This window comes from Hibiscus syriacus, unplaced genomic scaffold (genome assembly GCF_006381635.1).
Source record: "Hibiscus syriacus cultivar Baekdansim isolate YM2019G1 unplaced genomic scaffold, ASM638163v2 tig00110505_pilon, whole genome shotgun sequence".
NCBI lineage: Eukaryota > Viridiplantae > Streptophyta > Magnoliopsida > Malvales > Malvaceae > Hibiscus > Hibiscus syriacus.
The window spans coordinates 364,278-436,366 of NW_024062765.1; the positions used below are offsets into that span (position 1 = coordinate 364,278).

The window sequence follows — 72,089 nt, forward strand, 5'->3', positions numbered from 1 at the left end:
AATAGCAGAAGCCTCAGGGAGTTTTTCGGACATGAGACGCTATTTTGAAAGTGTTTTCAATCATCTATTTCCTTTTATTATTTGAATAAATGTTTTATAGAGTTAAAAAGGCTTAGAAGTACTGAGTTTAAAGATTGAGTTAAGGAATGTCTTGTTTCTGTGGATTTTAAGTAAATGACGAAAAAAATTCGTGGGATGATCTCTATTGTTTTGAAATGGAAAAGTTAGAGGAAATAATTTCACTGTTAAGAGGTCAAGTATGTATAAGGTGGATTAAGTGTGATACAAAGAGTAAACATGTTTCTATCTGGGATTTTTGGAAGTAGCTCTTATCAAGATATCGATATAGGGTTGATAAGACCAAAGATTTATAGGACTAAGTGTGTCATTTGGAAAGTAATAGGGTTATTGTGAAAAGAAAGATGAGTTATAAATTTTGGATGAATTATCTTCCATTAAGTAAAGTAACATATAAGAATAAGTATCCTCTTCTAGGGATTTATAATCTTTTGATTGGGTTAAAAGAGTTAGTGATGTGCTAAATTTTCCTTAGGTTGGAAAAAAGAATGTTCTCCCATTGGATAAAGAGTAAATTGAAATGAGTTTATAGTTCACTCAATTGGAAAAACATGAATAATAAAATAGAGTAATGATTAAATGTTATTAGCCACAAGGGCGACGATAAATACTATATAAGTCGTTATCAAGGTTTTATTAATTTTGATTGCAGATTAGATATTGTCGTTGTTAAGCTCGAATAGATTACTCGAGATAAAGTAAAGACATGAAGTAGAATTTTTATTAAGAGTTTAAACTTTCTGAAATAAATTAATGGTGAATGGTCGAAAGTATAATTGATGTACGAGATATGATTGAGTGAAAGTTGAAAAAGTTATTATTAATTCAAACTATATTGGGCTTAGATGATTATTAAAAAGATTCATTGAGAAACTTTCTAAAACCCCTCCTTACTAAGTAAGTTATTAGTGATGAAATAATAGTTATTTGGATTAGTAAGAAACAAGAAAATGCAAGGTATTTTTGTCAATTGGAAATTGTTAGTTAAGAAAAAATAAGTCGGACAAATAAGTGCAGTGTGACAAAGTATATTTTTGAAATGATTTTCAAGTAGTAAAGAAATAAACAAGTGGACTTCGTTTGAAGTAAGAGAAATTTATTTTGAAAAAAGAATATTGAGTTTAGAAAATTTTAGTTTATATGAAATCAATAAGTGGAATAGCAAGTTCGGTTTAAGTGTAAATGTGGTAACATGAAATTGAAAACTCGTTAGAAATTATACAAATTGAAGTGGAAGAAGTGTTTTAAATGGTTGAGTAAGTATGTGAATCTAGTTGTTGATGAATCAAGAGGAGATATTTCGTATAAGAATCGATAAAGAATAAGGCTCTATGCAAGTATTGTTGACTATTAAAGTTATGAAGGTGCAAATAAACTTTGGTAATTAGTTATGAGTACAAGTATTTTGATGATGCATCTCATATGATACGAAAAGAGCTGCGGAGCATGAAGAAAGAGAAATGACCTATGTTGCCAGGAGGTTTTGATTTATGAAGGAATTTAAGTGAATGAGTCTAAAGAATCAAGTATGATAAGCGTTATTGTAAGGTGTAGATTATAAGTTTGTTATGTAAGTATACAATTTTCAGTTCTCAGTAGTATTGAGAAAAGTTACGATGTATTTTGTAACTGGGTTATATTTGAATACCGAAGTATGCAGTATCAACGAAGATTGTGCATTTCATTCATGTTTCAAATGAATTTTCATTGGATATGTATGTGGAAATATACATTAAAGAGATATTTAGACTATATGGAGTGTTAATTTTAATTGTATCTGATGAAATCTAAAGTTTACTTCAAGGTTTGGAATTTTTGGAGTAAGGCCTTCGGAACTCGATTTATATTTAACACTATTTTCCATCTATAGTTAAAGGGTTGGTTCGATCAGGTTATTCATATTTTAAAAGTTATGTTAAGGCTTGTGTGATTGATTTTAAAGGATCAGGAGAAACTTTTGCTGCTTTCGTCAAACGAAACATGGTTGATTCTACTCCGAACGCGACGAATTAATGCTTTTAGGCTTTCTGTCGCCAAGAGGCTTTCTTCATGAACTTCTGGAGCTTTAGTTTTCCTTCACTTCGATAGCTCCTGTGCACTGCCCACAAACTGAATCCTTTAGCTTAATGACCACTCTTTCAGATCCTGTACATATACTCCTAGTCATGTACGTGTAACTCCAATCCTAACGGATCTCCTGGCGAACTAGCTATATTGCCTAACATAAGTGAGGATTTGCTAAAGTTGTATTCATTTTTTATGAAGACTCAGCTAATAGGATAAGAATATAATCAATAATTATATTTGCGACCAAGTTGTTGAGGATAGACATAATACTTCTTTGGATTGTTAAGTGTCAAGAAAATGTTAAGGTGTTGCAAAGAATATTGACATAAATTTCAAGGTTGTTATGATGAGAATCTGGAAAGGAATATATTTTCGTACAAGATGAAAATAAGATTCTAATTACTGCAAAGTAATGAGAGAATTAAGTAAGAACAACCGAATTTTGATCTTGAGTTAGCAATATTTGTAGATATAGATTGTGATAACACCCATAATTACGTCATGAATGACATTATATTATGTTGATTTTAAAGTCAAGAGTATTTGCGAAATTGAAGGAATGAAAAGAAGGGAAAATGGATTAAGTTTGTGAATAATTATGAATTGTTTATTATTAGAACATGAAAGGTGAATTTGATAACTGATGGGACAAAGTTATAAGTTAATATCTATTTTGTAAAGTGTTGATTACATGATCGTTTATAAAATAAAGAGGTATGTTAGTGCTGGGAAAATATGAAAAATATAGGAAAATTTAGATTTAGTGTAACCAGAATTAATCAAAGAAGTTGAAGAAAAGGTTCGAGTGATTACGCTCAAGCTTAAAGTGGCATTAGACAAACATAAGTCATATACGAATTTGAAAAGAAAAGAAATTGAGTTTTAAGTAGGTACAAAGTGTTTCTAAAAGTATCATCTTGAAAGAAAGTATTTCGTTTTGGGCGTAAAGGAAAACACATTATTAGGTTCATTGAACCTTATGAAGTTCTAAAAAGAGTCGGATCAGTGGCATATCAGTTAGCGTTGACACCCGAGATGGAAAAATTCATAATTTCTTCCATGTGTCTATGCTTCAACGATATCGATTAGATATGCACACATCATACTCTAATGTGATAAAATCTAATTTGACCTGACTTATGAGGAACAACCGATTCAAATATTAGCGTATAAAATCAAGTAGTTGAGGAACAAAACGTTTCTGCTAGTTAAGGTTCTTTGGAAAAACTATAAATTGGAAGAAACTACTTGAAACGTGAAGAAGATATGATGAGGCAATATCCCCACCTCTTTGTGTAATGAATATTCGAGGATGAATTTTCTTAAGGGGAGATTTGTAACATCCCAATCATCGGGTCAGTGATTAAAAAGTAAGAACTCAAAATTTAGTGGTTTAATTAGAATAATTTGAAAATTCAAGGATTTATTGTGGGAATTTTTTTCATGACTTGATATTAAATTTGGATTAGTGGAAGGGCATTATGGTCTTTTCATCTGAAATATTTTTTCCTCTCTTTTAATGGATAACACGTGGAATTGAAGGAGAAAAGTCTGGAAACCTTTCTCTCTTCTTTCTCCTTGCCCGTGGAAGCCATTACAAAGGTAAGTTCTATGATTTTTGTTGGTTCCTTCAATTTTTGGTTTGGTATTGAAAGTTTGGGTCTTATATAAGTTTAAGGAAAGCTTGGATATGATTAAAACAACAAGAGTGAATTATAAATGGATTTATAAAATGGGTTTTAAAATGAAATGTTGATATGGTCTAGTTTCTGGAGTTTTTGTGATGAATTTGACTTGTCAATAAGCAAACTAAAGAGTTAGAAGGATTAGAAGTGATCAATAACATGTTTGAAATCTTGGTATGATTTTGAGATTCAAGTGTTTAGACAAAATTTTTGGATAATTAAGAGTAGTAAATGAGGACAATATGGTTTGGATATATAAGAGTGGGTTTAAAGGCTTAATGAGGGATGATATATGAGTTAGGAAGGTTTTTGGGAGATTTTTGAAGTAAAATTGGCAATTTTGGGCTTTGAGTATCGGTACCGTTAGAACAATACCGATACTACAAGGGAAAAATCTAGGAAATTATTAAGGGTAGTATCGATAGCTGTTGAAGAGGTATCATACTGTAAGGGTAGTATCGATACCCCAAAAATGGTATCATACCACTTTTAAGATGCAAACATCGAATGTCATTTTGGTATCGGTACCTTGAGGAGGTATCAATACCCTTGTAGAGAAGTATTGGCACTGGGGGATAGTACCGATACTTCTAGGCATGAAATGGATAGTAAGAGTTTCTTGCATCCTATGTTAGCCTAATTAGATATAATTGAGTTGAAGAATGATATTGATTTTCGATTTGTTTTGTATAGTGGTTGAACTTAAGAAACTTCTAGTCAACTCGATATTATAAGTCCCGATCCAAAAGTGTTAAGGAATTCGCTTAGGACTTCAGTGAGGCAAATGTGAGTGCTATTTACATAATTTATTGATGTTTTACGGAAGGCTTGTGATTAGCCAACCTAAAATGTTTTGAACAAAATGAAATGATGTTATTATATGTGAAGATTTTCTATATGATTATGTTTTATACAAGTAAATGAATTCGTTGAATAATGATATGTGATATTAAATAATTATGTAAATCACTATGGAAATATGATATATATGTGATTAAATGAAAATAACAATCAATGCTTTGTGAAACAAAATATCTTGAATAAATGTTTGATTGTGAATAAATAATAACATTTGAGAACACTATGTGAATATGAAAGATTATATGAATATGTGTTAAGTGAATATGTTCCACGGAACATAAATGGAAAGTGAAAATGTGAACTTTGAACAAGTAAATGTGAAAAGACTCTATGTAAGAGTAAATATGTGAATAAGAAACACTTTGAATAATGATTGAACATAATTATGTGATTAATAGCCCAAAGTATATATATGAGGATTAGAGGTATAGTTGGCATGCCAAGAATCGAGGGTTTTATGTGGTCCTCCGAGATAATTATGTGGTCCTTCGGGACAAATATATGGCATTTCGGTGCAAACCTATATGGTCATTTGGGATAATTATGTGGCATTTCGGTGCAAATTACGAGTTGTGGTGACAATATTAGTACACAACCTCAATGTACTCAAATACCTAGAGTTCTCAGTATTATACGTTTGGGCAAATTAAACAAATAAAATGAAAAATGTATCAATTCGATGTAGTTTATATGAAACTAAAAGTGTATATGAGAAATGACTTGAAGATATAATCAAGACTAAAATAAGAATAAATTCTTCAGTAATTAATAAGAGAGGCTATAAGTTATAACACTAGTGACTTTTGATAATTTAACCTTTCTTTCATAAAAGTATACAAATGTTTTATAGATTCATAATACTTATAATGCCTCACTAAGTCATAGACTTAGCGTGTGAGTGTTTTCACATGTAAGTTCAAAGATATGCAAGGAGTAACACTGGTAAGCAAGGGGCATGACATCATACCGCTGAAGATTATCAGATCAGAGAAATTTAAATTGTATGTGATTGTGTTTGGAAATGTAGTTGACATGTACTATAAATGCAAATTTCTATACTCTGATATGTATTGTAACTATTTTTATTAAATGTTGTTTTCATTATCAAAATTTCAATCGGATCTTAAAGAATTAAAGTGTTCTAAAAGTCAATGTAACGCCTCAGATTTGTATTTGGGTCGGATACGGGTTAGGGGTGTTACATTACGATTTAGAGTTTATGATTTTTTTAATAATCGCTAAATTCATTCTAAATAATGAATCATATGGTTTTTAGGGATTACAACAATTGAGAGTCTATAATTTTTTGGTAATCCTTAAATTCATTCTAGAAAATTAATCTTATGATTTTTAGGGATTATGATTTAGAGTTTATGATTTTTTTTTGGATTTTTAGGAATTTAGGGATTTTTTTTTATAGATTTTCTAGAATTTATGATTTTTTTTTGAGAATTTTAATAATTTGGGTTTTTTAGAAAATAACTTTTGAAATGTTAACTCATATTATGTACTTTCGTGTTTATACAATTATATCAAAAAAAATTATGTTGACATAATGGTTAAGCTTTAACTTTTGTTTCCGAATGTCTTGTGTTCAAATCCCTTTAAATGCATTATTTACTAAATTTTCTCAAACAAAACTATGTCATTTTGGGTTTTTTAACACTAGACACAATTATGCCAAAATGACATCGTTTTGGTGAGGGAACTACGTCAGCAATGTCATGGTACAAAGATGTCATGAACGACGGACTGACATAATTGCAGTTAAACTTAAATGTTAGTATTAAAATTGACAAAATTAAAATGTTGGTGGCATAAATGAACCCACGCCTAAAAGTGAGTGGTATTTGAAGTAGTTTACCCTAAAAATAATTTATATGATGGCCAAAAAATCAATATAAAAAAATTAGGGTATAAATTTCAACAACTCTAACTAAACTTAGGGGTTGTTTGATAAACTAAAATGATTAAACGATGAATGGTTCAATGACCTGAATGATTCAAAGGCTCTTTATGAATTGGCTCTGAATGTGACATGATGTTTGATAATGGTTATGAATGTACAATCTGAATTATGAATATTTTCATTTTTACCTTCATAATAATTTATTATATTATAAGATATGATTGTTTAATATAAGACAACATGTGAAAAAATATGTATTATGGTAAAATATCGGGTGCTTAATGATTCAGAATGTACTTTAATGCTGAATCATTCAGCAGTGTTTTGTTGTTTCATTCAACATAGTCTTCATTCAGAGGTGAGAATCAAACACACTGAATGCTGAATGGTTTAGTATTCATCGCTGAATGATTCCATTTAACAGTAAATAAACAGCCCCTTAATTAAGAGATTTAAGCGACCAAATATAGATTTAATTAACATAATCAGAATCAAATTGAAAATTCTAAATAAAATTATTAGAGACTGCCATTATTGTTTAAAATTCACGGAAATAGAGAAATATACCGAAAAATATAAGTTGATTAAAAATATCAAAATAAACAAGAGAAAATAACCTCAGTGACAAAAATGCTTTATAATATACGATTTTAACCAACTTTTTTTTGGATTTGCCAAAATGACCAACTAAATCGCAATGCGATCGATAATTCGCAACGCGATCTCCGGTATCACAAATCAGTTTCCAGATTCGCAACGCGATTCTGACTATCGCATTGCGATTTTCCAAATTCGCGTTGCGATTTTCCTAAATCGCAATGCGAATACGTAAATCGCAATGCGAATACGTAAATCGCAACGCAAATCTGACTATCGCAACGAGATTCTGACTATCGCAACGAGATTCTGACTATCGCAACGAGATTCTGACTATCGCAATGCGATTCTGACTATCGCAATACTGAATTTCAAATTCGCAACTCGATTTCTGAATTCGCAACAGGTTTTAGTTTCGCAACACAAATGTTTTGGGTATATAACTACGCAGCAGCAGCAGCAGCAACTCATAACCTAAATCCCTAAATCGCAACTCATTCCATCTCCATCTATCACTCTCTCCGACGACATCCGTTCCTATATCCAACGATATCCTTCCCCATCCGGCAACAAGTTTTAGTTTCGCAGCTCGTTTGTTTAGTAAATTAATTTACAATAATGAAATCATCTAATGTTGATCATGTTTGGATAGATTTGTATTTTGGAGGGTCATGGGAGAATGTTCATGGTGTTTTACAATATATGCCTTTACCCATGAATCTTCAACTAAAACTGTCATTAAAAAAGTTAACTTATGAAACTCTAATGTTACGTGTTGCAAATAAATTGAATTTAGAGCCCCTAAGTGGATTTAGGCTATCTTATCAGAGAAATGGTAAAGTTTATTTGTTAACCGACAATGAAGATGTTGAACAATTCATTGCTTACATTAGTGTTTCAAGTGATGATGTTACATTGTATGTTGTTGAACCTAGAAGTAGTGAAGTTGGGTCAGTAGCGGGTAGTAATCAACTAAGTTTTTCAACCCCAGTTTATGGTGCTCAAAATTTAATGGTTCCACCACAATTTCATCACCAAGCAAATATTGTTTCACCACATTTCCAATACCAAACACAATCTCAAAACCCACAACCTTTCCCTAATCCAAATCCAATAACTTTCAGCACCAAATTCTGGTTTTCGTATTGACCAGTTAGACGATGATGAGCCAACAAAAAAAATTATGAGTATTAGTCAGTATTCGAAATTTGATCTTGGTCAATACCCAGACTTTGATCTTGGTCAATACTCGGATTTTGATGATTTTTCAGAAGAAGAAACAGACCCTGCGTGTAATGATTTAGATATTGGTCAATACCCGAATTTTGATGATGAAACAGCCGTTGCCGAGGAAGATGTTGTTGATGATAATGAGGATGAAGTTTCGACTGTAAATGAACATGTTGAACATCCATTCTGTAATTCATATAACCCTGAAGAAGAAAAAGAAGAAGAAGAAATCCCCAAAGAAAAGTCCCCGAAGAAAATGCCACTGGAGTATAACTGGAATATGTTAGAATTACTTCAGATACCGAAAGAAGAGTTGGTAAAGATAGCAGTTGATTGTTACACAAAAATTATTCGTATCAAGAAAGATGATTGTTTTGATACAAAGGAAGACTTGAAGATAGCTTTTTATACGAAATGTGTGGAAGATGACTATCAATTAAAAGTTAACACATCAAGCAAAGATCGTTTCGAAACAAGGTGTATGATTGACAAAAATTGTACGTGGCGTATGATTGCAAAGAGGATAAAAGATTGCGAAATGTTTCAAGTTAGGACTTTTATTGATAAACATACATGTTCAAGAACCCAAGTTTTTCCTCACTATAGACAGGCAAACAAAAAGGTGTTGGGTGGTTTTCTGGCTGAGTTAATGTTTTTGAATGGCAGGGTATATCGGGGACATGAAATTATGACTGACATGAATGCTCGGTTCAAGATTAGTATCTCATATTCTCAAGCTTGGAGAGCCAAATATTATGTCTTGGAATTGTTGAGGGGGTCGCCAGAAGCATCGTTTGGCCAACTGTCGGCTTATTGTCACAATTTAAAGCTGAAAAATCCTGGGTCAGTAACTCATATCAAAACATATAGAGATGGACGCTTTGAGTTGCTGTTTATCGCCATTGGTGCTGCGGTTAGTAAATCAATATAATTTTGTTGACTCATTTTTGTTAGTTACATGCATTTCACATTTAAATGATTATATTTCTTGTGTATATGATTTTGTAGATTCGTTCGTTTATTACTTGCATGCGCCCAGTTATTATAGTTGACGGAGCACATTTAAAAGGTCGATACCTTGGAGTAAATTTATTAGCAGTAGCCATGGATGCTAACAATGGGATACTGCCAATAGCTTACGGGGTTGGCAAATCTGAAACCTCTGATTCATGGACATGGTTTATGGGGCATCTTAGGGATTGCATAGGTCCTATTAGCAATCTGACAATCATATCTGATAGGGCAAACTCAATTGATAACGCTGTTAGAAGGTGTTTCCCAGATGCTTTTCATGGACTTTGTGGTGTTTATTTGTATAGAAATCTAAAATCAAGGTTTGCTGGTATAAAAAATCACAAATGGACATACTCGAAGGCTGTAAAAGCTTATCGGGAAGTGGATTTTAATAAGCATATAAACTGTTTAAGACGTGTTTTGCCTCAGTGTGCTCAAACACTAGAAGATGTCAGGTTTGAAAGATGGTCAAAAGTACATCAACTTGGAGCAAGATATGGTTTCATGACGTCTAATAGTGCAGAATCAATCAACGCTCTAAGTCGTCATTCCCGAAAATTATCCATTACTATGTTAATGGAGTTTTTTCGAGCCTCTATTCAATAGTGGTACTAGAAGAAAAGAAACCATGCATGTATTATTTCTTTAAATTCGTAACTTATCATATATTTTACTAAGTATTATTTATTTAAATTTACAGGAACATTGGAACATCGTGTTACACCATGGACTGAAAAAAAGATAACGAAACGTGTTGTGAAGTTAACGTCATGGAGAGTTGAACCATGTTCAAACACTTTGTTTGAAGTACTGGATAATAACTTAAATGGGCTTGTCGATCTAAATGCAAAGACGTGTAGTTGAATGAAATGGAAAAACATCTGGTTATCCGTGTGGCCATGTTATAAAAGTTGCTCTTCATCTAAACCAAGATGATTCAAGCGCATACGCTATGGATTGCTACACTACAGAAGTATATCGACAGACTTATGTCGAGATTGTCTACCCTATTCCACATCCTTCTGAGTGAGACATACCAGATGACTTACAAATAGTTTTGCCACCAGCCATAGACAGAAGGCTACCTGGCCGACCAAAAAGTCACGATCGTATACCGTCTAAGGGTGAAGAGAAGAAGAGATCGACATGTAGTCGGGTGCAAGGAAAGTGGTCATACAAGGTTGACATGTGGATCACCAGTGCCATCACAATCATTTTTTCGTCTACCAAAATATGGATCCTCATCAAAATCTCAATCACAACCGGCTTCACCTTTTAGGACTGTTAACTTAAGTGATTTTTAAATGCAAACGTTGTATTATGTGTATATTATGTGCGAACTTTTAACATTTTCAGTTAGGCATGTATTAGTAACTTGAGTTTGAACATTGCTATGATATGTTCAGTTGTTATCACTTATTAGACATTCATTTGACTATCGCAACGCGAATATGACTATCGCAACACGGAAATGACTATCGCAGCGCGGAATTGACTATCGCAACGCGGAAATGACTATCGCAACGAGAGAATCGCAATGAGAAATGAAAATCGCAACGACAGAATCGCAATGAGAAAATGAAAATCGCAACGCGAATTTAGTTTCGCGTTGCGATTTTCATTTTCGTATTGCGATTCTCTCGTTGCGATTTTCATTTCGCATTGAGATTCTCTCGTTGCGATAGTCATTTCCACGTTGCGATAGTCTGTTTTGCATTCAACATAATGCAGATTGAAATCAACAAATCAACTATTACATTTCAATCAATTAAACAAGCACAAATAATAATTATGTACACATCAATTAAACAAATCAACATTTACAAATCATCTTTTACAAATCAATTAAACAATAATAAAATAATAATAAGAATGGTTTCCTCATCAATTATTGAATCAACTTTTGCAGCCATACATCCATTTCACGCAGCTCACTTTAGGATTAACCTGCAGAAACCAAACATTGAATCAACAACACTTTCTACACATCTAAAACCTACAAACAACAAATTATTGAATTCTAGCTACTTAACCAAACATTTTCAAACCAAAAAGAGTATATATGTTTAACAACAATTGCATTTTACTTACAAATTATTTATGGACACTTTCATAACGCGGATGCAGGTAGGCAGCGTCTCACATATATTGTTCTAGCCATAAAATGTCAAAACCACAAACCTACTGTACATCTATCTCTATTGGTGGGAGGTAGAAACTGTGTACTTCCTGTCGTCAAACGCTCCAAGCACATGCATACGAGAGGACCACAATCCCTTATGGCTTTCTTCGTTTGTTGTGGCGGTCTCGTCTATGATAACTGTAACATTGAACTTCTTTGGCTTCTTGTTTCCAGAATTAGTCCAATAATTAATTGCATCCAAGAATTTAGCCAAATGAGAGCTTCATCCCTTAATAATATCTCTCAAATCAGACAATGATATGTAATTTATCATGTTGTCATATACTATTGTCTTTAGGGATGGGAGCTGAAGCTCGACGAGAAGCCAATGAGTACGTTCCAAAACAAGGATAAACACCTGCATCGAAATGTAATAATTCAAATTGCGCACTTATTTATGAATACCTTTAAAATATTTAAACAAATAAATACTAACCTTATCGGCCTCCCACCATGCAGGATAAAGTTTAGCTTGTCCATTAGCCAACACATATGATTCCTGTCATTGATTCTTCAAGTGAACTACGTGAAAAGACGTTGGCATAATTGTATATCGTATTTTTTTTTATATTTTTCTTCAATTTCCTTACAATTAGACGTGTCACTCATGCATCAATATGTTTTTACAAAAAGACATATATTAGTAAATTACATAAATTTTAAAAAAAATTAATATAACTGAAATATAAGAAGAAATATAAGACTTACCCCCCATCGAAATAACCGTTGTCTTCAACTTCTAATAATACACCCCACCAAGACCGTTCAATCAACAAATGCATATCATCGTTGAGTTTGTATATGTCAGCGTAACACCCTTGGCTCCGCTCATGTAGATAAAAATCAACTGCGGTCTTAGCCCAAAGGGTATTATCAAGAATTGTTTTCGGTAGTTGTTTCCTCTCCATTTCATCTGCCGGAATGGTACTGGCCGGTAAGTTATACGAAAGCCAACAGTCATCCATCATGTCCGGTACGTGAGGGGGACTTCTCAATAATTTGATATATTACGCCGTATGAATCGGGCTCTAGAATGTTGGGAGGGACCTCTTCAACGATGACAGTGGCCTCTTGAACGGTGGGAAGGGACTCTTGAGGGATGATAGGGGCCTCTTGAACGATAGGTGATGCCTTTGAACGATGACAGGTGAGTCGGACTTTTTCTTACGATTCTTCGCACTGTTGGGGTGAACGGAGACGTAATGGCATGCACACCGTCTGATGCGTGAACTCCGTCTTGCAAGAAAAACCCGACGTTAAGCATCCACCTTAGCGGGCCGCTAAAAATAAATTAATACATAAATCAGTAAATAAACAAACATGATATTAGACATGATATTAGACATGATATTAAACAGTGAAAACAAAGACAAATATATTTCAAACTTGCACGGTATTCACCCAAGTCATTATTATATCATTGTTCACAAAATGCATCAGATAACATTCCAGAAGTAAGCACTTATATAAACATTTAAAAAGACAACATATATGTTTAGTGCCGTTCAATGACAACATAAAGAGTAGTAGTTTATTCTTGAAACTTAAATTTTCAACACTGTGAAGTTAGTTTTTGTCTTTTGGTTGAAGTAATGCAATTCATTCAAGTTTCAATTTGCAGAAGAAGAATAAAATCTGAAACTTAAAATCGCAACGCGAAAATGACTATCGCAACGCGAAAATGACTATCGCAACGCGAAAATGACTATCGCAATGCGAATTTGATTATCGCAATGTGAATTTGACTATCGCAACGAGAGAATCGCAATGGGATTTTCATTTCACATTGCGATTCTTTCGTTGCGATAGTCAAATTCGTATTGCGATAGTCATTTTTGCGTTGCGATTTTGTTGTTGCGATTTTCATTTCGCATTGCGATTCTCTCGTTGCGATAGTCATTTTCGCATTGCGATAGTAAACTATTCTTCTTCTGCAAATTGAAACTTGAATGGATTGCATTACTTCAACCAAAAGACAACAAAAAATAAATACTAACTTCACAGAGTTAAAGAATAAACAGTTAAACAGTATTGGCAGCAACCGAATGAATTTACTAAGCAATCTAAGTGAAATTACGAGTAAATTTATCATCAAGTTAAATATGAAAAATATTAAACTTACCTCATTGCGTAGAGTATGAACCTCGTTCTGCAACGATGCTATAATCTCACGTAGAGCTGCTACCTCACCACGTAAAGTAGGCACCTCAACACGCTATGCACCATTGTCATCGCATAAAGTACCGACCTCCTCACGCAAGGCATTGACCTCATTACGTAACTCCCCTAACTCATCCCGTGGAGATGGAGGTGGAGGTGAAGAACAGGGAGATAAACGTCATGGCATCTTTGCCGGTCGCCTATCATGAGGTGATGGTGGAGAAGATGCTCGATGATGTGACAGAATAGGTGATGACTCTCGTTGTGGAGGTGTATATTCGGGTCGATCAGGTGATGGCTCTGGGTGAGGTGATGGCTCTCGAAGTGGTGGCTGCTCATCATCCGTGCCATCAAAAAAACGCTTACTAGCTTGCCACCAATCAGTGACAAGCTCAGCTTCCGTGGGTGTCAGCCTCTGTAATAGAATGTTGGCCTCCTAACAATATAAAAGCTCGAACAAAGTTAAACGTGTACTAGTAATAACTTGTTTATAAACATATGGTAGTATTTTTGTTAATTTACATTATTTATTGTAGTATACGGTAGTAAATCTTCCCATTGCTGCAAGGACCGTTTCTTCTTCTAGGAAATAGCCCTAGGAATATCATTAGAAGTTTTTAATGCATATTTCTGCATGGCGGGAAAGGCCTTAAATATCCAAATCTACAAACAATATAATAACAAACATTAGTAATTGTTAAAGAATTAATTATAATTTTGGAAACATTATATAAAAATTATTACCTTAAAGGCCCAAATAAAGCCTGACAAAGTGTATTTGGAACCATCGCCACGTAAACTTTTCCGATCATCAAAGGAAGACGACAACTTATTCCATTTAGCTTTCCATAGATACGAACCCCACGGAAACATGTTCCATGTATTTAGGTCCTCTATCAATTTAATTAGATTATTAGGAATATGTTGTCGGGCCTCTCTGCCTAAAAAGCCGACTTACAAAAGTTTTAGAAGGCATACTCGGACAATATCGACGTCATCCATCCGAGTAAAACCATCTTTCTTATTCAATAATCTCGTCAAGTCTTCCACGTGTAAATTCGACTTCTCCGTTGACAGTTCAGGAAAAATCCGAGAAAACCATGATAGGCGGGTAATATGTCTAGTGTACCGATCTACATCATCGTGTCCGAAGCGTAGACCGATGATTCAGAAAAACTCCTCCCGCCCAAAACACGTATACGCCGGTGGAAAATCAAATCATATCTCTTCATCACGACGTTGTATAGTCTATGGTAGATCGCTAGTCATGGTTTGAAGAAACAGATGGGTCAACATAACATCTCCACCCGGATGTTGTACTTTCAGCCATGGACCGAAGCAAGTATCCTCAAATATTTTTCTTTGTGCAGGTGAAAGATTCGACGCAATTGTTTTGGCCAGGCTTACTTTATTTCTTAAGGTCAATTGAGCCGAATAAAAGTTCTGCAAAAATAATAAAAATACCAAGTTAGATATACCAAAAACTACACTGTGAAGATATAACAAGAACAATAAACATAAAGAGTAGTAGTTTATTCTTCATACTTAAATTTGCAACACTGTGAATTTAGTATTTGTCTTTGTTTTTTGGTTGAAGTAATGCAATTCATTCAAGTTTCAATTTGCAGAAGAAGAATAGTTTCTGAAACTTAAAATCGCAACACGAAAAATGACTATCGCAACGCGAATTTGACTATCACAACGTGAAATGAAAATCGCAACGACAGAATCGCATTGCGATAGTCATTCTCGGTTTCAAATACTAAAATTGAAAGAAACTTGAATGGATTGCATTACTTCAACCAAAAGAAAAAACAAAGACAAATACTAACTTCACAGGATTAAAGACTAAACAGTTTAACAGTATTGGCAGCAATCGAATGAATATAATAAGCAATCTATGTGAAATGGTTAATCTATTATTGAAAACACCAGTAAACTTATCATCAATTTCAATATGAAAAACCTAATAATAATGCAAAAATTTCAAAATAAAAATAATTAAAAAAACTAACCCTCGGTGGTTGATTTGGTTGATTTTCCATTTCTGACCGTGAATGATTTCGCCGGAGATGAAGACTGATATCGTCGGAGATGGGGACTGATTTCGTCGGAGATGGGGACGGATGTCACCTTAGAGAGTGAGAGATGGAGATGAGACTGAGTTGTGATTTAGAGTTTTAGGTTATGAGTTGCGATTACGGGATATAATGTGGACGGTTCAGTGTTCTGATATATTAATATATTCGTGTTTGGAATTTGAAAAAAAAAACGCGTTGGATACGAATGACGCTATGTAAATCGCATTGCGATAGTCAGATTCGCGTTGCGATTTACGTATTCGCATTGCGATTTACGTATTCGCATTGCGATTTACGTATTTACATTACGATTTACGTATTCGCATTGCGATTTACGTATTCGCATTGCGATTTACGTATTCGCATTGCGATTTACGTATTCGCATTGCGATTTATGTATTCGCATTGCGAATTAAGAAAGTCGCAACGCGAATTTAGAAAATCGCAATGCGATAGTTAGAATCGCGTTGCGAATCTGGAAACTGATTTGCGATACCGGAGATCGTGTTGCGAATTATCGATCGCATTGCGATTTAGTTGATCATTTTGGCAAATCCAAAAAAAGTTGATTAAAATCGTATATTATAAGGTATTTTTGATCACTGAAGTTATTTTCTCAATAAACAAATGCTATTTGTAAAATTTATTTTCAACCATAAAATTATCAGAGAGGTAGACCGTACTATATGATTTCTCTTTGTTTTTCCTTAAATGCTTTTGCCTTCATATATTTATATAAGATCTGCAAGTATTTACATCCTTTAAATATATAAATGGAAAATATTTACATCCTTTAAAACATTATCCTAGTATCGATCACTCTCCATTCAAATACATAATTGATTACTCACATCACCACCTGATATTCACTCAAGTGATCACATGAGTTATAACCCATATCACCACTTGATTAGAGGATTTAATTTTTTTTTAATTGAATTAAAGAGATTTGATTAGAAGATTTAAATTTTTTTTAATTGAATTAAGAGAATATTTAAGTAATGTGGATCAAATGTTTAATCATACCAATCATATCAACTATCTCTTCCATCAAATGTTAAATGTTAATAACAAGTTATTTAATTAGCATCGCTTAAATAATTAAATGATCTTATTGATCATTTAGAATCCTCCCACGTTAAGTTATATGTGTAGTCTATCCGAACTTAAAATGTAACATTACTTTTTCCTATGCCAAAGATCTACCATATGCCAGTTCATTATTTATAGGGCATGCCATTTAGTTTGTGGCTTTAATGAAGCATCAAAATCAATATTACAGGCCAGTCATGGAAAGTTACAAGTAGTTGAGAGAATTAATGAAAAAGCCAAATCATCATGAAACATGAATTATTCCAATAAGTTTGAAAGTACATACAAGCATCACTGGTATATAGAGGTTTAGAATTATCTGTTTCCCAGGCAATCTATTAACATTAGAAATTTAGAATGTACTTACTCAAAATAAGAGGTCATCAGATAATAACCGTGTATGCACAAGGAATACGCTGCTGCATTTAGCCACCGCAGCAAGAACCACAGGCAGGAAGGGAACCTGAAATGTAGTACCAGAAAGAAAAATCTTTTAGCGAACGATTAAATTTATAGAGGAAAGCTGAGATGTCAAATAACATACAACCACTTACTATGGTCAATCCCCCGAACATTGTCTAGTCCACGTGGTGGTCGTCGTGGACCGCCGCCGCCGCCACCATATGGTCCACTTCCAGGTCCACCTGGACCACCATCCCATTTCTTGCTTGAACCAATACCTTTTCTATAGGCATCCGACTTTTCCATCTGATGCACACCCAACAGTCAAGTTCCCGGTTGATTGATATAGATTAACAGTATAATGGCAATGAAAAGAGAACTTAAACAATGGCCAATGACCAAAATAAAAATAAAAATCTTACCGAGAACATGGTTGAGAAGAACACTCCAATGAAATTGATGATCGCCCAGAAAAAATCGGGGATGGTTCTCAGTCGCCATATTGATCGCTGTGATTTCACAATGCCTAAACAAGCATGCATGACGAAATGATACCCAATTATTAAGAGAGAAGTCTCAATGACAAAAAACACTATACCAAAGTAATGAAAAGGCCGTGTTTTCATCACAAATGCAATATGGTGTATTAAAAATGCAATTAGGAATGCAACACAATTGTTGTCATCCATAAACTCTATGCAAAGTTAAGAACATCAGCAGCAATCCCACAATCAATCAAGCAAAGACAGGTAATCAACAAAACCGCATCCTCTTTTGGATTTATGATACAAAGACACGCATATACACTCACGGGCTACATAGGGAAGAACATACAGAGCTTTTCAATTTGAAATAGCATTAGAAATTAGGAAATAACAGGCTGCAGATATCAAACCTATAATTGGAGAAAGGGAAGTTTAACAGGCTCTACAAGATTAAAGAGTTGAACCTTTAAAATTTAACAGGTAATCATTAGAGGAATTTTGCAAATCCATACAAAGTTTTTTGGGAATGAACTATGCTGATCCCAATGAAAAGCACTTCTGAACACTATAGTAAGTGCGTTGCCTGATTTGGTAAAAACCCGTGGTTTCAGGTTCATCTGGACTGCAACCAGAATGTTACATAGGTTCATATTTCTAATCAAAATTAATTTTAAATGTCAGCTTAAAAAGGGGCTTTTTTTAACCGGAGTTCCCCACGAACCCTACGACAATGCCAAACTAGGCTATAGCTGTTTCATGGCCGCATAAAGAGAAGAATACCTCGTTTGAATTCATATGTTAAAAGGGTTATAAATTCAACATTGTTCCAAACTAAACGAATCCCCATAAAAAAAAAAGCATCGCCGATCCACAGACTAAAACCCCAATTTGCATAAACTCGCAATAGATAACGACCGACAATCACCCGGTAACATAAATATGTCAAATTCATTCCTTTTAATTCCCCATAGCTAATTAGGATTCCTACAATGTTAAATTTCAATAACCAAAAAGAAATCTTATAACATCAGAAAAAATATTAAATATCGGCAATAAATTTCGAATTGAAACTACAAGATCTTATCACAGAAACCATATTGAAACTTAAAAAATAAAATTCGAGAAAGAACAGAGAAAGGAACCAAACCTCCTTCGACGTAAGCCATGAGGAAAATTCCAGGGTCGTCTTCTCCAGAAACAGGAAAATTATGCAGATGAATGCGGAGCACCGATTGGAGATTTTTAAATGTCTCTTCGTGGTCGTTTAATGTATATGTGTTTTGTTATGATTCGATATACCTATGGGAAATCATTCGTGGTCGCCACGTGTAAAACAATTTTATTTACAAAAGGACTAATTTAGATTAAATGTCCTAAATTATGGGTCTAATTTTAAGTTTATTGAATTCTTAACTGGATAAAATTTAATTAAAATTTTATAAAAGAATAAATAAAAGAATAAATTATTAATAGAAAGAACTAAATTTAATTATGTTTTTTAGATTTAGAATTAGAGTGAAAATTTAATTGAAAAAGATGATATAAACTTATAAAAATAAAATTTCATTAAAATCATAAAAAAACATGAAAATTATATAATTTTTATTTTACCCAGCTATAGTTTTAATATTTAATTTTCCAAATGTATAAGACTATAAACATTTATAATAAAAGGGTTAAAATGATTTTTTATATAATATAAGTACTAGTGGATGGCAAAATGAACATATAATTTCTTAATAACTTCTGAAGCAAACACTTGTACAAAAAGCCGAACTAAATACAGCCAGCCCCCTACACTACGGTTTTCTCTTGTTTTTCAAACATATACAATATTGTTTATGCAACAGTAACTAAAGTTTGAAAACCATTTACAGATTATCTGGGGCCTGAGATTTGCTGTGAAGACATAAAAGAAAAGCAAGTATCTGAACCAGTTGTAACAATGCTACTACGTGTGCCATTTTCTTCTTGATATAACATCAACTGATCATCACTTCGCCTATTTTCCTCGTCCACCATGGAAGCTTCTGTAAATCTGCGGCCATAAAACCTCAAAAATATCAACGATTCAACTCTCGGCTGAGGTAAAGGAAGCCCACCTTCCAACATCCCAACGACGGTGGCCATACTCGGCCGGAGTGCAGGCTCTTCATGAACGCAACACAAAGCGATCCGTACTAATTTCTCCACTTCTTTGTTGCTTACTCGCCCCTCGAGTCTCGGATCTGCGAGCTCCAAGTATCTGCCTTGTTCATGCATCTCAAGTGCAAACAGTGGAAAATAAAACAATCCAATTACAGATGACGAGGAGTTGTTGGCTCCACCGCTGTTGATTTCATTGCTTGTATGGCTGTTTGATCTAATGGAGCAGTTTTTCCTACCCCTCACCAGTTCAAGCAGTACCATCCCAAAACTATAAACGTCGGTTTTTTCGGAAATGGCGGAGTTTGTAAGCCATTCGGGTGCAAGATAGCCTCGAGTGCCTCTCATTGTTGTGAAGAGACTGGATTGTTCCGGTGTTAGAAGCTTTGAGAGCCCGAAATCGGAGATCTTCGCCTGGAAATGATCGTGCAAGAGGATATTTTCTGGTTTAACGTCGCAATGAATGATCTTATGCTCGCAACCACCGTGCAAGTACGCGAGGCCACGAGCGGTGCCAAGTGCTATATCGAACCTCTCTTGCCATTCCAAGGCCGGACCATTGCCGAAGAGGGGTCTATCCAATGAGCCTCGGTCCATATACTCGTACACCAAAAACCTTTGTCTCCCGTGGGCACAAAATCCTCTCAGTTTAACCAAATTGACATGGTGAATGTTTCCTATTACTGCAATTTCAGTGCAGAACTCCTTTTTCCCTTGATTGCTTGGATTCGTTATCTTCTTGACCGCCACAACAGTTTTATCAGGGAGTGTGCCTTTGTATACAGCACCGAAGCCACCTGCTCCGATTTGGGTCTTGAAACTCTCGGTGGCTAATTCGAGTTCTTTGTAATTGTACTTCTGGGGCAAACCTGGAATGCGGAAGTCGTCGAGATCATCTGAATCAAAAGAGTTTTGGTGGCCTAATTTTCTCTCTTCAGATTCGTTGAATTTCCATCTTTTCCACCAGAGGAAACCCAGAGCAGCTAAGAGGAAAATACCGGTAAAAGGTAAGAGCACAATGGCAGCCGTGGGGAAACTTTTGCTATCACCATTTCCGCCATTGGAATCTGTTGTAGGTCCAACGAGCACTTTAATATACCCTTGAAGATCATCTTCAACGGTATTGCTTAAAATAACGGAGCCTAATTCATTTTCAAGCACATAACAAGAACCAGAAGAATTTTCGTAGAAAATTCCCAAGCAGGCACAGTTCCCCGAGCATAAATCTTGACAAACTGAATAGTTTACACCGTATATTTCAGGCTGAGAGAAAATAAGAGAAAAATACTCCATGCCAGAGCCTAGTTTCATATATGAAATGTCTGAAGAATTTGACTTGGTAACAGTGACATTATTGGTTGAATCACATGCAGTTGGCAGAGAAAAGAGAGATTATTTGGCAAACAACCACTAATATTTTGTGAAGCAGAATGAAAACCAGAGGGACATGAACATTCGGGGGCATTCGAGGTTGAAGAAGCGGAGCATAATCCCATTTTGTGACAACTGGTTGGAATTTGACAACCATCAATGGGGCCAACAAATTCCTGAACCCATTTGCCACTAGAAAAACTGCTTACAGAAAACTGACCTGAAATACCCAACTTGGCAATCCGAAAGCTGGTCGTCGACAAGTTAAGCAAGATTACAACAACCGATCCGTTCCGACCAAAGAGATAAAGTCCTGTTTCGTTTATTGCCATGTAGTCGACAACATAGTTCAAGTTAATATAAGCCTTGGTATCCATCGACAGTTGCCAATACTTCTGTTGATGCCATTGCAATAATGCATCAGAACCAGTCACAACGAATCTGTAGTCGCCGGTCGACAAGTTACTTCCCGAGACAGCACTTGACAGATTCGCCCCGATCAAGAGACGTTGTCCGATCAAAATCGTATCCGTCGGATAATGGAAGCTTTCCCAAAGAGAGCCATTGGATTGATCAAGCAAAACAAGATTCCCCATATCAGTCAGCGTTAGTGCGAGGACTGTGGCTTGTAACTGTGGGGTTGACCATTTGAAATCACCATCTGAATCAGTAACACTAATTCCTGCCATGGTAAGATCCATTTCACCGGAGCTGGTGATCGGAGAATCACGATTGGCTGACCAGATGATGGTGTTGGATTCGACATGTATGACGCATAAGTAAAAGTTGGTTTCCTGAGTTTCGGGATTGTAGATGGATGCTTTGAATGTTCCATTGCGGGAGAACAAGAAGGCGCCATTGTTGTCAACGAAACTAAAGTGTGAAGCAGTGAAGTTTGGGTAGATAAATTCAGAAAAAGAAGCACCAGAGACAGAAAAGGGATAGGAATTAAGGAAAGAGATGATAAAGAAGAAGACGAAGAAGAAGGATCCCATTAGAGATGGAGAAAAGAAGTTAACAATGGAGACCTTGTTGACAACAATGGCGGAATATGCGTTTGCATATGGTTTTTGTTTATTTGTTTTTAATTCTTGGTTGCCGGTGCTCTGCTCAGCAGGCGTTGACCAAGCGATGTGCTATACCAGAGCGATAGAAGTAAAACCATTTCATTGAATATAACATCGATATGAAAATTTTGGTGGCGGCCACAACCAGAGAAACTGTTTTTATTATTTATTCCACTTTAGCTGAAATAAAACAGGCGTAAATCATGTTCCCATATATAATTTGTTAAATTAAACCCACAACCACTTAACTTTAGGAGATTTTAATTTGACTGTTAAACTTTTAATTTTATCAATCATACTATTCAATTATTCAAATGATATCAATTAAGTCACATATAATTAGGGATGATAATTTAACTCAAAACCGATAGATTTTGATCCTACCCGATTTGTAGGATCGAATTTAAAAAAAATCAGGTTTGGGTCGAGTCGAGTTCAAGTGGAGGATGAAAAACTTCGACCCGACCCCATCTCTCTATTATTTTTCTAATTAAGTGCTTATTTTATATCGTTACATGTTGTATTTATACTCTAAAAATTCTAGTAAGGTCAGAGTCGAGTGGATGATATATATTTTTTGGGTCAGATTAGGTGGAGGGTAAAAATTTTTCGAGTAGGATCAGGTGGAGAGTATATATTATTTGGGCCAAGTTAGAGTGGAGTAAATATATTATTATGGTCGGGTCAGGTTGATCGAAAACCCAACCCGACCCGTTGCAATCCTTACATATAATTAACATTTGACATAAAAACTTTGGTGATGGTTTATAAAATTAATATAATTATACTTTTAGTCATTATTATTTACACATTTTTATCAATTTATCTTAATTTAAGTAAAATTTAATAAATATATTATTTCAATAAAATGATGACACATGTCACTTATCGGAGGAATTTTTTCTTAAATTTAACCATATAATTGGGGAAAAAATAAGTTAAAAATAAATTAAACCTATAATCTAAAGGGAGGATTGGATGTGTCTAAAACACTTGGCCAAAATCTACATTTATGATATGGGTTATAACATTATGTATATATCTTACATTGTAGTTAATGTAATTGTTGTTTCAAGCCTTTTGTAGTTAATGTAAGAGAAAATGACAACAGTGACCCCCCGAGCTTTCATCAAACATTCATTCTCTCTCTCTATCTATCTCTCTCTAATCTCTGCTCGCTCGATTCAGGTTAGCTTCCTAACTTAAAAATTCCAGATTTTCTCTTTGATTAGTTTACTTACCCCTAAAAATTTTAATTACTTGCTTGATTTAGGGTTTGTGATTTGATATCGTTTCTGTTCTGTGTTTGAGATTTTTGTTCTTTTCTTCATTTGTTTAATGTTTTATGGAATTTACATGATTTTTTCCTATCTATTAGTTGTACTTGCAAAACGATACAAAATTTAAAAGCGTGAGAGGCTTTGTTGCCAAACGTTTTTTAATGTTCAAATCAGTGAGAGATTTTCTAGGAATGAAGAACAAAATCGTGTACCTTGTCTTAAAGTGTTTTTGCTGGGTTAGATCTTTACCCATAAATTGATTTAGACTTTATTATTAACGTTTCCAGTGTCCGGGTATGTAAGGCGCCACCTATTTTCGACATTTCTTGTTTGCACTAAATTAGGTTACCCGTTTGGGATTTAAACCACTCGACATCATCTATGTTGATCTCACTCTGTACTGCCTTAATTGCATTGCTATTGGCTTTTAAGCTATTGAAGACTGCTATATGCTTGCTTGCTAGTTCAATATCCGCCAACTGTGAGAATAATTAGTATTTTAAATTCATATATAAATTTTGCAATAGTTACTCGGTTTTTGTTGGTTGTGTGTTAGATCCTAGGCAGAAATTAAGTTATCTTGAATTTGCACTTAGTGAGATGTATGATTCGGAAAAAAGTTTTAAAGTGATGCAAAAGCTGAAAGAGACTTTGAATGAATTATATGATGAGTATAAGCCTCGAGTCTCTAGTGATGACAACCATTTAAATGTGAGAATTTCTATAAGTGAACCACAACAAAAAGTGAAAAGACGCATGAAAGATTTGTATAAAAAGCGTATGATTGAAAGTGGTGGTGAGGATCAAACATCTGAATTAGATAAATATATAGGGGAGGCTGTTGAGAATTAAGATGATGAATTTGATATCTTGTCATGGTGGAAAGTCAATAGCCCTAGATTTCCAGTTCTGTCAAATATGGCCAAAGATGTATTAGCTATACCGCTTTCTACCATCGCTTCAGAGTCTGCATTTAGTACCAGTGGACGTGTGCTTGATCAATTTAGGAGTTCTTTAACTCCTAAAATGGTACAAGCTCTTGTGTGTACTCAAGATTATATTAAAAAGTCATCAACCGAAGAGGAGATCAAGAAGTTTGAAGAACAAATTCAAGAGCTTGACAAGATTGATAATGGTATGTTGATTCTTTATTTATTAATTTTAATTTAATAAGTTAATTTATTTTGAGGAGAATTGACACAACATTAATTGATTTAATCATTTTAACTTTTAGATTTATCTTGGAATGCATTACAACCTACTCTCAATTCATAAGCTCATAAGATTCTGCACTGGTAGCATTGTGAGTATGAGTTGAAGAGTATGCATTAATTGTAAATTGCATTATTGCAATGTACTTTGGAGGTTATATATATGGTTTTTATACTGTATTTTTAGTTTTAAAATAATATATTTTTCTTGTAGAGATAATGCAATTGAAAACTTTTTGGGAGGATTCAATTGGTGCAAATGGAGTATTTTGAATACTGTTTTTTTGTGGTAATTTTGTCCCTTACATTCCTTTTAAATTCATTAGCTTGAAGTGATGATGTTTACTAAATAAGATCGTATTACATTAGATTGAGTTAGCTTAGCACTTATAATTTTAACATTGATTGATACTTGATAGATATATTTGATATTTATACATTTGATTGTTTTTATTGTTTTTGATGGTTCGAACTGAATTTTGCATCTCTTTATTTCTATATTGTGCACTGTGCAGGTAATATGTTCTGCACTTGATAGAGAACATCTTGGTTGGAATGGTAACATCAGCCAACAACTTAGTTCTGATTTATTTTATAGAACTGCAATATTGTAAATTGTTAGTGTAAAATGTTTGTATCAGACTGAATTATGCTTCCAGTTCTGCACTTAGTTCTGATTTATTTTGTAGAACTACAGTATTGTTGTTGTTTTTTTAACTAAATTGATAGATATAAATATCTTATTTTAATATAATGTTTGAATCAAATTAATTAGATATTGTAAACTGTTTTTTTAATTAAAAAAAATATTAAATTCTAAAATTCTAAAAAAATTTCGGTTAATTCAAAAATTAACCGAAATTTATTCGGTTCGGTTAATACTTTCATAAAAAAGTTCGGTTCGGTTAACGGTTAAAGAAAAAAAAGTTCGGTTAATTCGGTTAATGATAGTTCGGTCGGTTCGACCACCGAATTAACCGAATGAACAGCCCTAACAACAGGTGAATTCAAACCCAACCTAATTAAAGAGTACGAGAATACTTAAACGACTGAAATAAATTAATAATTATTTAAGATTTAAAGTTAGATAAAACAATCTAAGTGACAATAAAAATATTCAAATTATGATTGGATTAAAGTTTCTTTATATCTAAATTATTAATAATATATTTATTTCATTTATACAATTAAACCTAAATAAAACCAAATTATTCTATAAATAATAATTTTAAATTAGATCCATTTATATTGTACATTTAAAAAAATCAATTCTAAATCAAATTAATCAAATTTATAATATTTTTCAATTAAAAATGTACAACTCATATGGATGTAGGGGTGGATGCAGGAATTTACGGTAGAGGGTGCAAACATAAAAAAAATATATTAAAAATTCAGGGATAAGATATTATAAAATCTCAGAGGTGTGAAACTAAATAATTCATATAAAATAGAAAAAATACTTAATATATAAAGAAATTTAAAATTTTTAAGTGGTGCGACCACATCTCAAAGCCTCCTCGGTCCATCCCTGGATGGAAAGTAACGAACTGAAGATAAGAAGTTGGATTAATTGAATGTCAAAGTTGGAAAATAATAAAACAGTGGGTAGAAATATTAAGTAGGACAGTGTCATGCCGTATACGGCGAAATATATTTGAATTGTCAATGGAAAATATCTAACATTTTTAATCAATAAATGAACTTAATTAATCAATGATTTGGTCATACTATACGTGTTTTCTTCTCAAAAGAGTAAAAATGTAAGATTCAAATTCTTCTCCCCCAATTTTGTTGATTGATTTCAGTCTTAGTAGTAAATAATAATAATTTTTTACACTAGAAATCGTTATCGTAGCCAGCAAATATTGATAATTTTTTAATTAATATAAATTACGTGGTTTAAATTAAAATTAAATAGAACACCATCCAAAATAAAAAATAAATTAAATTCAAATTTAAAATATATAAAATCAGAAAAAAAATCAAAACTAAATCTGACCCATTAGCCACTGTTACTAGATTGGGCTGGCCATTTAGGCATCCAAAGCTTGGTCAAATTAACATATTATATAGACATTTATGGCGATACAAGTTTGCAAGGGGACAATTTGACATCATATGCAACAAAGAGAATAAATCATTTTTATTAGTCTATAATGTTTTCTTATTCTAGTTTAAACAACTTTTAAGACTAATAAAATTATTTTTAATAATAATAATATCAGTAGGTGTTCAACTTGCTCTAATATCATTCATTTAAAAGTACATCTAATTATAATTCATTTAATAGTTGTGGTGATTAAAGAGAGTTTTTTTTATTGAGGTTATGAGTTCGAGTAGTTGTATATGTAAGGTATGTATTGTCAACGATTAAGGAAAATTGTGAATAAATATTATATTGTAATCATCACGGACTATTAAAAAAGTTTATGTAATTGATATCATTATGTAGATCAATTCAAATATTCTAATTTATTTTCCATAAGATTAATAGTTCTAGATAGAGACGGATGCATGATTTTATGTTATAGGACGAACTTCTAAAATTTTAAGAGGACATTAACTTATAAAAGTTTAAGAGAGACGAAAACATATTATCATTTGAAAACACATAGAAAATATATAAAATACATGTTATTTTAAAATTTATATGGGGCAACTGCCCGACCCCTCGATCCATCTCTGATTCTAAAATTATGTTGTAAGCCAAAAAAAACTCTAATTATTATTAAGGATGATTATGGACCGAATTAGGTTGAATTTCGATCAATCTGACATGATCTGCAAAATATATTTTATATTTTAAATTTGATATGATTTAAATTTAGAAAGACTCTACGCGACATGAAATCTGATTCAGATTTTAAAAAAAATTTTGTACACGATATGACTCAAATTTATTTACTAAATTAAAGACTTAATTAGAAATAGTAAAAAATGTTACATAAATTATTTCTAAATATATAAAAATTATACTTTTATTTGAAATCAATTTTGATCAAATATTTGTTTATCTTAAATTTAATTTTTTTTTTCAAAAATTAATTTTATAAAATTAAATTAAATTAAAACTCATCAAAACTATTAAATGACCCTACCTAATCATTATTTTTTAAAACTAATAATAAATTCAAAATTCTCTCGCTTCTGTCAGCGAATGTTTGTATAAGTGGTTGAAATTCATGAATTTGAGCTTGTAAGACCAAGTTCGAATCTAACCACTATCACTCTTGGTGGGTAATATGTAAAGTCCTATGTAAATCCCGATTAGATCTTACGTATGTCCTAAACTTTTTGTGTAAAAAAAAATCTCTCAATTCTACTTGTATATTTCAAACAAACAAGGTCCACGCTAGGAACCGTCCACGATGACTTTGGCCCCATTTTGTTATATAAATTATATCAATGGGATGTTTATTCAATTGACATCCTCTTAAAATTATAAGTTCATTTTTTTTATAAATTTGAAGTAAATGCAACGTAATATACGTTTAAAGACTCTTAATAATTTAACGATAAACGCTCATACCTCTATATACATAATATTTGAATATAAAATTTTAAAATATAACAACAATCTCTTAACTACTAAATAAATAATATTTAAATATTTTTGAATAAACAACGTTTGTTAAAATTATTTTATTTACCATTTTCAACTTAATTGATATGGATCATATCCCCAAATTAAGTGATAAGCTTTATCATAATAGATTAATGATAGATGACTCATAGTTAGGCTAGATTAAAATAAACAAATTATTTATTTAAGTTTGTTTTAAAATATATAAAAAATATCGCGTAGTTTTTTTTTTACATTTTAATTTTAATAAAACGTTTTATTATTTTAATGATAATCCAAAATCAACCACGTCAATTTGAATTACTAAATTTTATCTTAAATTTAATCCAAACGAAATCAATAATATAAAATTGAACATATAAATTCATTAACAAATCTAGTAACGAGCAAAGTCTTAATAAAATTTGCTCATCAAGATAACAGGGATAAGAAGCACAAAGGTGAAAAGAAAATGACAAAAATAAAAAAGGTTGTCTTATTTCTAAATTGCCACCGTCAATTGTACTATTTGTTCTATATTTGGATGGTGACGTTGTTTAAAACGACATGAGATACGGATTTTTCAATATGTGTGGATTATATATTTTGATATGTTATAATTATTTTATTTTAACAATAATCTTTAGAAATACTTTTTAAGCCTCAAAGTATTTTTAAGCCCTTGGTCGAAGAGAAGGTAGCTCAATAACATCTCTATTTTATTGATGTATTGTTTGATATTATTTTTTATTTTAATTTTATTTGGATTCATTTGATTTAACAAAGGATGGTAAAATTATGATAACATCTCTATTTTTATTGTGATAACAACAAAACTGCTGCACATGGATGTTACATGTACCACAAGCATGTGCTTATCAAAGAAATTTAACCGAAGGAATAAATTAGTATAATTTATAAATATTTAAAATCTTATTTTAAAATAAAATTGTTTAAATATTGAGGATTACATTTATAATTATTCAAAATTTAGTAACAGAAATGAATTAGTTGGTAACTTTTAATTAGTTAAGTGATTATTTTATGATTTTTATAATCAGATAACCGAAATAAAAAATTTAATATTTTCGAAGGATTATCTTCGGAGTTTAGCCACGTCTTAATTACTTTTAAAAATCATATTGAACCGAAGCTTTGAAGTAACAGAACACCAAACCAAAGTGTGGGAATTTACCACCTCAAAATATGACACGTGCCGCTAGACGAATTCCTGACCCATCTCCACGCGCTCTTTTCTTCCCCTAACCGAAAGAAAACGAGGGAAAATATAAAAGTAAAGAAAAAAACAAAGGAAAAGAAGGGAAGAGGGAAGAGGGAAGAGGGAAGAGGGAAGAGGGAAGAGGACGACAAAGGAATCGTTGCCAAAGCTTCCGCCGACCAAGCTTCACCTCATTATCTCTTCCACTTCCACTTCCACTTCCACTTCCACTTCCACACTCTCGTTCTCTCTCTATTAAATTCATTTTTCTTTTCTCTCTGTCTTGAAACTTATTTTAAACCCCAACCCTTCTTTTTTTTCTTTCGTTTTTTATTTCCTTTTTTTCGTTTGTTCGGTACCTTCCTATATATATATTTTAAACTCATTGGAAGTTGTCCCAGTTTTTATTTGATCTAGGGTTTTAGTTTTTCTGAAGTTTTAATCAAGAGAAATTATGAAGGGAGGTAGCGGTGTTGCAGAGCCATCTGTGATTGTTGAGAGGTTTGAGGATGCCGACAAGGAGAAGAAGAAAAAACGACGATCCAATCGTCGATCCAAACATAACTCGGGTATTATTCTTGTTCCTGACACTGGATTTTACTGTTAAAATCTTTCATTTGTAAATTGAAAATGAATTTATTTTAGTGATTTTACTGGTATTTATTAGAACTGAGTAGATTTTGCTGTTCTTTTACTTGGGTATTCTACAATTATAGTGAATTCTATTTATGTTTTACTGGGTGTTTCTTGAAGTATAGAATTTTAATTTTTTACTGGGTATTCTTCGAACTGTGGGCAATTCCTTTTACTGTATTGGAGTTTTGCTATTCAATGGTTAGTATGTATTTTTTTTAGATTTATTGAATTGGGATTTGATTTTGGCTTCATAATTTTAATCTTTGTGGGGATATAGCTTGTAATTCAGTGAGCGAAGCACGAGGAGAAACATCAGATGACTTTAAAAGTGAAGACAAAACTAATGGCTTGACATCTATGAATCGATCTTCATCGAAACAAGGGCAGGAGATGGCTTCCAACGAGCAGACTCCCGTTAGAGCATCTGATGCTGGTTTTACTTCTATGCCTACAATGCATATAAATGAACAAGTTGGCTCTGGTTCTGATGATACTGCTGTTGATGTTGGTGGAACTTTTTCCAACTCGTGTCCTGAATCAATTGCCTATCCACGTTCATATCCATTCCACCAGTTTGAGGGTTTTGTGAGAAAGAAGCTGTTCGCTACACACTGGCCTATAGAGGCTGTAAATGACGCTTTGGAGGTTTGTTTGAAATTTGCTCTTATAATTGATTTATTTTTTGCACTATCAACTTATTATTTGAATTTACAAATGTTTTTTTATTCATCAATCATCTTCATTATACTTTTCTGTAAGAATGAAATAGCCTATAAGAAAGTGATAAATCTGAAAAGTTGGAAAACTTGAATTGACATTGTTTGTTTAATAGAAGAGCTTTTAAAGTACCCAAAGGGACACCTTAGGGGTTTGAACTCTAGTTTCCAAGCCGGAGGTTTCAAGTTAAATCTTATGATTGGAGAGCAAACCATCATGTTCTATTATAGGACCATATGAATATGTGAGGGTTTATTTCTGTGTGTATAAATTTTACATTTAAATTTGGCTAAAAAAATTATTTTTCATAATCAGTTATGTCCCATTGTATCATTACTTGTAGATAGTATCACATTTTAAAAAATACAATTCACATGCAAATTGCTCATCTAATAAAAACTAGTAATAACTGTGTGCTTGATTCTCTGTAATTTGTATTGGTTTTTTGGATGAATATATATGGTTTAGGTGGCAGGTTCATCAGTTTTATTTCTGTGTTTGTTTCTCGATTGTTTCCCTTGATGTTTAACTCTTTTGCAGAATGGGGAAGCTTTCAAAGCATTGTTTCATGTGAATGGTCACAATCGACTTGAGGTTTGTGGTTGCTAAACTTTTATTTGATTTATGACGAAACTCACATGATAATTCTTGTATGCTGATATGGAAGACTTTGATATACCACTAGGCATATTGCAAAATCGATGGGGTACCTACGGATGTTCTTGTCAATGGAATTTCTTCACAGAATAGAGCTGTAAGTATGAGATTCTCTGGGTTTAGTTCTTTATGTTATTGTAAATGCTAATGTTTCTTTATATGTAGGCTAGCCTACTAGTCTATATTGGGATGAGTATAATAATTGCCAATATATTTATCCTGTCTTATAGGTTGAGGGAGATACTGTGGTTATTAAGGTTGATCCCTTAGGATTGTGGACCAAGATGAAAGGGTCAAATGGGTCCTCAAACAATTCTACAGTGGTAGAAGATTGTAACATAGTCCAAGAAGTTGATGGGGTAGCTGATAATAGCTACAAGGGTAAAGGTATAGTAGATGCAGATTGTGAGTATGATAACAGTACAAGTGGAGTGCCACTTGAGAAAGGGGTTTATGATGAAACTCAAGTGACCACAGCAGAAGCATACAACCATGTTAATGGGCATCAACAATATGGTTCAGAGTCTTCGCATGTGGGTCTTTTACCTGGGCAGAATGAAGACATAAATTCAGTGGATATGTTGGCTGCCATGACTAGTCGATACCCTCTGAGACGGCCTACTGCAAAGGTTGTTGCAATTGTTGAAAAGTCTGTTCGACGTGATGCTATTGTCGGTTTTCTTAATGTTAAGCAGTGGTTTTCCCATCAAGAACTTAATAAAAGAGATGCAAAGAAAAATTCTGCTATTTTTGGAAATGAATATGTTACTTTGACCCCAACTGATCCAAGATTTCCCAAAATGATCATTTTTGTGAGAGACTTACCAGACTCTATACAGAGAAGGTTGGCAGATGGTGATGTGATAGTTGAGATGGAGTTGCTTGCTGCCCAAATTGAAGATTGGAGTGCTGAAAATCCTTTTCCACGAGCTCGTGTCTCTCGTTCTTTTGGACGGGGCAGTGAATTGGAAACTCAAATCAATGCAATTCTATATCAAAATGCAATTCATTGTGCTGATTTTCCTCCTCAGGTTCTTTCTTGTCTTCCAAGTATTCCTTGGGAAATCCCGCCCAAGGAATTTCAAACTAGAAAAGATCTTAGATATTTGTGTGTGTTTACTATTGACTCTTCCACCACATCCGAACTTGATGATGCTTTATCTATTGAAAAATTATCCAAGGACACTTTTAGAGTAGGTGTACACATTGCAGATGTGTCATACTTTGTGTTACCAAACACAGCCTTAGATGTAGAAGCTCGGATTCGATCAACCAGTGTGTACTTGTTGCAAAGGAAGATACAGATGTTGCCATCTTTGCTTTCAGAAGAGCTTGGCTCACTTAATCCTGGAGTTGATAGGTTTGCCTTTTCTATGTTTTGGGAATTAAACAGCATGGGTGATGTTTTGGATCGTTGGATTGGCCGTACAGTGATAGGCTCTTGTTGTAAGCTGTCATATAAGCATGCACAAGACATCATTCAAGGGATAATTGATTTGGAGAAATCTAATACTTTAGAAGGATTACCACAGTTGCATGGAAGATTTGCATGGGCTGATGTTATTAGATCTGTTAAATGTCTTCATGAAATTTCAAAGACTTTGAAGGATAAAAGATTTAGTAGTGGTGCTCTACAGCTTGAAAGCACTAAAGTTGTTTACCTATTTGATGAAGATGGGGTTCCATATGATAGCAGTCTAAGTGAGCGGATGGATTCAAATTTTCTTGTTGAGGAGTTCATGCTTTTGGCAAATATGACAGCTGCAGAAGTAATATCTAGAGCTTTTCCCCATAGCGCATTATTGCAAAGGCATCCTGAACCTAATATGAGGAAGCTGAAAGAGTTTGAAGCTTTTTGTCGCAAACATGGTCTAGCATTGGATGCTTCCTCTTCCAGTCAGCTTAACCAATCTTTGGAAAAATTAAGGGAAAAACTAAAGGATGATTCTGTTCTTTTTGATATTCTCATCTCATATGCTTCAAAACCAATGCAATTGGCTAGTTATTTTTGCAGTGGAAACTTAAAAGAGAATTTGAATGATTGGAGTCATTATGGGTTGGCTGTTCCTCTCTATACACATTTCACTTCACCTCTACGTCGTTATCCAGACATCATTGTACATCGGACATTGGCTGCAGTAATTGAAGCGGAGGAGTTATATATGAAGTATAGAAGGGAGCTTAAAGGTAACAATGGGGAGGAAGTGTCTAGCAAGTGTTTCTCTGGTATTTATTTTGATAAGGAAGCTGCAGTCTCTCCACAAGGGAAGGATGCCTTGTCAAATGCTGCATCCCCTGAACTACTTGGTGATGTTGCTGCATATTGTAATGAGAGAAAGCTGGCCAGTAGGCATGCCGAGAATGCCTGTGAGAAACTCTATATGTGGGTTTTGCTGAAGAAAAGGAAGGTATGCTTTTACTTTTCCGTTTATGCCTTTTCCTTTAAATGCCACATAGCTTTATTTATATGTAGGATAAATGGCTACCACTTTAGATTAATATTTCGGCCCATATGATAAGCTTCCCTAGCAATTATACTTTTTATTCCTGTTCAATTCTTAAAGTCTATGTTTGCTTATTATCTTGTGCGCTTTGATTACTCAAGAAAATGGTCCTGCTCTAATCTTCCCGGGTGCAGTTCCAAGAAATTTAGTTATTACTGATTGTTTCTTATCAAAAAAAAAAAGTTATTACTGATTGTTGGCATCTATTATCATTGCACATCACTTTTGCTTGTATAGAACATCCTGTTCATTATTTGTTGGCCTCAATCTTGTAGTTGTTAAACATATGAAGATGTGGATGTTTAGTGATTGTTTCCTTTTATGCTTATTCCATTTTGTTGTGGTTGAGATTGCTTTTGTGACTGATGTTTCAACCCCCCCCCCCTTTTGTTTGTTTTCTCAGATTTTATTGTCTGATGCTAGAGTGTTGGGATTGGGCCCAAGATTTATGTCTGTTTATATTCAGAAACTGGCTGTAAGTGATTTATTTTGTATTCATATAATTCCATCATATTTTGCATGGTTTTTGGTGCTCATGTTTCTGCACTTTCAGATTGAGAGGAGAATATACTACGATGAAGTTGAAGGGTTAACTGTAGAATGGCTGGAGTCTACCTCAACGCTGGTGCTTAGTTTTTCTGGCCACAAACGTTTGTTCAAGAGAGATGGCCCTGGGAATTACATGTCTCTTGGAAACGCTGCATGGGTTGTAAATCCTTACGATCTAAGTATGGAAACAGATAGTATCAGTGACATTGATGTGACATGCATGACGAAGGGTGAGGTAGAGGCAACCTCAAAGTCTTGGGTTGATCCCGAAACTTTTCCTTTAACGGTGTGCATGCTTTCAACAATTCCTGTCGCGCTGTACGCAATTGGTGGTGATGATGGACCCCTTGAGATTGGGATACGCTTATACATGAGTTCATATTTGAAGTAACTCGTGTTTTGGATAAGGGCGACCAAGTGTTAAACGAACTGAGGTATAGACATAGGTAACAGACCCTTTTATGGAATGTAGAGGTTCTGTTGTAGACAAGGAAGTAGTGTATAGCTAATGTGGCGGGACTAGGGAGGTGCAGTCTTGTAGATATTACAGTGTGGGTTGGGGTCTGGTGGGTTTGTTTTTGGGTTTTTGAAGTAGCCGTGTGCTGCTGTTAATGAATTGGCCCGTGTTTTTATCGGCAAGTTCCAACTAATGTTCCTCTAGTATCTACTCAAAACTATTCGAGACCGAGCTTAGGAATCGGTTCAATGCTTGTATTCCTGGACTGCAGCCCGAATGTTTTTTGGGAGTTTGGGTGGCTAATTTACTTTCTTTCCAGATTCTTTGTTTTTTATCAGGCATTGATGTTTATGTTATTATAACTTTCTTCTCTACCCTTTCCTTGAATAACGCTTTCTCTTCTTTCGTATAGTGTTTCTTTTATTATTATTATTGTATATAATGTCTTCAATCATCTAATTAATATATGTTTAAAAATTATATTTAAATATAATTAAAAGTCACGTATCTAAATAAATGTAAGATTTGAGAAGGTTATAATAAAATATATTAGTTTTTAACTGGTAAAGGTAAGTCTTAAATTTAATCAAATTCATTTCAATAGTCTTCGACATGTAGTGTGTGTTTATTCTTTTTAGATAATATATATATTATTTTTATCTCCTTATTTTTTTATTTCAATCATACACGGGTTCATACAACCGTCACGCAGGTAGAAGATGAGACACAAAAATGTGTTAAGTTTTTTCTATTTAGGTAAAAAAACTTAAATCTTCGTCAAATTCAATATTCAATTAAAGAAAATGAAAGTTTAAACTTAATTGAAGTGTTTAAATATAATCTTATAGATATACCGTGATAGATAATAAAATTAATGTATATATGTCATCATCGTCGCTCGTTTCTATTTATATTCATACAAGTAAATATTTTTACACGCACATCGTATAATGATCATTTTTAGATAAAATTCGTATAATTATATATATATATATATATTTATTTATTTTAGACTATATTTTCGTTATGTTGACATAAATTATTTGAGGGAAACATTTTCGAAGACAATTTTTACCTGACACATTTATTTTTTATTTGGGTAAAAAAGCCCTACTGAATCGTTGCCAAATCTAAACCTCGATTAAAGAAAATGAAGGTTTAAGGTTACTTAATCTCGGGCATAAGGCTGACGAGGTTGAGAAGCAATGACATCGTGTTACGGACCGTTGATCAATCTCTCAGAAGCTTCTCATCACATGGGTCACTTCGTCCAGCTTCTCGTTTTCGTTCACCGTTCCACTCCTGTTCAGGTTTCTCTAATCTCTCTTTCTGTTCCACTGTGTGGTCTGCATTTTGTCCTTTTTCTTCAATAATTGTGATTTTTAACTTCTCCGTGTTCCGCGTGGGTGAAACTAAAGTATAAATTATCCAGAGGAGGAGAAATAATCAGGACGGACATTCAGGTGGGCGATGACACTCAACCCTTTTTCTCCGTCTCCTTATGGAAAAAAGAATTGCGATCAATCGCTGTTGCAGGCGACATCGTCTTATTGCAAAGTACATTGACCACTTCTTAGTCTTTTAGATTATTTCACTATTAATTCCGTTTAAATTGGTGATACTATATTTGTGCTTTAATGTCAGATCTCAAGATTACAAAATTCCGAGATGTTTTCGAGGCCAGAAGTGATGACTGGCATCTTTACTCCGTCTGGTCCACCCTTGCCAGTCCCTTGTTTCAAAGAGTATGACTGAAATTCAAGTTTTTGTGATGTTTATAGGAGAAACACATTTAAAAAGTTGAGCATAACCATGTCACACATGCTTATTTGATACTCACCTCCAAATCAAAGTAACATAAGTTTCATGTTTCAATATAATGGTCTTTTATGCATATATATATATTAGAAGTTTGAGTTCAGTTATTAAACAATAGAAGCTCATTAACTAAATGGAGTCTTATGTTCATACTTTGTTGTAGGTGCAACTGAATTAGTAGCAGAGTGTAGAATGGGGATAGAGGTCAAAGAAAAGCTTTCCAAGGTTATAGAATGGGTGCAGAGGACCGGATATTATGCTATTGAGAATGTTGACCCGTATGATCGCCAAGTATTCTTTCCTCTTTTTTATATTTTATACTAAAGTTTCATGTTTTTCTAGAACTTGCTGTTTGAAAAACTTGGAATTTGAAAATAACCCTTTCATCATGATCTTCAATTTTGGTAATCTACCTTTCATTATCATATATTTTTAGGTGTCTTCTTGTGAATTATGTAGTCTAGCTAAAATTGCTCATACTTGAATAGAAGTGAATGTTTGCCCTATTTTATGTATCTTGTTATTGAATTTGTTTGCTGTGTGATAAATTTCTTGCTCGTTTTTAAAACTCAGCTGATGAAGTGTACCAAATTAGATTATCATGCCTTTTCCCTTTGCTTATTTATCTTTTTGGTCTATAGGTTCTAGCATATTGCTCTTGTTTAATCCATGTTTGACTAAATTTGTTCTTAATGTTTTGAATTATATGTTTTATTTCACTTCAGAAGAGGCGGCTATCCAGAAACTGGAAAGTTCCAGAACCGAATAAATTGAGAGAATGTCCCTCACTTTCAGAGGTTTTGTGCCTGAACAGTCACTGTAAGGCAATATTTAGTGCTTCTGTTGGAGAGATTTTTCTGCCGATTACTTGGAGGCGCATTGGAGAGTCTGAGAATGAAAATATGTTTATTAGCAGGAGACTATGTACATCAGCAAGCAATAGTTTAGCTGAAGATCTTATATGCACTGGTTGCCGGCTATGTGGTTCTCCTTTGCATCAAGAGCAAGGGTATGGTAAATATCCTCAATTTTTCTTACGTGGCTTTTAATAGTATGAATGGATAGAATTTCAATGTCTCTCTACTTTCTAGCAGATCTATAGTTGGGAGGGTTCCACTCTATTGTGAGAAAAGCTCAGATCGCCTTCATGCAGTCAGCTTGATATATAGGCCTTTTATGGTATTGATCACTTCTTGAACTTATTTGGCTGATCATCGTATATCACTCAAAGGGTGGAACTATCTATCGTTTGCATATTATTTGGAAATATATCTTCATCTGCTCATAAAAAGGTAATTGTTTAGAATGATGCATATGACTTGGATGATTATTTCAGCATTTGCAAACCAAAGTTGCAAATAATGTAATTTGAACTTTATTTCTGCAAATATATGTAGTCTAGTTTGCAACTTCATTTTTTATTTCAAGAATCCGAAGCCTGTTGAACATATAATTCTGTTTCATATTTCCCTGTGCTTTACTCTGCAGAGTTCTTTACAACCTTAGTTACCTATCCATTTATGGTCAATGGTCATATATATATATATGTCTTTTGCGTTGGTTTCTTGGATGGGTGATTTCACGTATAGTTAAAACTAAACTCTAAATCTATATTTGCATTTCTTTTGTAAAGCGTGTGCACAAGTCTTGGGTCACTTGGCATAGTTGCTTTTTTTTGGGTTTATCCACTTGTATCCAACCCATTGACCGACTGATTCAGATTGGTTTCTATAGAGTTATGGAGGTGACCCTTCCAACCCAATCGCTAAACCAACTAGTTGTTTTTCTTTCTTTATCAGTTTTGTTGTTCACTTTCCCCAGTTCTAGGAAATGGTTTAAGGTTTATCAGCATTTTTTTAATTCATTCTTTATGCATCTGTGAGTTTCATTTTTACAATAGTGGGAAGACAGCATTGAATTTATTCATTACCTGCATCTTTGACTTTGGTTTTTTTCCACATCGTCAAGTTATCATAAGGATTGCTTTTTAGCATTTACTTTTCTTTGGATTTTTTTTTTCTGAAATTATAATTCTCGTCTTTGATTGCAGTTATATTTATGGGATGAATATGAACACATGCCGGCACTGGTAAAAAACAATGCTGCAGAGAAATTGTTCGGAAACATCAAGGCCGAAAGAGTTTTCTTGTGCTATAAAGAGACTAAGTGCGATAAAACCCTCAATCCGGATTCTGTTGCCAAGAACAGTCAGCGGGGTTGTGGCACAAGAACCCACGATCCTCCGAAAGCTGCAGGGACAAGTCATGCGGAGTATTGCTCATCAGATGCACATCGGAGGCAGGAAAGTAGGCAGAACCTAAAAAGCATAAATGTTTTTCAAATTTGGTTAGTTGTTCTTAAAATGTTGTTGCAGCATGGAAAAAACAGTCCATTGAAGTTTAAAGTTGCTGTAAATGCCAGCCTTGATATAGAAAATGGGAGATTTGAAATGCTATCTGTTTCAACTCCTTGTTTTAAAAATCGCCCTTGTAATGAATTGAATGTTTGAATACGGGGATTAAATGTTCTAATTCCATACGTGCTTGCCAATTGCCATGGATGATGAATGCAAAGCTAAACATTAAATTGTACTGGAGGCAATCTTCAAGTGATTAAATACAGCGGCATAAACGCATCATAGAGAAGGGAAACATAGAATCAAAGCTGGCATTTCAAGGGCGATTTGAAATATGACGAAAAAACAGTGTTTTCCTCTTGCTGCTCTGCAGGCCCTTTACAGATGTAAATTTTAATGGGGCCGTTAGTAGGTTGAAAGTCTGTTGATTTAATCCCATAAAATATGGCGAAACATTTCACCCGACTATGAGAGTGAGCTAGCTGCAGAGGAGCACAGAATCAAAAAGAAAAAAAAAAGAAAACGAAAGCTTTGAGAGGAATCGGAGTGCCTTTGCTAACCGTGGGGGATCTGTTTAGCGACGTTGGGGAAGAATCCGGTGAAGCACCAGAACACCATCACCACCGTGATGCCAGCGCCTCTTCTCATCGAACTCTTCCTGGTTCCTTTCTTGTTCCTTGATATTCACAGGGCCATAGTAAAAATCGCAAATTAGAAAAGCTTTTAATTCCTTTTTTTTTTTGTGTATATTTTTATGCTTTGTTCTAGAAAAATTATATTGCTTGAATCAAGTTGAGTAGTTGAAAATGTCTAAAAACTTTAGCAATTGATCCAAGGCTTCGGAATCTAAAGTAAACCTTTCAATGTCCGACTTCCAGAGGGAAAATTACTAAAAATAAATTAGGGTATTTTCTCTTCCTTTAATATGTTACAACTGTTTCAGTAGTTTTTCTTATTTTTGATCCTCCCCTTAACATTTTCTCCTCGTATACTCACCCATGTGTCAAAGCATTGGCCATTTCAGTTCAAACACGATTATGCAACCAAGTTTTGTTGTCCATTACTTCCTTGTAATTTGATTTTATCTACTTTTGTAGCTTTGATTATCATATGGGATAGCTCATATATCTTCATGATTTGTGCCGGTAAATGCTGAATTGAGCGCATTCCATATGTCCCCCCCCCCCCCCCCCCCGGAAAGGTTGTTTCTTTGTCATGTCAATTGCTTCGTGGTTTCATTCAGGAAAACTTGGAGAAATTGGATGAGGCACTCACGGGTTCAGATCATTCATGGACATCTCTAACTTTAGAGGTAATTTAGATAATCTCTTTTAAAGCAATTATAGAACAGTTTTCGATTTGATTGCTTGCAATTGTTCGTGTTGGAAAGCATATGTAGAACAACTTGCCATTGATTATTTTCAATTGTTTCTGTTGCAACTTGTTCATGCTTTAGCTCGAGTACATATGCGTACGGAAATCTGTTAGGGGTTGCAATTTTACTTGTTGCTTTAACTAGAAACATTTCTTCCATTTGGGCATCAATTCTTTGATTTTAGCACTGTTCAAGCATCCCGCCTTCTCAGTTTGTTTTAATAATATCTATTCAAGAAGCTACTTTAACCTATGTTGCTCGAACTCAAACGTGACTGACACGAGTATTTTCAATTGTGTTACATTTTTTCGTGGATATGTTTCTGATGTGGATGTGGAAAGTTTGAAAAACTGAAGAGTCAGACTATTGTAACCGTTAACACACAGCCCTTTGGTTATTCCAGCTATGCACTGCTCTGGAAACTGCAAACAAGTTGGTTCAGTGGACCGACACAAGTTGGGTTGCTGTCAGGGAAGGTGAGGGAACTAGAGAGGATTGTCAAGAGGGGAGATTCAGGTCACAGCAGCCAGAGGCATCTCCATCTCCCTAAAGCAAGGAGGATCATCTGTTGGTAGTCAAGACTGAGAAATATCCGCAAGAACATATAGTCATACACCTTGGGAGGCACTTTATATATTGGAAAAGAAATTCCAACCCTTTTTCTAATATACTTTTGAGGGTACATATGCATTGTGCATTTGTTTGTTGATTGGCGTTCGCAATTTGTGGTAAAGCCTGCTATCCATTCATACAACGTAATGAATATATAAATTTTGTTTTACGGCATTTGGTAGTGAGATTTAAATACTTAATAGATTTTTATTCTTTAAATTTAAAATAATTTTAGTTCTTAACATTTGATCCTAGTTCCGTCTCAGATCATATTAAAACGATCATAGGGTGGTGCATACGTAATTAACATAGCTAGTATATTTAGAAAGGGCCAGGTAAAGGTGAAAAATTCATTGCACTAGACATCCAAAACAAAGCCCACCAAAGGAGAAACACTACTATCAACAGCCATCAATTTGGTTCCTTTCCCTTCCAATTTGTCCATTTCTTTACCGCTAAAAAACAGTCTAATTAACATAATTTAATCCCTAAATGTTGCTTACAAAACCCCATGAAAGACCTCTTTTTTTCTTTTCTAATTAGTTAAAGATCAAATATCTATTAAAAAAATGGTTCGATTCTCTTAAAGCAAAGACAAATTATATTTCCATCAGAGCCCCCATTTTACACCTCTAGTTACCCATTAATTTATGTCCCAACGTACTCATCAGTGACTCAGGCCTAATCACCCACACTTCGAAAGCACATTAATACTAAACTTGTAATATAAGATAATCATGTGCTTAAGCATATTTTAACAGTCCCCCAATACTTATCGCTAGAGAGATTTTACTTTTAACTTCTAAAACTCAGTAACTTTTAGAATCTATCCAACATATATACTACATAATCATATGGTTAAATTTAATAACCTTAATTAAGGTTTAAAATTTTACTCATTGATCACTGACAACGAGAGTTTTTATTTTTTTAAAGGGGAACTGCAATCGTATTATAAAAATAAAGAGACAATATTACCTTGAAATTATCGCTCCACGTGGAAGACAAAGGAATAGTCTGCTGACATGAAAAAAGAAGAAGCTTGAACTTATAATATTAGTCTAACTATATAGTTTAATTAGTTAAACGATTAAGTTAATTAGAGGTTTCGCTATCGACTTTGTTGCAATTTGCATTTATTTACGAATGCTTGATTTTCTAATTAACATTAACAATCTTACAAAAATTTAAGCCCTACGCATTCGCTTGCTGGCTACTGGGAAATGTCTCGAAATTCCACTCCAAAATTAAGGCAAAGTCGGCAAAATCAGGCTAAGTAATTTTTTTTAATTATTTGCATGTCGTTCGAGAAATAAAAAAAGATTACAATTGAAGAAATACAAAGGAAAATGCACATATGAAGGAAGAAAGTACAAACTTTGTACTTTGAATTAAACGAGATGACGAACCGTTGTGGCAAAGTCTAATTTGATATATATAATTGAAACTCTCATATCTGTATATATGTTTCAAGATTTATTTACACAAATCATAACTCTCATAGTATTTTTTTTAATATTATATATGAAAATAGCTTGGTTATTAAATTAGTGTCACAACTTACTTAAGATTTGAAGACGGAACCAATAAGTACATGATAAATTATTTATTGAATAACTTTTAAAATCACACAATATTTCATTGTAACAAAATAGAAATGTATATAAATGGTTGATTCTTCTTGAAATCGAATATGCTTCTTCTTCTTCTTCTTGTGTGTGTGTATATGTTAATTCAACAATGGAAATGAAATTGAAAAAAATAGAGATTTTTCCCCCGAAGATTTTTAGGCTTCAAGGATAGAAATTAACTAATTGCCGGACAATTTTTGGCTTATGTTTTAGTTTGCTACAAAATTCAACAATGAGTTTTTACTTTCCTGTTTTATTCTTAATTTATTTTACTTAACTTTCAAGACTGATAATAATTATGTTGTTAAAAACTGTGTTTTGCTACGATTATTATTCTATATGGATAATAATTGAGTTTTGCAATTTGAAAACAAAAATTTAGCAGAATACGATCATTATATATTTGTCATTTTATTATATTTTAAATGTATGTTTCTGATCATCATATATAAATTTTAGACAGACCCTTAATTTATTAGAATTTTAAATCAAACCATTCAACATCTTTAAAATTTTCAATATAAATCTTTAAAATTCGCCAATGACAGAAGACTTGAATTCTTCTTGTTAATGATTATTTATAACATTTATGGTTTTTCACAAACCAAACAACTTTAGTGACTTAATGATTAAAGAGATAATTGTTACTTATAAAGATTTTGGATTCAAACATGACGTCTATAAAGAGTGTTTGAGCATTCATTATCAAATGATTAAGAGCCTTTCGGGCGCATACAATATTTTAATCGTCTCATATTAATAAAAATAATAACAACCATGGTTTTATCTGCGATACTAAAAATCAAACAAAAACGTAACTATATTTGTTTATGACTTCAATCATGCTCATAGTAGTTAAAGTTAACTAAGCCAATTATAAAAGTAGTTAATGCCCCAATGATTGTCGAGCCAAAGACAAAATTAAAAACAACACAAGTGCCAGGATATGTCGTCTATACATTTTTCCAAAGACAACAGCTCCGTTCACAGAACAGTGCTTTCGTAATCCAAACCCTAACGTATTCTTTCATTAATCAACGAAACCTTATATATAAATCATTCTTATTTAATTTCTTAACTTTATTCACATTTGTTTGAGTTGGCCTTAATCTGTTTTTTTGTAGTAGGGGTTTTTTTTTATCATGTTAAACCAAGTCTTCACAGTGCTTTAAAAATATCATAATAAAATCTTATAAATATATAAATTATTTTTTTGAAAATAGTTCATGTTTAAGTGAACTGATTAAGAAATAAAATTAAACTGAACATATCAACAAAATATAAATATATTATAAATTATGGATAATTATTAGATGCATTTGATATAAAGAATTCCACACATAAAATTAAAACAATGAAAAATATAATATAAGTTATCAAAACAACAACATATGGTCATTTTCAAAAGGCCATTGGAGTGTTATAAGCAATAAATTGATGGAATGTTTATTACTTTTCTAATGTATTTGGAAGCGCTTCTTTGTTGATAATATATAATTTTCTTCATAAGTTTATTTTGAGAATTTTCTTTTCTTTCAAGATTTTAATTTTGTTCCTGTTTCAGAGCGCGAGATTTCAATTATGTTGTGACAAATTATTGTGTTCTTTTCCGCTGTCTAGATTATTAAGTGTAGACACTCGTTTTTATCTGAATTTAAAAATATTATTATTATTATTTATTATTAATATTTTTTTTATTATTTTTTTATGTCCTATGTTCAACCTCACCATTCTACAAAACTTCTAAAAATAGATCCAACCACCCACCATTATCTCAACCACGTTCACCACCCACCTCTCCACAATTCTCGGTCCCTCCCATACCTACCTTGACCATTCTGTTGTGGGTTGAGTGCTTCACTAAAGTTATCACCTCTTTCTTCATCAATCATATCTATATAATCCACACTTGCATACTGAACAGAGAGGGGGAAAAAGCATCCAAAGGAACATGGAAAAAGGGGATGTTAGATTTATCTCTAGCAAGTTCAACGAGAGGCAACCGATGGGGATCACCGCTCATAGTCAAGATTAAGGCAAGGACTACACCGAGCCACCACCTCTGTTTTTTGAGCCCGATGAGTTGGCGTCTTGGTCGTTTTATAAAGCTGGGATAGTTGAGTTCATGTCCACTTTCCTTTTCTGGTTTATCACTGTTTTGACTGTCATGGGTGTCGTCAAGGAGAAAACAAAGTGCACAACCGTGGGGATTCAAGGGATTGCTTGGGCTTTCGGCGGTATGATCTTTGCTTTTGTTTACTGCATTGTCGGAATCTCAGGCGGTCACATTAATCCGACGGTGACGTTTAGGTTGTTCTTGGCGAGGAAGCTTTCGTTGAAGAGGGCGATTTACTACATGGTGATGTAAAGGTTTCGGAAAACGATTTAGCGACAAAATCCGGAGATACACAAAATGATTTTGAATTTGTCGATTTGTCTCGGTATCCGTGTCATTCGAAATGGTCACACAATCCATGTTGGTGTTCTTGATTCATTGCGAAGGGTTAAGGAAATTGTTAAAGAGGCCCGAATAATTTCTGTCTCATTTCATGTCAGCCTAATACCTGTGCTGAGTGTAGTTGGAGAGCAAAAAAACTAAGCCTACACAACACAGTGTTCAAGAACTTAGGGCATTAGGTTTGACTCCTGATCTGCTTGCATGTCGCTCAGCTCAGCCTTTATTGGATAATACAAAGGTTAAACTTTCACAATTTTGTCACGTGGAGGCTACCAACATCCTAAATATTCATGATGTTCCCAACATTTGACATTTTTTATTTTTTATTTTTTAACATTTTTTATATATAACATTTTTTCCTTCTTTGATTGATTGATTGATTTCTTTTTATTTAATTAATTTTTATTCAATATTTCTTTTATTTTACCATCTAATGTATTTTTGATTTTTTTCATTAGTAATTTTAATCGATTAAAGGTAAGATATTCGAAACAAATTTTTAAATTTTATTTAAAATTTTTAATTTTCGTAATTAAGACAACCGACAAATTAATTGGTACTGAAAGGGTAGTACAAGGGTGCTAAACCTTCCTTGATTGTAACCGACTCCCGAACCCTACATATTTATGGTAAAACGCATATCAGGTAAGATGGTGTCTGATCAACTAAAATATTTTTTTTAAATGATCGATGGCGACTTTAAACATTTCACTCAAGTCGAAGCCCAATTCCGGGCCCACCCAAAAGACGGTCGCGACAGCTTGGCGACTCTGCTGGGGATCAGTAAGTGAGTCAGACCATAATTAATTTTCGGTTGTCTTTTTATACGAAAATAGTAAATTTAAATTTAAATTTATTTATACGATTCCAATTATTTACCTTTGATTATTTTTCAAATAAATAGTTGTACTAACATTTTTTTTCAATGATTTCAGATTTTTGAAAAGTTTATATCTCTGGCTCTATACTTGAGCTTCGAACCCTTTTAAGTGATGGCGAAAGCGACGCCTTCGTGAGAATTTATTCTCCGCACAAGCTTAGCAACTAACTTTCAGGATTCATATACCTTGTCTTCGTGTGAATTTATTCACCGCACAGACATAAGAGAATGTATCCTCTCGAGTTTAACTTAGTCAACACAAGCTTGTAATGGGCTTAGGACTAAGGGTCTAGCAAGCCCAAGGGGGCACCAACAAGGAGAACTCAGGTACCTTCTTTAGAACCTAAATCGGGAGACTACAGGGAATTAGAGCCCACTCCGATACCTCATTTCAAACCCTAGGCTGCTTTGATATTATTTCTTGCTTTATTTCATGTGAACTAGAAATTTATGCGGTTAGGAATTGTTCAAAATCAACTTGTGGGATAGAGATCATGTCCAGGAAGGAATAATAAGCATGTGGGGGTAGATATCATATGGGATAGGACCTTTTATTTTCATTATTGTTTTGATTTACCTCCCTAACTCTTTTCATTTTTTCTTTCATTTTAATTTTATCATTTGCATCATTAAAAAAACGAGGTGTTGATCCACAAAAAATGTGTTCGTTAAACGTAAATAATTTGCATTAATGGATAAAGGGGTTATAATATAAGAGATGAAAAGCTTAGAAGTCCAGCTATGGTCAAAGAATACTCAGGATGGACCGGGATTTACACTGTGCACACCAAAAGTCGACTTTTCGAGCTGGCAAAGGTTGCAGGGCAAGACGAGAAAAATTAACTTGGAGAATCCCTTCAAAGACAACAGGCCATTGTTGACAAATTCAAGAAGCAATCTTCGGATAATTCCTATCGATGGAGGGCTCCAATGACGCTTTCGTTAGGAACAGGCTCAGCAGAGAGTGAAAGCCGGAGATGCAGTCATTCGAGACTTTTTGGGGCAAGCAGCTCGTCACTTGCACAACTTAGCTAGAGGAGTCGGAATAGTTTGACAGGGTATTCAACCGGTGAAAGAAAAAAGGCAGAAGACGAATTAACCTGACAGAAGTTGTTCGAGGTCTAGAAGAATATACCTTCAAAATGTTTTTTGTCTCTTAAAACGTAACACTTTTGTCCCCAATAAGGATTATTTATAATAACTGAAACATTTTTTGGATCAATGCCTCGAACATTGCATGCATCATGCATTCATGCATATTTCACATTATTTTTGTCTTTTTTTATTACATTCACATGTCTCATAAAAAATGAGAACATTTCGATCCGATGACATACAAAGAGCTTTATCAATAACTCTTTGACACTCACGTAGTGTCGCCATATCTGGTGGAACCCATGAAACCCCCATACCTCAAGTGGTATGATGAGAGTCCCATTGCAAATATCATGGCGGTGTCCCAGGGCACACTATTAAGAACTGTTACGCATTCAAGAGAATCGTGCAGAAGATGCATAATAAGAACTGGATCGACTTCAACAACTCGGGGGGTATCCAAGTGAGGAGGAAGATCATTTCATCATTTGCAGCATCCTGCTTGAATTCGTTTTTTGAACTTTCTCATATTTTTGGTTTATTTTGAACTTTCTTTTTATGAATATTTATATAAATTTATGTTACTTTAATGAATCAAATTTGCAGACTTGAAATTTTATTTAACATCAATTGAATTAAAAACTCTGTAAATGATTAGATTTATAGATCTTTGACAAAGTAACACGATTAAAAAAATGGTAAAACAATGACTTTGACCTTACCCCGAAAGATACACTCGAACACCATACATTTCTCTTACAAGAACCGATATAGCCTTCTCCTCTCATAAAAGAATGAAAAGAGGCTTGGTATTTAGATGTGCATAGGTGCAGACAACATGTTGCATCTTTTACATATGACATTACTATACTTTTTGTTTAAAACGTTAAATGATGATAATGATCTTTACAGATGGAATAGTCGAGTAGGTGAATCTAGTTTAGGTCAGTTGCTTGGAAATTGAACTCTAAAGATGAAATTTTTGACTTTCAACAAACACCAAAACTATAACAGGTTCTTCTTGAGAATCTTAAGAAATTAAATCCGTAAAGCTGAGCTATTCCACTAAGGCAATTGGTTGTAGAGGAAACTCAAAAAGCCCTGACTTTATGAATAGATTATGTCCAAACCATGACATTACTCGGTCACTTGGCAACTCAGTGTTTGCTCCACTGCTATTGTCAGGCCAAAGACTTTGTGATGAGATGAACCCTTCAGTTAACCTGATAAAAGTGATTATAATATTAAGTTGTCCCTCTAAAGCAATTGGTTAAACGCCCTGGCTTTATAGATTCGACTAGCCAGATGATGGCAAATTAAATCAAATTTATCTAAGCAAGAAATTTTCGGTAATGATGGACTAAGGGAGTTAAGGAACAACTGATATAGTCAATTTCACATGAGCACTCAAGAATTTCATTTTTAGACCGATATTTTTGAACTGCTTTATTAGAGAAGTTTACAAAGCTTGAACAAATGAAAGATTTTAGAGGACCAAAATAGAAGGTCTAGTAATCGATTATGCTAGTTGTGTCATTTTGTCCGCATACAATTAAAATGCCAAGCCGAGAAAAAGGCATGTCACAATAACCAAATGACATTTCTTGATGGCAGAAACCTTAGAAAATAGGAAGCTAACCTAAAACCAACTCATCAACTTGAATATTTGTCAAAGAGCTATAACTCTGAAAGAATTGAAAGAGTTACTGATTCCTTTGATATTCTTTGAACTCATGTTTATGATTTGATTTGATTGCAAGCATGAATTAAGGAGCAATATTTTATATAATTTTTATATACTCATATCCTTTTCCCTCATAAAATAAGAGAAAGGACAATAACATTTTCAAATAGGACAGTCTCAAATATGAAAGGTCCTTGAAGCTGAAACCAGAGAAGAAAATAAGGCACGATTGATTCCGAGGACCAGATCGGAAGACAAAGCACAAGACTCCACCTAGGAGATAAAACAAGAGCTAATTCATATTGCATGCACCTTAGACATACTTAATATCATCATGTTCATTATTTTTTGCATACATAATTTTGCAGCTTTTAGAGTCAATTTTAACTTCACAACGAAGGATATTGGACTCAACAAACAACGTTCCAGTTTTATTCAGAGTCAATTTCAACTTCACAACGAAGGATATTTGACTCAACAAACGACTTTCCAGTTTCATTCAGAGTTAATTTCAACTTCACATCGAAGGATATTGGACTCAACAAACAATTTTCCAGTTTCATTCAGAGTCAATTTCAACTTCACAGCGAAGGATATTGGACTTAACAAACAACTTTCCAGTTTCATTTAGAGTCAATTTCAACTTCACAACGAAGGATATTGGACTCAACAAACAACTTTCCAATTTCATTCAGAGTCAATTTCAACTTCATAACGAAGGATATTGGACTCGAAACAATGCAACTTACATAAGCTTGGATTTCAACTTCACGACGAAGGATATCCCATTCAAAGCTCAACTTCACTACGAATGAGCCATCTACGATTTCAACTTCACGACGAAGGATATCGTTCCCACAAAAAGCAATGCAACATTTGGATTTCAACTTCAAGATGAAGGATATCTAATTCAAAGCTCAACTTCACAATGAAGGAGCCATATACGATTTCAACTTCACGATGAAGGATATCATGCCCACAAGTAGCAATACAACCCTTGTATTTCAACTTCACGACGAAGGATATCCAATTCAAAGATCAACTTCACAACGAAAGAGCCATCCATGATTTCAACTTCACGACGAAGGATATCGTGCCCACAAGCAACAATGCAATCCTTGGATTTCAACTTCACGACGAAGGATATCTAATTCAAAGCTCAACTTCACAACGAAGGAACCATCCACGATTTCAACTTCACGACGAAGGATATCGTACCCATAACCAACTTACTCAAGATTGGATTTCAACTTCACGACGAAGGATATCGTGCCCACAAGCAACAATACAACTCTAGATTGGATTTCAACTTCACAATGAAGAATATCCATTTAAAAGCTCAACTTCACAACGAAGGAGCCATCCACGATTTCAATTTCATGACGAAGAATATCGTGCCCACAAGCAACATCTATCTCTAGATTGGATTTCAACTCAAAGCCAATTTGGTGAAACTCACTCAAGATTGGATTTCAACTTCACGACGAATGATATTCAACTCAAAACCAATTTGGTGAAACAATAGTTGGATTTCAAATTCACGACGAAGGATATCGTGCCCAATAGATCGACTTAATTTCACAACAAATGAGTCATCTGCAATAGGGATTTATTCCCCAGTCAAGTATAGTATAACTCAAAGGCGAGAAGGGTTATATGTCAACAATTCAGCTCAAGGGCATATCAAATTTACAACATAGCTCAATGCGAGAAGGACTATCTATCAGCAAAAAACTGTCGAGTTCGATTCCATTCAGCTCGATGACATATCAAATGTATAGTAGCAACGAGGAACTACTTTCTGGTTAAAGTTTAAACCAAGGTCTTTAAGTCAAGAGGAAGACCTGGGGCAATCTTTTAGCTTAGTACAACATAGCTCGAGGTTTATCTGTTAATGAAGATTTTCGAGTTTGATTCCATTTAGCTCGAGGGCATATCAACCGTGTTGCATCATCAAAGAACTACTTTCAGGTCAAATTTTCACACCTAGGTCTTTAAATGTAGAAGAAGACCAAGGTCGACCAAGATTGGCAACAAAGAGCCACTTTTTGAGTCACCAACGATTTCGAGTTCACAACGAAGGATATCGTACCCAGAAGATTGGCCCAACTTCGCGATGAAGGGGTCATCTGTGACACAACAATAAAAAACCTGATTCATTCAGGTTAAATTTCAGCTTCACAACGAGGGTTATCACGCTCAAGAGGTCCACGATTTCAACTTCACGACGAAGGATATCATGCTCAGGATTTTATAGTTCAACTCAACTTCACAACGAATGAATCACCCACGATTTTAACTTCACGAAGAAGGATATCGTGCCCAATGGATCGACTTAGTGTTACAACAAAAACTATCAAGTCTCAAATCAAAGAGAACCATACAAAAACTTGTTATCTTTTTCATCTTTGCCATATTACTGTTAACACAAAATTGTGCAAAGAGGGGCAGCTGTAGACACCTGTTTTTGTTCGGGTTTAAAAATATTATTTATTATTATTATTATTTATTATTTTTACAAGCCTCATGTTCAACCTCACCATTCTAGAAAACTCAAAAAAATAGATCCAACCACCCACCATTATCTCAGCACTACCCCCACCATTATCTCAACCACGTTCACCACCCATCTCTCCACAATTCTCGTCCCCTCCCATACCTACCTTGACTATTCTATTGTGGGTTGAGTGCTTCACTAAAGTTATCAACTTTTTCTTCATCAATCATATCTATATAATCCACACTTGCATACTGAACGGAGAGGGGGAAAACATCCAAAGAAACATGGAAAAAGGGGATGCTAGATTTATCTCCAGCAAGTTCAACGAGAGGCAACCGATGGGGATCGCTGCTCATAGCAAAGATTACGTCAAAGACTACACCGAGCCACCACCAGCTCCATTTTTTAAGCCCGACGAGTTGGTGTCTTGGTCGTTTTAGAAAGCTGGGATAGTTGAGTTCATGGCCACTTTCCTTTTCTAGTTTATCACTGTTTTGACTGTCATGGGTGTCGTTAAGGAGAAAACAAAGTGCACAACCATGGGGATTCAAGGGATTGCTTGGTCTTTAGGCGGTATGATTTTTTCTCTTGTTTACTGCACTGTAGGAATCTCAGGCGGTCACATTAATCCGACGGTGACGTTTGGGTTATTCTTGGCGAGTAAGCTTTCGTTGAGGAGGGCGATTTACTACATGGTGATGCAAAGGTTTCGAAAAATGGTTCAGCGACAAAATCTGGAGATACCCAAAATGGTTTTGAATTTGTCGATTTGTCTCGGCATCCGTGTCATTCGAAATGGTTGCACAATCCATGTTGGTGTTCTTGATTCATTGCGAAGGGTTAAGGAAATTGTTAAAGAGGCCCAAATAATTTCTGCCTCATTTCATGTCAGCCTAATACCTACGCTGAGTGTAGTTGGAGAGCAAAAAAACTAAGCCTACACAACACAGTGTTCGAGAACTTAGGGTATTAGGTTTGACTCCTCATCTGTTTGCATGTCGCTCAGCTCAGCCTTTATTGGATAATAAAAAGGTGAAACTTTCACAATTTTGTCACGTGGAGGCTCCCAACATCCTAAATATTCATGATGTTCCCAACATTTGACATTTTTTTTATTTTTTATTTTTTAACATTTTTTATATATAACATTTTTTTTCTTGTTTGATATATTTATTTATTTTTTTCTTTTTATTTAATTAATTTTATTTGATATTTATTTTATTTTACCATCTAATGTATTTTTGATTTTTTTCAGTAGTAATTTCAATCTATCAAAGGTAAGCTATTTGAAACAAATTTTTAAATTTTTAATTTTCATAATTAAGACAACCGACAAATTAATTGGTACCGAAGGACAGTACAAGGATGCTAATCATTCCTTGACTGTAACCGACTCTCGAAGCCTACACATTTATGGTAAAACGTAGATTAGGTAAGATGGTGTCTGATCAACCTAAATGTTTTTTTAAATGTCAGTGATGAATCTAACGATTTTACTCAAATCGAAGCTCAATTCCGGGTCCACCCGAAAGACGATCCCGACATTAAGATGAAAGAGAATTATACGTTTTAATCAAGAGTTAAGGTGATCTTTTTCACCGCCTAGAGACTAACCAAATATATTTAGTATATTAGATGTTTTCGTCGATGCATATATTTATCCAGGGACTGACCAATTTAGGAGAGGCATTATCATTTCTATTTATTTTTTTAATTTTTATTTTCAGATTCAAGCTGAAGAAAAGATCCCAACGACTAGTTGTGTTCTTCAATATTGGTTCTCTTCTTTATTTCTTTCTTTGTTTTTTCTTTCGAAAAAGAGCTTTGTATGGTTTTATTGATAACACATATAAAAACGACCCGAGTATGATCCTCATTAAAAATATCTCTAATCCTATGAGGAGAAAATAGAGTGCACCATGGTTGTATTGTTGAATCATACCATGAAGATGAATCAAATACATGGGACTCCATAGCCAAAACTCATCAACTATCAGGCCTATCGAAAACACTACCTCTTATCTTTTAACTCACTGTCCAGCCACACAATTCAAAAGCACGCTGAAGACACTAAATTTTATCCAACATATTTGTGTTAGTATATTATATAATATATATATACACTTCATTTTTATTACATTTTCAGGCCCAAAACAGCAGGACCTAACACCACAAACCCGTTACAGCATTACAAGCTCATTTACAAGTTCAGGCCCAATCAAGACCCAATACTCGCTGGAGTAGCCCGTGACCCGGATTTGCTGACCCGCGACCCATATCAGTAAGCTATGGTTTCCAGAACCTTAGCCCCTTTCCCCATCAGCGCCGCTTCCCTTGTTCGAAGTACCCACATCTGGAGTCCTCGTGCCCCACGTAGCTAACCGACCGACTTTCTCGGCATTTGGATTTCATGGAGATATCAAACCCAACAAACAATCATTGTAGTTCCATTAGGACTCAAACAAATAGTCTAAAAATAGGATGTTTTTCACCTATAAATAAATGTAAAACACACTACGATTTACACAGAGATTAGACAATACTTACGCAAAAAAAAGCACTCAAAATAGGCAGAAATATACAAGCAACCCAATAGTGTGTAAGGCTTTCGAAAGAGAAATAAAGACAAAGGTAACATTTTTCTTACCTTTTTCGACTCGTTCTTGGCTGCTGTTCTTTACATTGCTTTCGATTTAGAAAAAATCTCAAAGTGTCGATGACCAAAAGGGGGTTCAAATATACTTTCTTAGATCTACCCCCGACCATTGTTTTTTTTTTAAAAAAAACCCTTTGGATTTTTGAGGAATTGATGAAAAGAGCTTTTAAAAGATATAATTTTTTGGTGGGCCACCACCGATAAACTACGACCGACCTGATCCACAGCGGCCAATGGGCGTAACCACATTTTCTGGAAACAAGCGGTGGCAGTGTTCTTCTTGAGGAAGAACATGAAGATTTCAGAGGATTTGGTGGGGTGTGTTTTGATCGAATGGGGGAAAGAGTTATGAAATTATGTTTAAGGGTTGGGTTATATACCCACCCATGGATCGACGCGTCCCGAGCGGATCCTCGATCCCGTGTTTTCAAGCAACATGAATAATTCTAATGGGCCCCTCGTCATTTTAAAAGGTTTCATTGTACCCTGAAATGCTTTGAAATTTGTCCCTTAATTTGTGTTTCTTATAATTTCGTCCTTTTCCAAATTTTAATTCCTTTTTTTATTTACATTTCATTATTTAGTATTTATTTATATTAATTCTTTAATATTTTCCTTTTTTCCTAATATTTTAATTTTTATATGTTTTATTTTATGATTTTTTATTATTTTTTATTTATTTTATTTATTTAAATATTAACTTTATTTATATATATACGTTATGTTTTCTTCCTTAATTTATTTATTTCATTTTATATAGTATTTATATTTATATATATTTCATTTTTATTTCTTATATCTATTTTACATTATTTCTATTTTGTTTTCTTGCTTTTATTTATTTTATGTATATTTTACTTTATTATTTTTTATTATATTTTGTTTTGTTTGTTTTTTACCTTATTTTTATGTATATATTTTTATTGTTTTTTTTTACTTACTTTATTATATATTATATTATATATATACTTTACCAGCCTTTTGACATTGTATCTCCTTAGGGCCCCCTCTTTTTTGTGTCTACCAGTTCTTTTATTTCTTTCCTTTTTTCGGTGCAGTTCTTTTCTTTCTTTCCTTTTTTCGGTGCATTAATAATAGTGGGGTACGTTTTTTTTTTGTACTTCTTTATTATTTTTATTATAGTTATTATATAAATTTTATTATTATTATTATATATTCTATATATTTTTTGTTCCTTAACATTTTATTTATATGCATATACATTTTATTTATTCACTTACTTATTTTTTATTTATTTTTTATCTTGCACTTATATATATATATTGTCATTATTGTCTTTATTTTCGTTATCTTATGTATTTTTTTTCTTTTTACCTTTTTTCTTTTCTTTATTTTCTTTATTTTATTTTCTATTTCTTTTGCTTTATTTTATTTATTTTTATTTTATTTATTTTATTCATTTTCACTTTTTTCCTTCTAACATTTTTATCTTTTAAGGGTATTTCAATCAATCAGAGGTAAGTTTTGAGTTCGTTATTTTACCTTTTTAATTTAAACTTTCACTTTTCTTAATTAAAGACAACTAGAAACTACGTAGTACCGAAAGGGCAGTTCAAGGGTGTTAACCCTTCCTTGACTGTAACCGACTCTTGAATCCGACACATCTTTGGTAAGAGACACATATCAGGTAAGAAATAAGGTATCCGATCAACCCATTTATTTTAAAATAAATGACGGCGGCGACACCTGAAGGCACTTAATTTCATCCATGCTTGTTTAATTAGTGTTATATAATATATATTTACATTATTATTATAACACATATGCTTATTTATTTTTATATTTGTTATATATGCCCAAATCAGGGACAAGGCCCAAAAGCCAAACCCGATGCAACCCTAGCTCTCTTTCCTCGTCCAACGCCGCTTGATTGAATGCGTAGAGACCTCACTGCCGAGGACTCTTCACCCCACGACCGGTTTCCTGAAAATTTTGGTTGCATGAAACACCAAGTCAAAACGAATTAGAAACGTGGGACTCTCAACAACAAATGAGCAAGTATTTTAGTTCGAGTAGGACTAAAAAATAAAGCTAAAAATAGTGTTTTTTTTAGTATAAATAACCATTGTAATCAACACTAGAGGACTACAAGTTTCACACGAATACTAGGCACAAATACACACGAGTTACACGTAAAAATACCAGAAGAATACAAGCAAATAGACAATGATTTCAAAGCACTTGTAACAAGCTTGAAAAGAAATAAAAAGGTAGCGTTTTTTCCTTTTTACCTTCGTTTGTTCGTTTTCTTGTTGTTGCATGTTGAATATTGCTTGAGAGTTGGCTTCGAAACCACAAGAAAAAAACATTTTGGTCGATGAACAAAGTGAGGCCTTTATTTTTTGAAACCCATTTCCTAGATCTGCGCTTTTTTGAGCTATTTTTTTGAAAAACAGCTTGGATTTTCAGACTGTGGGAGAAGGATGTTCTTTAAAAAAAGACAGGTTTCGTGGTGGTTACCGCCGATGAGCGGGCGGTGAGGCAGTGGCCACCATTTTCAGGCAGCGGCGTACAACCCTTGTTCTTGAATATCAAGAACAACCGGGAGAGAAGCTAGAGAAATGGGGAGGGCTCTCGTGGGTTTGATAAGAGAAATGAGAAATTATAATTTTTTTTTAACTTTTATACTGAACCCGATCCAGCCCGCTGACCCGACCCATGAGGCATAGGATCTGCGTGTTTTTAAGTAATTAAGGGTAAATCCCATTTCAGTCCCTCTGGTTTTCAAAACTCGCGTTATTCTCCAAAATTCTCATTCATTCTTTCGATTTTCTTTTAATTGGGCTACCCAACTTACTTTTCATTTCATTTTAATCCTTGTATTATTAATTTTATTATTATTTTTTATATATATACTTATATATTTTTTAAATATTTTATTTATATACCTATTATTAATATGTATATTTGTTAATTAATTTTATTTGGTTATTCTTTTTATTTAAGTATTATATTTTATCATTTTATATATATCTAATTATATCTTTCTATTTATTTTTTTTATTTTTGGTTTTTATTTATTACTATTATATTATACTATTTTATTTTTATTATTATATATATTTTATCATCATTAATATATATACATAGTTTTTCTACACGTTTTTTTAACGTTCTTTTCAAAATTTTCAATTTTTATTCCAACTTTTTCAACCTTTTTCCTTCTAAATCTAACATTTTTTTATTTTTTTATTTTATTCATTTTTTTCCTTTCTTGAAATTTAACATTTTTCTTCTTCTGTTTCATATTCCTTTGACATTTTATTCTTTTATTTTTTCCCTCTTTTGATTCTTTCTTATTTAATTAATTTTTGTTCGATGTTCCTTTTATTTTATCATCTAACATATTTTTGATTTTTTTAGTAGTAATTTCAATTGATCAAAGGTAAGCAATTCGAATAGGATTTTTACCTTTTAATTTAAACTTATAACTTTCTTAATTAAAGACAACTGATAATTACGTAGTACCAAAAGGGTAGTTCAAGGGTGCTAATCCTTCCTTGACTGTAACCGACTCCCGAATCCGACACATCTTTGGAAAGAAGTAGATCAGGTAAGAAAAAGGGTATCCGATCAACCCATTTGTTTTAAAATAAATGATCGGTGGTGACTCCAATTCGTTTAATCCAAGTCGAAGCCCAATTCTGGGCCCAACCGAAAGATGGTTCCGACAGCTTGGAGACTCCGTTGGGGACACAGGTAATTGAGTCAGGCTAAGGTAATTTCCAGTTGTCTTTTTAACGAAAAGGGTAAGTTCAAATTTAAAGGTAACATTTCGATCCTTATTGCTTACTTTTGATTATATTTTTCGAGTAAATAGTTGTACTAACCGTTTTCTAATGATTTCAGTCTCCCAAACTCATTTTTTCCTCTAAGGCTCTATACCCGAGCTCTAAACCCTATTTTAAGTAGGGATAAAAGCGACGCCTTCGTGTGAATTTATTCACCGTGCGAGCCTAGCAAGTAGCCTTCGGGATTAATATACCTTATGTCTTTGTGTGAATTTATTCACCGTGCGGGTATAAGGGAATGTGTCATCTCGAGTTTAACTTAGTCCAAAAAAGCTTGTGATGGGTTTAGGACTAAGGGTTTGGCAAGCCTAAGGGGGCACCGGCAAGGAGAATTCAGGTACCATTTTTTAGAACCTAAACCGGAAGACCATGGAGAATTAGAGCCTACCCCGAAACCACTCCAAAACCTAGGATATTTTTACCCTAACCATTTTTTTTGGGTGGGTTTTTTTCTTTTCATCATTTTTATTTATTTATTTTTACTTTACTAACTTTTTGCCTTTGTGTTTGTTTTCTTAGCATTTGCATCATAACAAGATGTCATTGATCCCTAAAAAGGTATTTGTTATACACAAAATAATCTGAATCAATGGACAAAGATATTGTAATGCAAGAGATTAAAAACCCTGAAGTAAGACTATGGTCCGAGAAAACTCAGAAAGAGAAGGGAGATAATCTTCAGGGGAACTATGTGTCAGAGCTGGTTAGTTACGCCTCTGTCAGCCTGAAACAGAACGATGTCTAAGAGCTGTGAAACATTTAAGACAGTTAGAAGAATGACAGAAAGCAAAAGTTCAGCCAACGATATGGTGATATTGCTCTCTTACTCCATGTCAAGACTGATGAGCCCCTACTCTGAGTATTGATTCAATTCTGGAACCCGGGATATAGTTGTTTCACCTTTACGGTGCCCACTATCGAAGAGTATACTACACTATTACACTGCGAAAACATCAGATTAGAGAGGGCATATATCAAACACGGTTTGATTATCTTTCCGAAGACCCTGGGGTACATCGACGTAGCCGTGGTGGAACTATTCGAACAACTTCCAAGGCGAGTCAACCCAACACCGACCATCTTAGCCGAGACCTTTCGGTCCTTTAACCATTGCAGAAGAACTGGTGGAGGAAGGTTTGTTGGTTGTGTTCAGCTCCTTCAAGTCTGGATTCACAACCACTTCTGAAAGACTAACGGGGTTGCCTACTGCCAATTTAGCACCACCTATTCACCTTTGGGAGAGTTTATCACTATGAAATGGCATGAATGAGCTATAAAGGAAAAATGGATGAAGGTCTTCACTCATCTTCAGAACCGGGATATTACCTGGAGAGCTCCATGGTTGTTCCTCGGTGACTTTCTTTTCTGGTGTGGGGACTCTGATACTATGACCTTACTCGGACTATGAGAAACAGTTGGGTATGCTCCGTTGTTAGAGCTTAGACAATATGGGGAACGTCAGTTCGTCCCGGCTACGTATGGATTATCTGCATCAGATTTTGTGTACCATGGTGATAATTATAAGAAAATGATCAAAGAGGTAGCTGACTCATGGAAGGAAGTGTTCCGAATGGATATTGTGGCTGCTAGACACATGCTTACTCCGAATTATGTGGAGTGGCAAAGATTGAGAAAGAATGATAACATCCTGGTGCTAGACTGTGAAGACACTCGGACTGTGGAGGAACATCTCAGGCATGTCCCTTCTGAACTTGAGATAGCCAAGGCAGAGTTTGAAGCTGTGAATAATGAGCTGAAGCAGTGGGTTAAGGAACTTAAAGCTGAACGTTATCAATGAAAGCTCGATGCCGACTCTCAGAAAGATAAAGCAGACAAACTGGAAAGGGAACATAAAAGAGTCCGTTTTGAGCTCGAAGACTTAAGAAAGGGCTATCAAGATAAAGTCAAGGATAACTCCAAGTTGAAAGTAACCTCTGAATACTGGAAAGATGAAGCTCATAGCCTGAAAAGAAAGTTTGAGGGGCCTGATGAAAGAGCTTGGAAGGAATAGTTGAAAATCATTCAGAGGCGCTTAGCAGATAGTCAACATCAGAACCAACGCTTGAGAATCCGGGTCTCTGACTTAAAGAAACAACATGAGAAAGATGACAAGACAATAGCCGAGTTAGAAGCCATTGTATATGGATTCAAAAAACAAGCGAACGAGCTTCAGATAGTGCCTTTCAACGGAGGGTTACAGTGTCGTTTCAGTTGGGAACAAGCACAACGAAGGGTGAAGGCTAGAGACGCAGCTATCCGACATTTCCTGGATCAAGTGCAGAAGGCAGCTCACCATCTTAACGGCTTGGCAAGGGAAGAAGGAGTGGTTCGACAAAGCATTTAACCAGTGACAAATGAAGGCAGAAGACTTGTCAACCTACTAGAAGCTGTTAGGGGTCTAGAGGATTTAGTCCGAATGTACCTTTAATTTGTTTTTATATCTCTTAAAAGATAAAACATTTTTATCTGAATAAGGATTATTTATAATAATGGACACTTTTCTGGATCAATGCCTCCAAAATGCACACATCATACATTGCATATTTTGCATTTTATATTTCATGATTGTTTTCTTTATTTTGTATTTTCCATGCTTTTACATTCATATTAACTAAGAGAACATGTCTCAGACACCAAGCTTACCACCGCAATCACTAGATATGCATCACCCGCACAATACTCGAGCAAAAAAGAGACAAATGGAGGCCAGAATGGAGAAGATCGAAGAGAACATGGCAAGAATGCAGAAAGAATTGGAGGACAAAATGGCTCAGAATAGTCAAAGTACCATGTAGTCCATCAAGAAAAGTCAGGGATCCTTAGTCGACCAAATCGTGGCTAAGTTGTCTGGTTTACAACAACAGGCAAGTGTATTTGGAGTAGGTGCATATGAAGGCATAATCGTATCACCAACCCCAAAGTGGTTGTCTCATCCGAGATCTTATCCGGACTACAAGGTGACTTATCTGCCGCCAAAGGGAAAGTTGTATCGGTTACAAATTTACAGACTTCTGCAGCAAATCTTAACAGTCATCCAGACGACTGCCCTATCCCGGATTTTGACGAGGAGGATAAGGCAAATAAGATGGAAGAAAAGATTCGGATGTTAGAAGACCAAATGAAGATGGTCTAAGGAGACCATGATTATTATGGGGTAGATGCAATGGAACTAAGCTTGGTTCCCGATTTGGCGCTTCCATCAAAATTCAAAGTTTTGGAGTTTGAGAAGTTCGATGGGAACAGCTGTCCTTCAACCCATATCACTATGTTTTGTCAGAAGATGATAGGATATGGGGAAAATGACAAACTCTTGATCCACTGCTTCCAGGAGAGCCTGTCCGGTTCAGCTATCAGGTGGTATAACTAGCTTAGCCGAACTCATATCAAGACATGGAAGGACTTAGCCAAGTCTTTCTTAGAGCAGTACAAACATATCAATGATATGAGACTAGACTGAGTTATGCTGCAGAGCCTGGAAAAGAAGCATAACGAAAGTTTCTGACAGTACGTACAGAGATGGAGGGATTTATCTGTGCAAGTTCATCCACCATTGGATGAAAAAGAAACAAGAAAACTATTTGTACAGACCCTGAAGACACCTTACTTCGGGCACCTAGTGGCAATCATATCGGGAAGTTTCTCAGATCTGGTTATGGCTGGTGAGATGGTTGAACTGGCCATAAAGCAAGAAAAGATTGAGGGATGTGACTCCAGTAAAAAGCCTCCCATGAAGAACAAAGAGCGAGAGATCAACAATGTCAACACATACAACACCAACAAAGGTGTTACGGTCTCAAGTTCAAAAATTACTGCAGCTGTACCATCCGGTACTTCTAACCAAACACAGAGAGAACCAATGAGAGAAAGGGAAATAGAGCAGTTCGATCCCATTCCCATGACCTATAAAGAGTTATATCAACAACTCTTCGACACTCACACAATATCACCCTACCCAATGGATCTGATAAAGCCCCCATATCCGAAGTGGTATGACGAAAACACCCACTGTGAATATCATGGAGGTGTGCAGGGGCATTTAATCGAAAATTGTCTCTCATTCAAGAGGCTTGTACAATGAATGCGGAACAAGAATTGAATCCATTTCAACTCCGGAGCACCGAACGTCGTCCAGAATCCCTTGCCTAATCATTTGGAGGCAAGAATCAACGTAATCACCACCGAGAATGGTAGGAGAATTAAAACATGTATTTCGGAGATTAAAGCTCATTTGGCTTGGATATGGAGCCAAATGGTAAAAGCGGGGCTTTTTGCACCCCAATCACGTACAACGAGGATTGAAGATGGTAACCATTGCTGTTACCACAACAAAGAGGGGCATAATGTGCAAGATTGCCCCAAATTCAAGTTGTTAGTCCAGCTCATGATGGACCGGGAAGAGTTGAAATTTTATGAGGAAATTCAAGATTCTATGAAAGCATATGTTTGTGCTACCAGAGAATCATCTGACAAGAAGTATGGCAGGGGTAGTCCTTTGATAATTACCCCTAAAGCAAATATGACAGTAACAACACCAGCCAAGGTGGTGATCACAGCACCTCGGCCTTTTCAATACAAGGACAATCGATAAGTTCCATAGAAGTACGAATGCCAAGTGAGTACTTCTAAAGGATGTGATAGCAAAGTGGGGCAAAGACCACTTGAGCCGTTCAAAGAAGATGTGCTAGTTGTCAATAAACCTATAAAGGAATAAGAAGCTAAAGAGTTCCTCAAAATCTTGAAGCACAGTGAGTACAATATTATAGAACACCTCCACAGTTTATCTACGCGTACTTCAATGCTAGCACTATTTTTAAACTCAGAGGCACACCGAGAAGCACTGTTGAAGGTCCTTAATCAAACGTTCGTGCTACAAGACATACCAGTTAGCAAGATGGGTCGACTGGTGAACAATATTCAAGCTGATAATCTCATCTCGTTTTCAGATGTCGAGATTCCATCCAGAGGAAGAGGCCGAACAAAGGCACTGCATATTATTATGTATTGCAAGGGGCACGCCTTATCGAGCGTATTGATTGACAACGGCTCTGCCCTAAATGTGATGCCTTTGGTGACATTGAAGAGGCTGCCAATAGATACCTCTCATATGAGAGCCTGTCAGAACCTGGTCTGAGCATTTGACGGGACCAAAAGTGAGGTAATCGGTAAGATCAAGGTACTGTTGACCATCAGACCAACCACCTATGATGTTGAGTTCCTTGTGATGAATATCATGTCGTCCTATAGCTATTTTTTGGGAAGGCCATGGATTCATCAAGCAGGTGCAGTACCCTTCACGTTGCACCAAAAAGTTAAATTTGTTATTGACAGGGCCTTAGAAATTATCAATGTTGAGGAAGATATCGTGGCAAGCGTGACCACAGAGGCCCCATACATCGAAGTAGATCAATACTGAGGAAGATATCGTGGCAAGCGTGACCACGGAGGCCCCATACATCGAAGTAGATGAGGAAGCGGCAGAATGTTCGTTTCGCTCCTTGGAGTTTGTGAATGCCACATTCATGGCGAAAGGAAACAAGATTCTTAAACCCCGACTCTCCTAGTGCACCAAGATAGAAATCAAGCAAACCTTGGGACGAGGCGCTAAGTCCGGAAGGAGATTTGGGAAGTTGCTACAAGGAAGGATCCATCCAGTCCTTCCTGTTTTGAAGTTAGATCAGTTTGGCCTCGATTTTCAGCCCAGTTACCATGAAAAGAGGGAAGGAAGTCCAGAAGAACCGAGAAAGAAGACTAGCCCGGTTAACTGGAGGTGAACTTCAATGGGAACCCATGGCATTCTCGCCTCTTTACTGTACATTTAAGTCAGGTGGTTATGTGTTTGAAACTACCACATTCGAGTTAGAAGTGGATCTGGAAGATCTAAGCATCAATGTCGTGACCACAGATGATGTTGACAACGATAGACCCGGGATATGCCCTTTGCCACCTGGGTTTGTGCCTAGCAGTTGGTCGGTGGAAGAACTACCTGTGGTTTACAAGAGTCTTTCAGAGTAATATTTAAACTATCCCTATTTTCCTATACCCGAGGCAATAGGCGATCTTTTGTAAGGGTGAATAAGCATTTTGTTTACGTTCAATAAAAGATGCATTTTTTCCTATGTCCATGGCAAACAAATTTTCTTTCATTTTTTTTGAATTCATTGTCTATTTTCGTCGTTTCAACACTACATTTCCATTTTTCTTTCGAATTTGATTCTTGACTGTTTCGTGTGGGATATTTCCTCTCACATACACATATCTTCTTTGTTCCTTCAGGACCCAGATAACGATAATGTAGGCATTGATGATCTTGATCCGAAAGTGGATTTTGAAACGACCATTTGTCTCGGGGAATTTGATGAATGCGACACTGAAGAGGAGTGTAACTTGCCTCCTGAATTGTTGAGAATGATAGAAAGAGAAGAGAAGAAAATACTACCACATGAGGAGGCAGTCGAAATCTTGAATCTGAGCACTGAAGATGACAGAAATGAGGTTAAAATCGGCACAACTCTCTCAGTTGAAGCAAGACAAAACCTGATAGTCTTACTTCAGGAGTATAGAGATGTGTTCGCCTGGTCATATCAAGACATGCCAGGACTAGACATAGATATGGTAGTTCATAAACTGCCAATTAAGCCAGAGTGCAAACCCGTGCAACAGAAACTAAGGTGGTGTTTGTTTTCACTGTGCAAGCTCTTCAAACCACTTATGTCTGCGTCGCGCAGACATTAGGCTTCGCAGACTGTTTGGTTTTTTAGAAGGCAGAAGCTCTTCAAACGTTTGCGCGAGCTCTTCTTGGTGCAAACTTGGTTTTATGTCTTCAAAGGTCTTCAAACCTCTTCAAGAACAATTATAAATATAGTTATTATTAAAAAAATTTAAATAATTTAATAAGGTTATTTATTTAAAATAATTTATTTTAAAATAATTTATTATAAAATAATTTTATAAAATAATTTATTATAAAATAATTTACTTTAAAATAAATTATTATAAAATATGGATTGATTTATTTTAAAATAATTTATTTAAAATAATTTATTAGTATGAATTAATTTATTTTAAAATATGAATTTATTTATTTTAAATAATTTATTAGTATGAATTGATTTATTTTAAAATATGGATTGATTTATTTTAAATAATTTATTAGTATGTATTGATTTATTTTAAATATGGATTGATTTATTTTAAATAATTTATTATGGATTGATTTATTTTAAAATATGGATTGATTTATTTAAATATTTATTAGTATGGATTGATTTATTTAAATAATTTATTTGTATGGATTGATTTATTTAAATATGGGTTGATTATTATTGTAGTTGTATGAATTGATTTATTTTAATAATTTATTAGTATGTATTGATTTATTTTAAAATGGATTGATTTATTTTAAATAATTTATTAGAATGGATTGATTTTTAAATAATTTATTTGTATGGATTGATTTATTTTAAAATATGAATGATTTATTATTGTATTGTATGGATTGATTATTTTAAATAATTTATTAGTATGTATTGATTTATTTTAAAATATGGATTGATTTATTTAAATATTTATTAGTATGAATTGATTTATTTAAAATATGAATTGATTTATTTTAAAATATGGATTGATTTTTAAATAATTTATTAGTATATATTGATTTATTTTAAATATTTATTTGTATAGATTGATTTATTTTAAATATGGATTGATTTATTATTATAGTTGTATGGATTGATTTATTTTAAAATTTATTATATTGATTTATTTTAAAATATGGATTGATTTATATTGTAGTTGTATGGATTGATTTATTTTAAATAATTATTAGTATAGATTGATTTATTTTAAAATATGGATTGATTTATTTTAAATATTTATTATTGTAGTTGTATGGATTATTTAATTTTAGTATTGTAAAACTAAAATTATTTAAATCTCAGTATTGCAAAACTCTTTTAAGTTTAAAAAGTCAGTTTATTTATATTTCAGTTCATTTTAGCAGTCTGCAGACGTTAAAAAACAAACAATCTTCTTCTTGCAGACTGCAGACTTTTGGTCCACCTCTTCTGCTGCAGATGCCTGCAGATGTGGTCCGCAGACTGCAGACCTTTTACCTCTGCAAAAATAAACACCACCTAAGAAGGATGTGACCTGAGATGCTCCTTAAAATTAAAGAAAAAGTCAAGAAGCAATTCGATGTCGGTTTCCTTCAAGTGGCCAAGTATCTAGAGTGGGTGGCCAACATAGTGCCATTACCGAAAAAAGACGGGAAGGTTCGCATATGCGTTGATTATCGGGATCTTAACAAGGCAAACCCTAAAGATATTTTTCTTCTTCCTCACATTGACACGTTGGTAGACAATACAACCGGGAATGCTTTCTTCTCATTCATGGATGGATTTTCGGGATATAACCAGATCAAGATACAACCTGAAGATATGGAGAAAACCACGTTCATCACAATATGGGGAACCTTCTACTACAAAGTGATGCTCTTCAGACTGAAGAATGCTGGGGCAACATATCAGATAGCTATGGTCACTCTGTTCCATGACATGATGCATAAAGAAATCAAGGTTTATATCGACGACATGGTTGTCAAGGCACAAACCGAAAATGAATATGTCGAGAACTTGAGAAAACTCTTCAAGAGGTTGAGGAAGTTCTAGCTAAGATTGAACCCTAGCAAGTGCACCTTCGGGGTAATATCCAGAAAACTATTAGGCTTTGTGGTCAGTAGAAAAGGCATCGAGGTCGATCCCGATAAAGTTAAAGCTATTCAAAGTCTATCTCCACCACGAATGCAAAAAGAGGTCAGAGGTTTTCTGGGCAGATTGAACTACATAACACGGTTCATATCTCAGTTAATCGACAAATGTGACCCAATCTTCCTTCTTCTCCGAAAGAACAATCCAGGAGCATGGATGAAAACTGTCAGATTGCATTCGAGAAAGTAAAGGAGTATTTGTCTCACTCTCTTATCCTGATGTCCCTTATCCCGAGCAAACCTCTGTTCTTGTAATGATAAATATGGGAAGAATGAAAGAGCCATATACTATTTAAGTAAGAAGTTCACTGATTGCGAGGTCAGATATCCTCCTATCGAGAAGGTTTGTTGTGCTTTAGTCTGGCCCATAAAAAGACTCCGAGAATACATGATGTACCACACTACTTGGCTGATTTTCAAGTTAGATCCCCTGAAGTACATGATGGGTATACCTGCTCTATCTGGAAGGTTAGCCCGATGGCAGATGCTCTTGTCTGAATTTGACATCGAGTACGTGAGCCAAAAAGCAATCAAAGGAAGTGTCATATTGGATTTCTTGGCTAGTAGAACCGATGAGAATTACAAGCCATTAGACTTTGATTTTCCAGATGAAGACTTGATGGCTATATCCTTAGAAGAAGCAAGTACTTCAACGGACAGTTCCTGGAAAATGCATTTTGATGGTGTATCAAATGCATTAGGACATGGCATCGGGGCAATCCTGATCTCTCCAGAAGGGAATCACTACCCATTTACCAGCAGACTAAGCTTTGATTGCACCAATAACATGGTACAGTATGAAGCTTGTGTCTTGGGAATCCGAACTGCACTGTGGCAAAGCATAAAGACCCTGCGGGTATACGGAGATTCAATATTAGTAATCTATCAGCTCCGCGGAGAATGGGAAACCAAGGATACAAAGCTGATGAAATACTGGAGACTAATACTGGATCTGCTAGAAGAATTCGATGAAGTCACCTTCCACTACGTGCCTAGAGAAAAAAATCAAATAGCTGACACTTTAGCTACCTTGGCAGCCATATTCAAGGCTGGTGGGGAGTCTGAAATGATGCCAATTACCATGCAATTGTATGAGTACCCGACTCATTGTTACCAAATTGAAGAAGTGAAAGACACTAAGCCTTGGTATTACGATATTCTGCAGTATATCAAGTATCAGAGTTATCCAGAAAAAACCACCAAAACCGATAAGAGAACCCTTAGAAGGATGGCAGCTGGATACATCCTTGACGGAGAGGTTTTATACAAGAAAAGCCATAATCAAGTCCTGTTAAGGTGCGTCGATGTTGAAGAGGAAATGATGATAGTGGAAGAAGTACATGATAGAGTTTGTGGAGCACATGCAAATGGACATCTGATGTCAAGACAAATAATGAGATGCAGATACTTTTGGTCCATACTCGAAAGTGACTGCATCAACTATGCTAGAAGATGTCATAAATGTCAGATTTACAGAGATAAAATCAATGTTCCACCTCATCCACTTCATGTAATGACGTCACCATGGCTTTTCTCTGTGTGGGGCATGGATGTTATCGGGAAAATCCATCCAAAGGCTTCGAATGGTCACCGTTTCATTCTCGTGGTGATTGATAACTTCAAAAAATGGGTAGAAGTTGCATCGTATGACAGTGTTACTCAGTCCACTATTTGTAAGTTTCTGAAGAAAGAAATCATATGTCAGTATGGTATACCTGAAAGGATCATCACCGATAATGCTACAAACCTGAACAACAAAATGATGAATGTTGCTTGTGAGCAATTCAACATAAGGCATCACAATTCTACTGCTTACAGACCAAAAATGAACAGAGCAGTAGAAGCAACAAACAAAAACATTAAAAAGATAGTGGAGAAAACGACTGAAACTTATAAAGACTGGCATGAGAAGTTACCTTTTGCTTTGTTCGCTTATCGAACCTCGGTACAAACCTCGATTGGGGCAAATCCATTTTCACTAACTTATGGAATGGAAGCAATGCTACCCATTGAAGTAGAGATTTTGTCACTCCGGGTCTTGATAGAAGTCAAACTGGATGATGCAGAGTATGTACAATCCATATATGATCAGCTTAATTTGATAGATGAAAAGAGACTGAAAGCCATTCATCATGGTCAAATCTATCAGAAACGAATGATCCGAGCACATGACAAAAAGGTGCGCACGAGAATATTCCGCGAATGAGATCTGGTGCTAAAGAGAATTTGGTCAGTCCAGAAAGATTTCCAAGGAAAATAGACGCCAAATTGGGAAGGACCTTATGTCGTGAAAAAGGCCTTCTCCGGAGGAGCTCTTGTCCTGGCTGAAATGGACGGACCTGAACTGCCACATCCAAATCAACTCGGATGTAGTCAAAAAGTACTTCGCTTAGGATGAAAACCAGAAAGGGCGTCTTAAGTCAAAGAAAGAAAAAGAAAAAGGAAAAAACAAAACAAAAAAAACATTAAAAAACATTAAAAAAACACAAAAAAAAGGAAAAAAGAAAAAACGTTTAGGGTAAAAACCCGAAAGGACGCCCTAAATTGAAAAAAGAGACAAATAAGAAAAAGAATAAAAGAAAAAAGAGAAAGCCCGCAAAGGGCGTCTTGCAACCAAGGAGGGGTCCAAGTTGAAAACCTGAATGGGCGATTTGGATATCAGTTCAAGAAATCTAGACAGTGGAAGCATCCCGACATCTGAATCTTTTACAAACTCAACAAATCGGAGAAATGTTGCACTCTCCTAAACGTTGTCACATTTTCAAAGATCCTTTCGCAAATGTTGCATTCAAGGTTACCAAATGACTTTTCAGCTCAGAAGTGCCCACATTATCGAGATCTAAGATGTTCATTTACACCTCATAATGTATTCATTTTCCAGAATGTTTGTCATGTATTATTTGTTCCTTTTTCTCATTAATAAAAAGACAACCTTTTTCTCTAAACCAATTCCTTTTTGAGCATCTTGGATTGAGCTTAAACCTAATGATTTATTTACTTATGCAAAAGATAATCGCATATTACTGTACAAAGATTCATTGAAAAGTATAGGTACCCGGAAGCCGATCAAGGCTCATGCATATACTTGAGATGATCGAGAAGTATTTCCCAGATCAAGGATCAAAAAAAGCAAAATATGTACATCAGATTTCAACATTTGAAGAATTCAAGACCAGGGATCGGAACTTCAAGATTCCAGGTATGCAACCGAAGATCGAGATTTCTCTCCAGAGCCCAAAATAACATATGTTGCGTATACATTTTAGGCATACCTAAGAAAATTGCATCCATAACATCGCATATATACATCACTTTGCAGGTTTTAGCTAGAGTCAATTTCAACTTCGCAACGAAGGATATTGAACTCGAAACGACATAATTTACTCGAGAGTAGATTTCAACTTCACGACGAATGATATCTAGCTCGAAGCCAAACTTTACAATAAAGGGGTCATCCATGTTTTCAACTTCACAGCGAAGGGAATCGTGTCCACCCAAAACATACAATACTTGGATTTCAACTTCACGACGAAGGATATTCAAGTCAAGGCTCAACTTCACGACGAAGGGGTCGTCTATGATTTTAACTCCACGACGGAGGATATTATACCCACACATCTACGATTTCAACTCCATGACGGAGGATATCATGCCATTCGGGGCTCAACTTCACGAAAAAGGGGCTTCCCAATTTTAGATCCAATTTCAACTTCACAACGAAGGATATTGGACTCAAGACAACACAAGCTCAACTTCACGACGAAGGGGCGACTGATTGTCAACAAACAACTTTTCAGTTTCATTCAGAGTCAATTTCAACTTCACAGCGAAGGATATTAGACTCGAGACAACACAAGCTCAACTTCACAGCGAAGGGGCGGCTGACTGTCAACAAACAATTTCCCAGTTCCAGAACCAATTTCAACTTCACTGTGGAGGATATTGGACTTGGAACAATACAACTTACTTTGATTTCAACTTCACGACGAAGGATATCCAATTACCAGGCTCGACTTCACGACGAAGGGGCCACCCGCTGTTTCAACTTCACGACGAAGGGAATCGTGCACACAAGCAACATTTGTCTCTGGATTGGATTTCAACTTCACGACGAAGGATATTCAACTCAAAGAAGGAGTGTCTGTCAATAAACGTTCTAGTTTCGTAGTCAATTTCAGCTTCACAACGAAGGATATTGGCCTCGAAACAACACAACTTACATTGGATTTCAACTTCACGACGAAGGGTATCCAATTCTCAGGCTCAACTTCATGACGAAGGGGCTATATACGATTCCAACTTCACAACAAAGGGTATTGTACCTCAACAGATCGACCCAACTTCATGACGAATGAGTCATCTGCAGTACAGTAACACCAAAACCTTCGGGTCAAGCTTCAACTTCACGGTTCAGAGGCTACTTGCCAAAGGTTTTAGAGTTTGATTTCAATTTCACGACGAAGGATATCGTGCTCAGAAGTCTCCAGTTCAACTCAACCTCACGGCGAGGGAGTCACTTCGACAGTCAGTCTTAATATTGTATTCCAAACTCTACGACAGAGGATATTCAATATGGCAAAAATTTGTGTCTTTTAATCTTTGCTCTATTGTCGTTACACGCCAATGAGTAAAGAGGGGTAGCTGAAGACACTTAATTTCATCCATGCTCGTTTAATTAGTGTTATATAATATATATTTACATTATTATTATAACACGTATGCTTATTTATTTTTACATTTGTTATATATGCCCAAATCAGGGACAAGGCCCAAAAGCCAAACCCGATGCAACCCTAGCTCTCTTTCCTCTTCCAACGCCGCTTGACTGAATGCGTAGAGACCTCACTGCCGATGACTCTTCACCCCACGACCGATTTTCTCGACATTTTGGTTGCATGAAACACCAAGTCAAAATGGATTAGAAACGTGGGACTCACAACAACAAATGAGCAAGTATTTTAGTCCGAGTAGGACTAAAAAATAAAGCTAAAAATAGTATTTTTTTAGTATAAATAACCATTATAATCAAAACTAGAGGACTACGAGTTTCACATGAATACTAGGCACAAATACACACGAGTTACACACAAAAATACTAGAAGAATACAAGCAAATAGACAGTGATTTCAAAGCACTTGTAACAAGCTTGAAAAGAAATAAAAAGGTAGCATTTTTTTCCTTTTTACCTTCGTTCATTCGTTTTCTTGTTGTTGCATGTTGAATATTT

At 34.6% G+C, this 72,089-nt stretch overlaps 4 protein-coding genes across 6 annotated transcripts; 2 read left to right on the forward strand and 2 right to left on the reverse strand.

Moving 5' to 3' along the window:
• Window positions 1-17,205: 17,205 nt before the first annotated feature.
• On the reverse strand, window positions 17,206-19,089 carry LOC120129849 (selenoprotein K-like). The gene is made up of 4 exons (XM_039147255.1): window positions 18,991-19,089; window positions 17,781-17,884; window positions 17,511-17,664; window positions 17,206-17,419 (listed from the first exon to the last, which is right to left on the reverse strand). Exons 1-4 carry the CDS (start codon window positions 19,007-19,009, stop codon window positions 17,382-17,384), a joined length of 315 nt encoding a protein of 104 aa, XP_039003186.1. The 5' UTR covers window positions 19,010-19,089; the 3' UTR covers window positions 17,206-17,381.
• A 571-nt stretch (window positions 19,090-19,660) lies between these two features.
• LOC120129918 (G-type lectin S-receptor-like serine/threonine-protein kinase At5g35370) lies at window positions 19,661-22,487 on the reverse strand. Its single transcript, XM_039147307.1, is given in 2 exon segments — window positions 19,661-21,371; window positions 21,374-22,487. Coding segments are annotated over 2 exon segments (2,631 nt in total). The 5' UTR covers window positions 22,355-22,487; the 3' UTR covers window positions 19,661-19,721.
• A 7,478-nt stretch (window positions 22,488-29,965) lies between these two features.
• On the forward strand, window positions 29,966-35,199 carry LOC120129870 (DIS3-like exonuclease 2). Of its 3 annotated transcripts, none has more exons than XM_039147272.1 (7): window positions 29,966-30,270; window positions 30,615-30,982; window positions 31,595-31,648; window positions 31,740-31,808; window positions 31,942-34,119; window positions 34,619-34,690; window positions 34,769-35,199. In XM_039147272.1, exons 1-7 carry the CDS (start codon window positions 30,156-30,158, stop codon window positions 35,153-35,155), a joined length of 3,243 nt encoding a protein of 1,080 aa, XP_039003203.1. In that variant the 5' UTR covers window positions 29,966-30,155; the 3' UTR covers window positions 35,156-35,199. The 3 variants fall into 3 exon arrangements, with proteins under 3 accessions (XP_039003203.1, XP_039003204.1, XP_039003205.1); XM_039147273.1 differs by having other exon boundaries at window positions 30,627-30,982; XM_039147274.1 differs by lacking the exon at window positions 29,966-30,270 and adding an exon at window positions 30,287-30,535 and having other exon boundaries at window positions 30,627-30,982.
• Window positions 35,200-36,397: 1,198 nt separating this feature from the next.
• On the forward strand, window positions 36,398-39,548 carry LOC120129965. The gene is made up of 7 exons (XM_039147343.1): window positions 36,398-36,531; window positions 36,640-36,778; window positions 36,866-36,966; window positions 37,203-37,330; window positions 37,765-38,048; window positions 38,134-38,218; window positions 39,090-39,548. Exons 4-7 carry the CDS (start codon window positions 37,232-37,234, stop codon window positions 39,546-39,548), a joined length of 927 nt encoding a protein of 308 aa, XP_039003274.1. The 5' UTR covers window positions 36,398-36,531; window positions 36,640-36,778; window positions 36,866-36,966; window positions 37,203-37,231.
• The last annotated feature ends 32,541 nt before the right edge of the window (window positions 39,549-72,089 follow it).

Coding starts and splice junctions, on each gene's coding strand:
- LOC120129849 (XM_039147255.1), bottom strand. Junction 17,665..17,780: donor TCTTCTCAACCATGTTCTCG/GTAAGATTTTTA, acceptor GGTGTGCATCAG/ATGGAAAAGTCGGATGCCTA. Junction 17,420..17,510: donor TGTTCGGGGGATTGACCATA/GTAAGTGGTTGT, acceptor ACTACATTTCAG/GTTCCCTTCCTGCCTGTGGT.
- LOC120129870 (XM_039147272.1), top strand. CDS start 30,156: ATGAAGGGAGGTAGCGGTGTTGCAGAGCCATCTGTGATTGTTGAGAGG. Junction 34,120..34,618: donor TTTTGCTGAAGAAAAGGAAG/GTATGCTTTTAC, acceptor TTGTTTTCTCAG/ATTTTATTGTCTGATGCTAG. Junction 34,691..34,768: donor TTTATATTCAGAAACTGGCT/GTAAGTGATTTA, acceptor CTGCACTTTCAG/ATTGAGAGGAGAATATACTA.
- LOC120129965 (XM_039147343.1), top strand. CDS start 37,232: ATGGGGATAGAGGTCAAAGAAAAGCTTTCCAAGGTTATAGAATGGGTG. Junction 38,049..38,133: donor CCTTTGCATCAAGAGCAAGG/GTATGGTAAATA, acceptor ACTTTCTAGCAG/ATCTATAGTTGGGAGGGTTC. Junction 38,219..39,089: donor TGATATATAGGCCTTTTATG/GTATTGATCACT, acceptor CTTTGATTGCAG/TTATATTTATGGGATGAATA.